This window comes from Carassius carassius, chromosome 30, assembly GCF_963082965.1.
Source record: "Carassius carassius chromosome 30, fCarCar2.1, whole genome shotgun sequence".
NCBI classification, from domain to species: domain Eukaryota; kingdom Metazoa; phylum Chordata; class Actinopteri; order Cypriniformes; family Cyprinidae; genus Carassius; species Carassius carassius.
This window is the reverse complement of record NC_081784.1, coordinates 125,001-182,500: the sequence shown is the minus strand read 5'-3', so window position 1 is coordinate 182,500 and position 57,500 is coordinate 125,001. Positions and strand designations below refer to the sequence as shown.

The following is a 57,500-nucleotide window of genomic DNA, read 5'->3' as shown; positions in this document are numbered from 1 at the left end:
TGAGACACTGATGAAGAAACACTCATCCTAATCTCAGATGATCTGAGAGTGAGGATGTTTTCAGAAAATGGATATTGTTGGGTGAACTATTCCTTTAAAGTCAAGCTTTATGTAATACAGATCATTTTTGGCTTGCTTATATGGGGACACTTAATATTTGGCAAAATGATTGACTTTCCTCCAGAGCTGCAGGTGAATTGAACTCGATCCATAATTGCTAAACTTCACACCGTTATTAAATTAAACTAAATCATCAATGAACTTTAACTGAAATATTGACTGTTTACTTTTTTATTTTGCTTGCATTACAGAAACATTATTTCCCTGTTTGACAGTAGAAAGCGCTGTAGACTTGACCGATTGTTTCAAAGCAGCTTCACATTCATAAAGAGGAGAATAACAGTGTTAATGCAGCAAAGTTACAGAAGATGTTGATGTTTGAGACTGAACTGATGTTTGTAATGGCTCTGGCTGTTTCACACTCAATCTCACATCAGTGTTTACTAACAGATAACCAGCGGAGACGCTTTAATGGGTCCAGACGCGGCTGAAACAATGTGAGATAAGACTCTATTAATAGAGCCACTGGTCAGCGTGTGACTGACCGAGCTGGACTAGAGACTAACCAACCAACACCTTTAACCATCATACTGTACGATACATAATACAGAGTATAATGAGCTCTCGGATTGGTTTGTGCGCAGAACACATTATAGAGAACTCCTGAACCAGAGGAGATTCACACTAACATCCGTACTTGAGCAGTTAACTCTGTTCTGAAGACTGTGAGAGTAAAACAAGAGGAACTCTGATAAAACAGCAGAGCTTAATCTTCAGCTGCTGCGACAGTCCATCTGTTCTGAAGAACAAAGCAACATGTGCACAGATCTAGACTAGAACCTGAACACCTTCAGTCATCACCAGTGCCTTCGTTAGATCAGTGCAAACACACATTATTTCTCAAAGTGAGACTTCGGATTCATTAGTCGCTTACATTAAATAACTGAGACTTATGTGGTAAACGATCAAATAAATTCCCATAACAACAAACACCAGTTTACTACATCAAGCAGTTTAACATAACATAACATAACCATAACATAACAATATAACTGGATGCGAATGAAACTGAATGAGCCTCAAACATTCAAGATTTTTTTTTTTTTTATATTTATACAATTATTTCATTGAAATTAATTTTTAGGGGATTTTATGTTACTAAATTATATTTATGCAATAATTATAATCCATTTATTAGCTGTAAGCCACTTTTTGAGCAAAGTCTTTTGAAAGAAGACACTTCAAGGTTATTGCTGAAGTGAAAAGTCAAAAGAAAGAAAGAAAGAAATTGTTATAGAGGTTTACGTTTAGTATTATGAAAAATGCACAAAAACAGTTGTGTTCCAAATTTGAGGTTGATCTCTCAAAATAATAATATTAATAATAATACACATATATATACACAATACTTTGTTTGGGCGCAGTACCAAACGTTTCCACTAAATGTAATTCACTTTCCATTCATTTAAGATATAAAGTCTTGTTTTATGATCACATTTGAACATTAATTGAGTTTACATTTAAAACTTGCATTAATTGATTAATTCCTTGTCAGCAGCGAGGCTATCTTCATGGCAAAAGAGCAAATAAACCAAAGTCATATAAAAGACATTTAAGCTTAATACTAGACAAAACATCTCAAATGGATTCTGGTGATAGGATACTATTGTTAAATACATCAGTCAAACACATCTCTGAATAAAGTCATTCTCTATTCATGTTAAAAATAGTGCAGTCCAATCAAAACATATTGTAGTTTTTTTGTGCTTAAAACCGAGAAAACAAGATGATTTTTCTGAACCCACCATTGTTTTAAGTATAAACTTTTTTCACAAAAAAACAAGACTCTGGAGACTTTAGTTTGGCATCTGTCTGAGGAGCAGCTGGACGCACGCGTGAAGAGCAGCAGATGAGTCTCTTCATCAGCTCTGCGTTTGCTCAGCTGTCGAGGACGGCAGGTGAAGAGCTCCAGCTAACAGCATCCAGCATGTGTGGTGTGAAAGCTCATTTGTCTGAGGTTTACGACCCGTGGGGACGCCTGCTGCACTCACTAGCTGAACCTAACCACGGGAAATGAGATGCACACAAACTCTCTGGAAGGAACTTTTGGTCTAAAACTTCTGTGAGTGACATGAGGAGGAGCTCTTCTGTTAAACGCTTCTAGATTTAGCAGGCGGATGTGCGCTACAGATAACGGCTGGCGTCAGGTTCATACCTCCACTTTCTCAAAGCATAATGAATGGAAGAATTCCCTTTCCACTGGAAGACTATCAGCTCTCTCCTTCCAATCCATCATGAAGATCAGGAGGAGGACCCGAGAGAGACACCCGCCACACTTTGATTCAGATGAACCATGAGCTGATGAAAGATCCTCAGGCCTGCTGAACTACAGCCAGTGATGAAGACTGTTACTTGATCTTAAAGAAATAGTTCAGCCAACAGTGAAGATGTGCAGTGAATGGGTGCCGTCAGAATGAGAGTCTGATAAAAACATCACAATAATCCACAGCACTCCAGTCCATCAGTGAACATCTGGAGAAGACAGTTCAGAGCTGTGTAAACGCTGCTTGATCTGTGCAGATTTCTCTCCTGATTCAGACCAGAACACTTTTTCACTGGAGGAAGTGTTATTATGGATTATAGACTCTATGTGTTTGAGTTAAAAACATCTTAATGCTGGATGTGTTTCATCTTTTGTCTTCTCCAGATGTTCACTGATGGACTGGAGTGCTGTGGATTATTGTGATGTTTTTATCAGCTGTTTCGTTCACTCAGAGATGAACATCTTATCATTTACTCACCCTCATGTTTTGGAACACAAAAAAGGAGATGCTGCGTGTAATGTTCATGCTGCTCTTTTACACACAACCATCAAACACTATTTAAGTACAATATAAGCATTTCTTATGATGTGAACCGATATTCACTGAAACATGAAATTAAATACAATGCATGAGTAATACAGAGTTATGGTAATAATGGAATTTAAGGGTCATGGTCCCTATGAATAAAAAACGGCTATACATTTTTCTTTTTAAATGGTTGTTGCAAGTATGCAACACATGCAAGTATGAACTCACATGAAGGTGAGCAAACAATATGAGGATTTGTATGAAACTAAAACTTTCTAAGCATCTGAATGCCTCTTCCAAACAACACTTAGTTCGGGCGGCCTGAGATTATGTGGGTCATGATGGTTCGAGGTTTGTAATAGAGAATGTCAGTTGCTCGTTCTATTTAAAGCTCACAGCCGTCATGTCTGTTGTGAGTGACTTCAGATCACCGAAGGACGGGACATGAGACACCACAGAGAGACTTCAGGAGCCCAGACCCACAGCTCCAGACACTCCTGGAGACCTGACGCCTTATTTATCCACCAGGAGTAAAAACATACAGCAAGAGTTCAGAGCTGGAGAACCAGCGTGGAGCAGATCAGAAGAACGCGAAACATCTGCATATCGAGAACTTCTGAAGTGCCCAAATCCAGAGTGAGCCAAAGAGCCCAAGTGAGCCCATGGTGACTTTTGATTTGGCCCACCATCCCATAAAAATCAATAACAAAATATTAATTTATAATAAAATAGATTTTTTTTAATATTTCATAATGAATAATATATTATTTTTTCATTTTTAAAAATGTTAGAAACTGTATCAATTTTAATATAACATAATTGGATTTAATGCAACATTTAATTGCAACATTCAAAAGTCTTTGCTTTAGGAGAAACAAGTGATGTTACTTTTATGATTTTCTTTCCTGTCGCGTTTACACTCGCTCAAATGTATTTTCATTTCATTATCCTACTCAGTTATGCAGTTCTCTAGCAGGACTCGAACCTACAAACTTTCAGTTACCGGTCAACTGAAATGATCTTTAACACCAGACTGCATCAGAATGACAGAAACACGTTTGATTGATGTTCAGTTTCTCACCTTCTTCATGATGCCGGTCTTCCTCTTGCTGAAGGTCGTGTACCTTCGCAGTTTGTTGTCTATAAACTCCATCTTTATCTTCACTCTGCCACGGGTCTTCTTGCCCGGTTTCGCTCCGGCCACTCCACCCGCGAGCGCCGCGGAGGGCAAGCCGACCTTCGGTCCAACCATCGCCGCCTCCATCTCCGCTCTCTCCCGCTTGACGCCGCCTGCCCTCCGGCCGTCCCCGACTGACCCCATGAGCTCGTCCTCATCACCCGAGTCAGAGTCCGCGTCAGAGCCGCTGCACACGTGCGGGGGTCCCTCTTTAACTGGTTCAAATCTCCCGGGCATCCCGAGCCCCATCGCTCCCGCCTGCAGCGGCCCCAGACCCCGCGCGAACCCCGTGCGGACCCCGGCGCCCATCAGCACCGCACCGTGGCCTGCGCTCTTCCCCGCCGCTGATCCGGCTCCACTCAGAGCCGCTCCGGTCTGGCTGGATAACATCCTAGAAACCGGAGAGAACGATCCGTGTGACGGCAGCGGAGCGCTGGGGCGACAGAGTGTGAGAGAGCGAGCTCCGAAGCGGCTCTCATACACAAACAGAGTCTGCGTGAAACTTTGAGAAGTGATGCTGAACCTGAGCGCCTTCTGCCGGTTTCACTCCACTTTCTCTCCCGCTTCACCTCCTCCTGCCTGGAGCTCCGCGAGCGACGCGCTTTCTATAAAAGGAAAACCGCGCGAGCGATTCCGCGATCACTCCGCCGCGTCATCTAGTGCGCCGCGAACACATGATATCAGCGATCTTCTCCTTTCGCGCGCAGCTGCAGCTTCAACTCCGCGTCTCGCCGTTGACAGCTGTCAATCACCGCAGCTGATGAGACGCTTCGCAACACTCTGCGCCAGCGCGGAGTGATCGATACACGCCCGATTTACTTTGCTCCATATAAAGAGATATGCGGTTTCCTTTTTTGGAGTTCTCGCTCCTTATATGGCGAGTCACATTCGAGTGTAGCGATTGGCTCGAGGGGGGACGGCCTGCAGAGTGATTGGCAAAAGCGACAGCTTATTTGCATAAATACCAAAACGGTTGCGCTCACTTCATACGTCACACTAGGGGGAGGAGCTTCGCGTCCGTCCGCTATTAATAGATGTGGGCTATTAATAAGAACAATAGTAAAGTTATTAAAGTGATATTTAAAAAATAGGCTACATGATTAAAACGGCATTATTAAACATTCAAAATACTATTAGTTAGTTAGTATTAATACAAATATTAGTCCATTTCTAAGTAGGCCTAATCTCACTGATAAAACTACATACTCAAAGAAACACACATAAACAATCAATCCATTCCTCTGCAACAAGCATTTCTGTCATCTCATGGCACTACAGCACAAGTGTGGTTACCATAGAAACGGTTATACAAGCATCAGACTCAGATGTGTGAGAGGGAATAAAAATACTAGTTGTCCAGCAGTCAAATTTTCTCAGCCTAGAAAAATCACCAGCTCAGTCATAGACGATTTTTTTTGTAACTTAATTCAAAAAAGCTAACTTTCTTATATTCTAGATTGATTGCACACAAACTGAAATATTTCAATAGTTTTAATTCTGATGGCTACGATTTACAGCTTAAGAAAATAAAAAACTTAGTATCTCAAAAATTTGAATATTCTATTTTGAGCTTGATTAGTTGGATTAATTTTGAGTATGGTTGTACAGTTGAGTATAGTTGTATAGAGTATAGTTGTCTGGAAGGAAAAGGTGTGGTAGGAAAAGGTGCACAAACAACAGGGATGACCACAGCCTTGGGAAGATTATCTAGAAAAGCCGATTCAAGAACTTGGGAGAGCTTCACAAGGAGTGGACTGAAGCTGGAGTCAGTGCATCAAGAGTCTCCACACTCAGACGTCTTCAGGAAAAGAGCTACAGCTGTCACAGTCCTGGAACCAAGCCACTCCTGAACTAGAGAATAACGTCTGAAGCATTTCACCTGGGGTGAGGAGTAAAAGTAAAAAATAAAAAAAAAAGTCCGAAATGATTTGGGTGCTGTGACGTCTGCTGGTGTTGCTCCATTGTGTTTTATCAAGTCCAGAGTCAATGCAGCCATATAGCGGGAGATTTTGGGAGCACTTCAATCTTCCATCCGCTGACAAGCTTTATGGAGATGCTGATTTCCTCTTCCAGCAGGACGTTAGCACCATCCCACAGTGACACAACCACTTCCAAGTGGTTTGCTGACCATGATATTACTGTGCTTGATTGGCCAGCCAGCTCACCTGACCTGAACCTCACAGAGGATCTATGGGGTATTGTGAAGAGGAAGATAAGTAACATCTGACAAACAATACAGAGGAGCTGAAGGCCACTATCAAATCAACCTGGGCTTCAATAACACCTCAGCAGTGCCACAGACTGATCGCCTTCATGCCACGCCACACTGAAGCCCAGGTTGTATTTGAGTATTGAGTGCATAATTAAACCTACTTTGGATTTAAATTTTTCTTTTTCTTTCAAAGTTTGGTTACCGCTACAGGCACAATTGAGGCAGTTACCAGCTCCTCGTAGGACCCAGGTCAGGAGTCATAGCACACACACACACACACACACACACAGAGAGAGAGAACATAAACGTCAGTGGCAGCACCATCGTCGTGTGTTTGACAACAGAAGAGCGTGTAGTGAGTAGGTGGGTACAGCGTAATGGTTAGATTATTATTGTGCTTCAGCCTGCATCTGCCCTGACCCGACTCTTTAGCACCAACATACCCCAACAGGACCTGCTCCGGTGGCCGAGAGAGATAAACATGCTGCAAATGATAAAAATACCTGCAAATTAAGAATACATCTTCATCAGTTTGACAACACGTGCTGCAAATACTCACAACACAAACAAATAAAGACATTTAATATTTAAGGGAACCGTAAAGTGACAAACATGGCTGGGACATTATTTATCAGTGTTTGCTCTGAAAAGATCTTTAAAGACAAATTAACCATGGATTTACTACTCTAACCATAGTTTAACCATGGTATTTGTACAACTATGGTTATACAAATGGTAATCAATACTCAAAAATTGTTTGTGTTGCGAGTATTTGCAGCATGTGTGCTGTCAAACTGATGATGTTTTCTTAATTTGCTGGTGCTTTTTCTATTTGAACGCATTTTGTGAAGTTGCAGTGCGTTGAGCTCTCTGAATTAAAATAAGAGGCAAACAAGAAAAATCAGAGATGGAGGTCATAATCTGCATGAAGAGCATCACGAGTGAAAGATGCACCTGAGCTCTTCTCTGATGACAGACATCATTTGCATGGCAAAAGAAGCTCCTGTCACACTCATCACACACACACACACACACACACACACACGTCACAGGCACGTCAGCAGGGGAAAGTGTCCAGCAGATGGAGGCCATTTATGGTGCATCTGATGGGCAGCAGAGCCAGTATGAAGCTCTAGGAGTCTAAATTGTGGAGAACTGAGAATGGAAATGCATTCACACACATCAGTTAAACTACATCAAAACATCTCTTATCAAAAGTTATTATAAACGGCTGTGAGATCTGTCAAATAATCTAACCTCTGTCCTCTACTGGAAAAATCTTTGTTGGATTGGTTGGGTGCCATCTGCTGGCCTTTACATGCAGAGATCTGAAACTTAAAGGAATAGTTCAGCCAAAACTGATATTGTGCTCATCCGAGATCAGGATGAGTTTGTTTCTTCATCAGGTTTGTAGAAATGTAGCACTGCATCAGTGTGTCATCAATGGATGCTCTGCAGTGAATGGGTGCCGTCAGAATGAGAGTCTGATAAAAACATCACAATAATCCACAGCACTCCAGTCCACCAGTGAACATCTGGAGAAGACAAAAGATGAAACCCATCCAGCATTAAGATGATTTTAACTCAAACACATAGAGTCTATAATCCATAATAACACTTCCTCCAGTGAAAAAGTGTTCTGGTATGAATCAGGAGAGAAATCTGCACAGATCAAACAGCGTTTACACAGCTCTAAACTGTCTTCTTCAGATGTTCACTGATGGACTGGAGTGCTGTGGATTATTGTGATGTTTTTATCAGACTCTCATTCTGACGGCACCCATTCACTGCAGAGCATCCATTGATGAGACATGAGGATGAGCACATTTTCAGTTTTGGGTGAACTATTTTTTCAAAGTTACATTGAATGCATGCGTCCTTTGATCAAACAGAGAGATTAACCATATTCTATGATTTTCATTGGATTAACATGGAAATCCCATCATCTGACTAATTACTCATGGAGAAACAGATTGGGTTCTTGAAACAGGTGATTTAATGCACTACAGACACAGCAAGGCTGTTAAAAACGTGACTGTTTAATAAAAGAGCAGCATTACATCTGGATTACTGTGACCTTTATAAAGCAAAATATAAAAGCATCATGGTGTGAGTGTCTGCCTTAAAAATTAACATGAACAGACGATGAACACAGACATTAAAAACAAATATCAACAACAACGATAGAAAAACACATGAAACTAATATATAAAAGCAGTTCTTAAAAACAACACGCATTAACTGCATTACAAAAGATACTGTAAAAAAAACCCAGCAAATAAGTCCTTCATGTTTTAGGCACTTTTAGTTGCAAAAAACAAAGTTGACCTGTTATTTTTATCTGTTCATCTGATGAAAACCACTGAGAGCAAACCGTCCAAGATGTGTTTGTGCTGCAGGAGTCTGAATGAAACCAACACTGGCCTCATTAAAATCAAAGAGACACAAAACCTTCATCATAAACTCAAACGACATCATGCATCACAATAACATCAGCTGAAAGGAATTGTATTATTTGATCTATGGATACTGGTTTCTGTGCATTCAGTTTCAGGTTTCCAGAAGTTATAGGAGCTGAATGTTCTTCAGGGTTCCTCCTGTTTTAAACCAATTAATTTACAGGACTTTTCCACTCATTTGTGATTAACTGGATCAGGATTAGGCTTTTTTATTATTATTGTTGTTTTACTCATAAATGTCGACCCGATAAAATATTTCTAGCCTATTAAAACTAGTAAAATGCACATTCATTATATAAAAATGTTTTAACATTCGATACATTTTCATGACTCTCTCAGGTCTAGAAATCACCATTTTTAAATCAGTATTCCTCATATAACAATGTTTTCCTTTCTGGTTCTTAATAGACAAAAATAATAGTTGTTTAAGTGGTGAATTAAAATAAGAAATAGCTTGATTTTATGCTGTTTTAATGCTTATTTTTGTCTTTTTTAAATAAAGTTTTTGAGAACCCCTACTGGACCTTGTTGAGAACCGCTGATTTACATCACATCAGCATGACACCTTAAGTTTTACGTGTGATTAGTGTATCATCTCTGTTTTTTGGTTGCGTGTAATGAGAAAAACAATCCAGAAGGACCATGTGGAAATTAACTGGGAATTACAATAAAATGTGATTAATCATGGCTTAGAAATGTTTGCAATCTGAGGCATTGCATATTTATTTATTACAATAACAGTCACCTGTGAGCACCTCAGAAAAACAAAGATCTTATTATCATTAAGAACAATCTCTCTTTCATCACACACACATGTTAATTAGTGAATATTTGTTTATCGTATTAGCTTTGTATGTCAGTCTCTAACTTCAACATTAATCTCTCAGTTTCCCACTTCTGAAGTGACTGAATTCCACTAATGATGTGTTTCGTGACACGACATCATCCTGTGAAGACACACACACACACACACGCTCTGTACACACCGCTGATTCCATTACGTGACATGAACCGCATGACGTGATTCTAGCATCATGTGTGTGCAGCACCTCCTTCTGTGTCTGTAACCTGATGGATCTGTGATTGTCCTGCGCTGCAGAGGTCAAAGGTCATCCTCGGGGTCCCTGAGGCTCCAGCAAGAGGAAGGAGCTTCTTCATTAGTGTAAACAGATCATTAATGGGACAGAAGCGTGTTTGATCTTAAGCGAGTTTCGAAGCAGACTCTAACGTCTGAAATGTGTGTGGTTGAGTCTCTGATTGCAGTTGTGATCCTCTAGACTTTGGTGTCTGTGGAGGCATCAGTCAGAGTCTGTAGGATCTCGGTGAATGTGGGCCGTTCTTTAGGGCTGGACGCCCAGCAGCGGCTCATCAGACTGCAGACGTAAGCAGGACAGTTCACTGGAGGAGACAAACGCAGAGTACCTGCCTGGAGACCTGAGAAACACGAGACACAGATAGACACTCATGAGACAGACATAGACACACGAGACAGAAATAAACACACGAGAGACACTCATGAGACATACATGAGACATACATGAGACAGACACACATAAGTCACAAATAGACACACATGAGACACGTATGAAACAGAGACACACACAAGACATATAGACACAAGAGGCACAGAGACACGCATGAAACAGAGACACACAAGACAAGTAGAGACACATGAGACAGAGATATGCACAATACAGACAGACATGAGACACACAAGACAGATTGACACACGAGACACACAAGGCACAGAGAGATACGCATGAGACACAAAGACACAGAAACGCATGAGACACAGATAGACATGAGACACACACAAGACAGAGATAGACACATGAGACACAGACACACATGAGACAGACACATGAGACAGAGACAGACATATGAGACACAGAGAGACACACACGGGACAGACACAAGAGACCGAGATAGACACGAGACACAGAGAGACACACACATGAGACAGACACACGAGACAGACACAAGACAGAGATAGACACAGAGAGACACACATGAGACAGACACATGAGACAGAGATAGACACACACGAGACAGAGACACACACGAGACAGACACATGAGACAGAGATAGACACGAGACACAGAGAGACACACACGAGACAGACACATGAGACAGAGATAGACACATGAGACACAGACACACATGAGACAGACACATGAGACAGAGACAGACACATGAGACACAGAGAGACACACAAGAGACAGAGATAGACACGAGACACAGAGAGACAGAGAGGCACACACATGAGACAGACATAGACACGAGACACAGAGAGACACACATGAGACAGACACATGAGACCGAGATAGACACATGAGACACAGAGAGACACACATGAGACAGACACATGAGACACAGAGAGACACACAAGAGACAGAGATAGACACGAGACACAGAGAGACACACACATGAGACAGACATAGACATGAGACACAGAGAGACACATATGAGACAGACACATGAGACAGAGATAGACACATATGAGACAGACACATGAGACAGAGATAGACACATGAGACACAGACACACATGAGACACAGACACATGAGACAGAGATAGACACGAGACACAGAGAGACACACATGAGACAGACACATGAGACAGAGATAGACACATGAGACACAGAGAGACACACGAGACACAGACACACGAGACAGACACATGAGACAGAGATAGACACATGAGACACAGAGAGACACACATGAGACAGACACATGAGACACAGAGAGACACACAAGAGACAGAGATAGACACGAGACACAGAGAGACTCACACATGAGACAGACATAGACATGAGACACAGAGAGACACACATGAGACAGACACATGAGACAGAGATAGACACATGAGACACAGAGAGACACACATGAGACAGACACATGAGACAGAGATAGACACATGAGACACAGAGAGACACACATGAGACAGACACATGAGACAGAGATAGACACATGAGACACAGAGAGACACACATGAGACAGACACATGAGACAGAGATAGACACATGAGACACAGACACACATGAGACACAGACACATGAGACAGAGATAGACACATGAGACACAGAGAGACACACATGAGACAGACACATGAGACAGAGATAGACACATGAGACACAGACACACATGAGACACAGACACATGAGACAGAGATAGACACATGAGACACAGAGAGACACACATGAGACAGACACATGAGACAGAGATAGACACATGAGACACAGAGAGACACAGATAGACACACGAGACACAGACACACATGAGACAGACACATGAGACAGAGATAGACACATGAGACACAGAGAGACACACATGAGACAGACACAAGACAGAGATAGACACATGAGACACAGATAGACACATGAGACACAGACACACATGAGACAGACACAAGAGACAGAGATAGACACGTGACACAGAGAGACACACATGAGACAGACACATGAGACAGAGATAGACACATGAGACACAGAGAGACACACATGAGACAGACACATGAGACAGAGATAGACACATGAGACACAGAGAGACACATGAGACAGACACATGAGACAGAGATAGACACATGAGACACAGAGAGACACATGAGACACAGAGAGACACATGAGACACAGAGAGACACACACGAGACAGACACATGAGACAGAGATAGACACATAAGACACAGAGAGACACAAATGAGACAGACACGAGACAGAGATAGACACATGAGACAGAGAGAGACACACGAGACACAGAGAGACACACATGAGACAGACACGAGACAGAGATAGACACATGAGACACAGAGAGACACACATGAGACAGACACATGAGACACAGAGAGACACACATGAGACGGAGAGAGACACACGAGACGGACACACAAAAGACACTTTATCAACAGACATTTGGTCAAGAGATTCTAAGACATTAAAAGGTCAACAACTGACACTAACATCATGAACATCTATCTATTAAATTAATTTAAATTCAAAATTGCTTTTTTGGCATGACTGTAAATGATACAATACTGCCAAAGCTTAGTAAACATGTACAAAAAGATATAAAAACAATAATATAATAACAATAATAATAATTAAATAAACATCATAGTAATAGAATCGAATATTATAACATTTTAGAACATATCTATCTCTCTATCTACCCATAAACCCTTCAAATGAGATCCGAAGATCAGAGATTGATGATCCAACAATGATTATCTGCTAAACTCAAGGTTTCTGCAGGTTCCTGCAGATTTAAGAAATCAAATTTAAGAAATTTTTAATACCTGAACTAATAAATATCAGGTCAAGTAAATCCAAATCAATGAGGTATCTTAAATTCTTTAACTTCATTAAACAGGATGAAGCAAGTTCAACTGCAAAACGGTGCAATACTCAAGACGTGTTTAATTCAATATTTACACGTGTACTGAAAATATTGATGTACTAATACATTAATACATATTTTGCAGATATGATAATAATGTGTTTCAAGGAAGGCATAGACTGATAAATAAACAGATTAATAAAGATTAATTAAGATTATTATTCAATAATGTAACCCTAACCCTAACCAGACACAGACTCTCTCAATCACACAGTTAAGATCATGTGACGTCACACGTCTGCTCACCTTCCAGCACCTGCTGGTCACTGAGTGTGGGGTACGGCAGCTCGCCCAGACTGAACACCTCCCACATCAGCACCCCGAACGCCCAGATGTCTGACTTACTGCAGAACTCTCCCTCAAACACACTCTCAGACGACAGCCAGCGCAGCGGGATCCACACCTGCCTGTGCTGATAGTACTCACTGAACACAGACAGAGAGAGAGAGAGAGAGAGAGACACCCACACACACAGAGAGAGAGAGAGAGAGAGACACACACACACACACACACACACACACACACACACACACACACGTCAGCACATGTGACTGAGCTTCATCAACACTAGATGGCGCTCTGCACACAGGTGAGCACTGACAGTGGATCTCACAGCACTGTAATGATCTCTCGTGGACTGAAGGAGCAGGTACCTGTTATAGACGTCTCTACTCAGACTGAGCGCAGACACCTTCACCTGTCTCTGTCCGCTGATCAGACAGTTCCTGGCCGCCAGGTCTCTGTGCACAAAACCTCTGTTTGATAAATGCTGCATCCCATGAGCCACCTGAGCACAAATGGAGACCTGCAGAGTCACAGCAGTCATTAAACACACACAAACCACCTCAGGGACAGAGCCACAGGTCAGATAATAATCAACCGTTGTCAAAGGAACAACTTACTTTAGTTCTAGTGCTGATGGGATGCGGCTTGAGTTTCTCATCGCTGCTCTTTGATATTCTGAGGAACTGTTTGAGATCTCCCTGAAAAACCAGAGAGAAGCACTCACATCAGCACCACTTCACTATTAAGACACTTTACTACATCATAAACACATATGCACATGCATTCAAACAGAAATCATCATATGTAGCTGATAAAAGTCTAATACAGACATGAAAAACTGGATAAATCCTGAGGAAGGTCGATTGACCGCTTATGAAGACAATAAACTTAAATGTTGTGATGATGCAAGTTAATCTTGATCTTCTGCTCATTGTGAACCAAAGAGGATTTTATTTTTCCTGAAAATGTTAGTTATTGTTAAAGCACCAGACTAAAACTTATTGACTTTGAATTTTTGTACTTTTGGGGGATTTTTTTCCCCACTACAAAAACGGAGTATAAATGTGAGACAGGTTATTCTATAATTTCACAAAATGTTGGATTCAAGCTTTTTATCAACTTATTTTCTGTAAAATGAGATTTTTCACAGGCCTCATTAATCCGAGCTCAGTTTTAGAGTGAAAAAAATATGATTTGTTCATAGTTTTTGGCAATTATTCATTCAAAAACTGAGGTGCATGAACCCAGGTCAGTGAGGCCTGCGATCAATCAGATCCAAAAAGAATCACAAACCCTGTACTATATGAAAGAATACAATTAGACAAACAGATTGAATCCCAGCTCAAGGGTTAAGAAGTTATACATTCAAACAGAAATGCTGTGTATGCTGATTTATATTATTCTAACTGCTAATTAAGTGAAAGAGAATTAGCACACACAAATGTGTGTTCTGTGAGTACATGAGCCAAACTAATATAAGAGTGCATGCTGCATATATATTAATGAAGGAGTTTGGATGTGTTTAGTACCAGATCCACGTATTCCAGGATCATGTAATGAGGATGTGTCTCTCTGCAGACTCCCAGCAGTCGCACGACGTGAGCGTGATTGAGTCTGCTGAACATCTCCAGCTCTCGTCTGAACTCGGCTCGGTGTGTTTCCTCTTGACTCTCTAAACTCTTGACCAGCACCAGCGTCTCCGGCTCGGCCTCCTCGATCGCCCTCGCTTTAGCCAGAAACACCTCGCCGAACACACCACGCCCTGCACACACACACACACACACAAGCACACGCACATATGAGTTTGTTTCTTCATCAGGTTTGTAGAAATGTAACATTGCATCAGTGTCTCATCAATGGATGCTCTGCAGTGAATGGGTGCCGTCAGAATGAGAGTCTGATAAAAACATCACAATAATCCACAGCACTCCAGTCCATCAGTGAACATCTGGAGAAGACAGTTTAGAGCTGTGTAAACGCTGCTTGATCTGTGCAGATTTCTCTCCTGATTCAGACCAGAACACTTTTTCACTGGAGGAAGTGTTATTATGGATTATAGACTCTATGTGTTTGAGTTAAAATCATCTTAATGCTGGATGTGTTTCATCTTTTGTCTTCTCCAGATGTTCACTGATGGACTGGAGTGCTGTGGATTATTGTGATGTTTTTATCTGACTCTCATTCTGACGGCACCCATTCACTGCAGAGCATCCATTGATGAGACACTGATGCAATGCTACATTTGTACAAACCTGATCATGGATGAGAAACTTTTCAGCAAGTTCTTCTTTTCATTAGTAAATGAATATGATTTAATTTCTTTAAATCTAGAAGCCCATATCACTATGATGTACAATCTTTTCAGCGATTATTATTGTAAAGTGTTCTGATGGTTCACACCCAGTGTGGTGATGGTCTGCAGGTGCGCTCTGGGAAAGCTCTGCTGTTTCTCTGAGTTTGCTGAAGGTCTCACGCTGGTTAAAGCCACTTCCTCCTGGATCTCAGACATCCTGTGTCCGTTCAGCTGAACACCTACAGGAAACACAAACATCATTAGAAATGACCAGGTTGAACAGCCACTATATATAAGAGAGCTCTATCTCCAAACAGCAGGGTTATTAGTGTAGATGATCTCTGTCAGACACACGCACCGTTCAGACACTCCACCTCAGGCTCTTCTCCGGCACAGTTCTTCTGCAGCCGTTTGTTCTTGCGTCTCTGTTTGCAGTAGAACATCAGTCCCAGCACAGCGATGATGTACGCCACGGCCACGGCCACAGACAGAGCGATGGTCTGGAACATCTTAAACTGACTCTTATCCTCGTCTCCACCGCGGGGATGCACAGGCTTCTCTGAGAACAGAGACACATCACAACACTACAGTAAACCATCTGATTAACTCTTACATTTATTATTATTGATCAGAATAAATATTTACTCCTACAAGTTGATCAGTGTAATTGTAGCTTTTTACAGTTGCCAGGTAACAATGTAACACTGATAATGACTGTGAGTCACTGTAATCTGAGTTTCTAAGCACTTTGAAGCCGTTTGATCCGATCCAGAAATCCCTCCTACCTCTAAAATACTGATCTAAATACCTTTAATAAATGTCTGAATAAGAAATCAAATCTGTTCCTCACCCACGACGTAGAGCTGCGCCGCCGTGTCTCTGATGCTGCAGGTGTTTCCTGCGATGCAGGTGTACACACCCGTGTCCTCAGTGCTCACATCACTAATGACCAGAGAGCCGTTCGGCATCTTCTGAAACCTGAAGAAACACAATCCACACACGTCATCATCTGCTGCACGTCTGGGAGAGACAGACTCAGAGAGAGACAGACCTGCTGGAGCTGCTGCTGAGGAGCAGTGTGTCTCTGAGCATCCACTGGACGTACGGCTGCGGGTCACCGGACGCCTGACAGTGGAGCACGGCTGTGTGACCCTGATAGACCGTAGTCTGCTCCGGCTGCAGCTTAAACTCCACCTCAACTGATAAAAGATGGATGTGAGTGTGTCAGTGTGTGTGTGGAACTCACATGACCTCATGATCAACCCCAGCGTTCAACTCTAACACACACCTGCTACAGTGAGATGGACGTGAGCTCGTATCTCTCCCTGCGAGCTGCTGGACGCCACACACGTGTAGTTTCCTCCGTCTGCGCGGGTCACTGTACTGAAGCGCAGAACCCCGTTCATCTGACTCACGTGAGACGGGAGATCAGCTCCGTCTGTGGAGAGACACGCGTGAGAAACCTGCTCAAACACACCACACATCACTGAGGTATGTTTAAGTGTTTAAATGTTTCTTCTTGGTTATGTGTTCGTTAAGGTGACATTCCATCCGATCGTTTTGCAAACATGATGTGAACGTTCGTTTTAAATGCAGGTGTGTCTGACCTGCTCTGCTCCAGTGTATGATGGGCGTCTCTCGTGCTGTAGCCACACAGCTCACACTGCTCTCTCGCTCCAGCTGCAGACACTGAGACGACTGCGGGACGGGAGTGAACTTCAGCTTCTCTGAGACACACACACACACACACACACACCAGTAAATCTACATGAGCGGCAGGTCGACAGGACGATGATGAAACTGCACATAAACCACAATGAAATGTGATATCTGCTCAACAAACACACTCTTACACACACTTTTTCAGATATTTACACACACATTTGTAATATAACTATGATAACCCTGCTCTCACACAAACCTGTGTGCACTTTCATTGAAACATTATTAATTGCTTTATTTAGATAGCTGTCAGCCTTCAGTGCTGCTGCTCATCATGAGGACGTGTGTCTCAGACACTCTCTCACACACACACACACACACACTCTCACCCAGTATGTGAATCCGTGCGTGTGCTCTGAGCGATCCGGCCTCCGTCTCACACACACAGCTGTACGTCTGATTGTCCTTCACCTCAGCGCTGGTGATCCTCAGCGTGCCGTTAGAGAAGAGCTTGTAACGAGAGCCCTGCAGACAGAGAGAGTGTGTGTGTGTTAAACGTGACACGGTGTGATCTGAAGAGACTGTGGTCACTCCATCATTCACCTCCTCAGTGATCGGGACGCTCTTGCGGTACCATGTGACCCGTGGCTCAGGCGTGCTCCGTGCGTGACAGTGCAGGAATCCCGGCTGACCCTCCTCCACGTGTGTGTCCTGCGGCTGAACGATCCACTCTGGAGAGGCTGTGACACACACACACACACACACACACATTAGTGAGGTTCTCTCATAAAATCCCAAGTAAGGTCAGAATAATATCTCCAGATGAACTCTTTCTGGACTGAAGCAGCTCAGCTTTACTTGATTCTCCATCAATCATGTTCTAGAGTCTCAAATCTGATCCTCAGGATCTTTTGAGGAGCGTTTGTTTCCAGAAGCTTTACTTTCACTGTTCCTCAGCGGAGGAATGATCTTCACAAGCCTCCAGAACATCTCACATCTTCTGAGGAGCATTTATTTCTTCAGCTCTCAATCACTGTGTTATATATGCGGATCATTTACATCTCATCTCTTCACTGGAGATATAGAGTGATATCTACATCAGTTTATATCAGTATCTATTCTACTGTTAGAAAGATCTCACTGATTTACAGCACAAGCAGCAGAATTTCATCATAGAAATATCAGCATCTGCAGCAAATTACATTTTTTGAATAAAACTGAGCTGTTTTTTTGTCCATATTCTCACTGTTTCACACTATATGAACCATAAAAGCCTGACTGATCAGATATGATACTCAACAAAATTTTGGGAGATTTTGTCTAAAGGTTTAAAAAATTGTTCCATTAAAAAAAAAAAAAAAGGATTTTACTAACTATAATTTCAAGTTAGTCTGTATAGGTTTAATATTTGTGAACCTACTAAAAATCCCAGATCTTATGAAAGACCACCCTCTGTTTTATTAGTCATTCCAGAAAACGAAGGGTTAAAGACTGCGGTCTCACTGGGTCATCTGTGATCAGTGTGGAGGTTAATTATTCATTTAGTTTGGTTTGGTGTTTCACTCACTGGCTACAGTGACCACGAGCTCCTGATGCTTCTGTCCGGCCGTGTTGCGAGCGACACACGTGTAGACGCCCGAGTCTGATCCGTCCGTGGGGCTGAAGATCAGATCTCCATCACGCTGATGGACTCGTCCCTCAAACGCCACTCGAGCTCCCGCACGCTCCCACCACACGTCCGGCTCCGGCTGACCCCTCGGTGGATCACAGCGCACACGCGCACTGCGGCCCGCAGAGAAAACCTGGGACATGCGCTCGCCCATGTCTGCGATCTCTAGAGACATAAACAACATCGCATCTGAGAACAGATATTATCTGTTTTTACATTTTTTTCTTTTTGTTAAACATTCCGTTTTGTTTGTTTTGTGTGTGTGATATGGTGTTTGTGAGACATGCGGAAAACACATAATTTATCCCAGCAGTACCAAACATAACGAGAATAATAATGGTGCTAAAACCGATCCCTGGGGTACACCACAAGTAAGTTGAGCCACTAAGGATGATTGGACACCATAACTGCAAAAAAACCTCTATTTGACAGAAAAGATTGGAAGCATTTCAAAACTGTACAGAGGTAAAAACTTGTAGTGATTTTGTCAGAAAAGAAGTTAAGAAAATTTTCACACTCAAAAGTGGAGATAAAGTCTTAATAGTAGGGTTTCGGACAGAATTAATAGTCGAGAAGAGAGTTCAAGTACAATTTGAGTTTTTCCACAATGATATCAGATTAAAATTTATGCCCTAACAGCCTTTTGGAAATTATGTAGGGAAACACTCAGCATTTCAAATGATACTTGGAGCCTATCTTTTTCCATTTATGTTAAAGCCGTCGGCATTAATGCCGTAATGATCAGATATCGTTGTTGATCCAAGCCTGAGACTTGTGTCAGGGATAGACAAGCTTAAGAGGTGCAAAAAAAGTCCAAAATGTCAGAGCATTTGCTAATAAAAGATTGTTTCTGCTCATCAACATCAAGATGTGATGTAACAGAATCCGAATGCATAAGGTTTTAGGTGGAGCTGGAAGCAGTGCAAGGCAGAGCCTGAGAGTCTGTGATCAGAAAGTGGAACATCACAGATGTCAATGTCACTTAAAGACAGCCCATATGTCAATATAAATCAAGCATCTGGCCATGAGAGTGTGTAGGACCATTCACCCACCCCAGAGTGGAGTGTTGAACGGGAAGTATTAAAAAATTAATACTCAGGGGAACCAGTTCAGAATGAGGACTTGGATCACCTGATTTTATCCAGGTCACGAAGAAAATATCTAGATTATTTGAAGAGATGAAATTATATATATGTGGCAACCCACTAGTGAGATGTTAGCTAAATAGCTAAAAAGGCTAATAAATCAGTCATAAGATGGGGCTAGAAAATACAGTTTGTACAGCATAAAAACCATTATGCCTATGATATTATGCTCCCCATAATGATAGGAATACCAGTGTGTGAGAGAGTGTGTGTGTGTGTGTGTGTGTGTGTGTGTCTTCTCTCACCTGCAATCCTGAGAGCTGCCTCCACATGTACTTGTTTGTTTTCTCCATACTGAGCCACACATTTATACACACCTGTGCTGCGCTGCTTCACCTGAGTGATGTGCAGTGTGCCGTTAGCGTACACCACGACCCTGACACACACACACACACACACACACACACACACACGGTTAGTTACAGCAATAAACCAGTGCAAGATCACCATAAAATTTAATTAAAATGGTAAAATCACAATGTACAGAATTCAACAAAAACACAATACATTGTTAATTTTATTAATAACCAGAATACAGACATTTTTGCCACAAATTAGTTGATTAGTGTTGATTAGAGCTGTGTTTACTGTTGCTAAGCGAAGTATGTGGGTCACGGGTGTGTGTTTAAGGTTTCAGACGCAGATCATCAGACACAATCTGTCTGATCAGACACAATCTAACACTCAGATTCACAGTCTGAATAAAGGCAAACGCCTGCAATCCCAGAATCCCCTGTGTGTTACTGCTGAAGACGTGTTTGAACACTTTTCAAGCTGACGAACAAATGAAAGCATGAGTCAGATGAGAGCAGAATCAAACATATTTACAGTACCAGACAGATTACACTGCAGATATCCAACATCATATCTTATTGATGTCAAACACAACCGATAAAGTCTCCCTGAATTACATGATGAGCAGCCTGTGAACAATCCTGAATAATACTAACATTTTTAATTACATTTAATTTTTATATTTTCTGACTTCACTTTGAATTTAAAGTTTTTGTTGTTTTTGTCATTTTTATTATTTTTTAATGTCTATATATTAACATTTTGTAATCTTTTGTCTACACTTCAATTTTAGTTAATGTTTTAGACATTTTCTTGTTTTTGTCTTTTTTTTTTTTTACATTTCTACATATTTGTTATTAAATTTTATTAGTTTATTTAGTTAAAGGTTTTTTAGTACCGTATTTTTCGGACTATAAGTCGCACCTGAGTATAAGTCGCATCAGTCCAAAAATACGTCATGATGAGGAAAAAAACATATAAGTCGCACTGGACTATAAGTCGCATTTATTTAGAACCAAGAACCAAGAGAAAACATTACCGTCTACAGCCACGAGAGGGCGCTCTATGTTGCTCAGTGTAGGCTACAGGAGCAATGAGCAGCATAGAGCGCCCTCTAGTGGCTGTAGACGGTAATGTTTTCTCTTGATTCATTTCTCTTAATTAATTTCTGTTGGTTCATGTCAAAATTAATTTAGATAAATAAGTCGCACCTGACTATAAGTCGCAGGACCAGCCAAACTATGAAAAAAAGTGCGACTTATAGTCCGGAAAATACGGTACTTTAAATTACACTAATAGTCTTGGCAACTACCTGAAATAGAAACAAAACAAAAAACAAAACTAGAGGTATTTCATATTGCATGAAGGGAAAGAACTTTTACTTATAGAAAAGCTCTAAAAACTGCTAGATCTGCTTAATTTGTGTCTCTTTTGCAAGGAGTCAAACACAACCCCAGATATTTATTCAATACAATGGTTAAATTAACAAAAAATAAAGCATCAATAGACACAGACCTTTCCCAACAGCACAACAATAATGACATTATGAACTTCTTTACTTCCAAGATCGATATTATTAGAGATAAAATTATAACCATGCAACCACAGTATCGCATGAGATAGCATGCTATAGATCCCCTGAGGAACAGAACTCATTCTCTACTATAAGAGAGGAAGAATTGTATAAACTTGTCAAATCATCTAACCCAGGGGTCACCAATCTCAGTCCTGGAGGGCCGCTGTCCTTCAGAGTTTAGCTCCAACACCAATTAAACACACCTGAACCAGATAATCAAGATCTCACTAGGCATACTGACTTTCAAACAGGTGTGTTGGAGCTGGTTGGAGCTAAACTCTGCAGGACAGCGGCCCTCCAGGACCGAGATTGGTGATCTCTGATCTAAACCAACAACATGTATGTTAGACCCTATTCCATCTAAGCTCCTAAAAGAGGTGCTTCCAGAAGTGATAGATACTCTTCTGACTATTATTATTTCCTCATTGTCATTAGGACATGTCCCCAAAACCTTCAAACTGGCTGTTATTAAGCCTCTCATCAAAAAGACACAACTTGATCCTAGAGAATTAGTTAATTACAGAACGATCTCAAAACTCCTTTTCTTTCAAAAATACATGAAAAGGCAGTATCTTTTCAGCTATTTTACTTCTTAGAGAAAAATGGTATCTGTGAGGATTTCCAGTCAGGATTTAGACCGTATCATAGTACTGAGACTGCTCTTCTTAGAGTTACAAATGATCTGCTCTTATCATCTGATCGTGGGTGTATCTCTCTATTAGTTCTATTAGTATTGGATCTTAGTGCTGCGTTTGACACAATTGACCACAATATTTTTTTGAGTAGACTACAAATTATTTTGGCATTATTGGAATTGCATTGTCATGGTTAAAATTGTACTTATCAGACCATCATCAATTTGTAGAAGTAAATGACAAGATATCATATCATTCACAAGTGCAGTATGGAGTACCTCAAGGCTCAGTACTAGGGCCGCTACTCTTCACGCTTTATATGTTACCCTTGGGAGATATCATCAGGAAACATGGTGTTAGCTTTCACTGTTATGCTGATGATACTCAGCTCTATATTTCTTCGCGGCCCGGTGAAACACACCAATTTGATAAACTAATGTAATGAATAGTCAATATAAAAAAACTGGATGACGAGTAATTTCTTACTGCTAAATTCTGAAAAAACAGAGGTGTTAATTATAGGACCTAAAAACTCTGCTTGTAATAACCTAGAACACTGTCTAAGACTTGATGGTTGCTCTGTCAATTCTTCGTCATCAGTTAGGAACCTAGGTGTGCTATTTGATCGCAATCTTTCCTTAGAAAGCCACGTTTCTAGCATTTGTAAAACTGCATTTTTCTATCTCAAAAATATATCTAAATTACGGCCTATGCTCTCAATGTCAAATGCAGAAATGTTAATCCACGCATTTATGACCTCAAGGTTAGATTATTGTAATGCTTTATTGGGTGGTTGTTCTGCACGCTTAGTAAACAAACTACAGCTAGTCCAAAATGCAGCAGCAAGAGTTCTTACTAGAACCAGGAAGTATGACCATATTAGCCCGGTCCTGTCAACACTGCACTGGCTCCCTATTGAACATGAAAACATTTTTAAATCTTTTTAAATTAAATCAATCATTAATAAAGCCCTTAATGGTTTAGCTCCTCTGTACTTGAGCGAGCTCATATCACATTATAGTCCTTCATGTCCACAGCATTCTCAAAACTCAGGCAATTTGATAATACCTAGAATATCAAAATCAAAATTTGGCGCCTAAACTCTGGAATAACCTACCTAACATTGTTCGGGAGGCAGACACACTCTTGCAGTTTAAATCTAGATTAAAGACCGATCTCTTTAACCTGGCTTACACATAACGGACTATCACATTTCTTTAATTCTAATCCGTTAAAGGATTTTTAGGCTCTTTTAGGCTCTTAACACTTCCCATAACACCCAATGTACTTGCTACATCATTAGAAGAATGGCATCTGAATGACCTGAACTGGATGATGACATCACTGAAACGTCAATGAATTGACTTAAACTGAAAAATGACTCTGTTATTGTCTTCTTGCTTTAATGACAGATATTATCTATTTTGCTGTTTAACGCTTTAAAGCTGTTTGACACAACCAGTATTGTATAAATCACTTAGGGCTGGGCGATAATTCAATAATGATAATTACTGTGATATAGTTAGATAAATATTCAATATAATGTTTATTGTGCCAAAAGCGAAACTAAACAGCGCGACTCATTTGAGTCGCACCACATGGACCGTTTATCTGCTCGGATCAAAGTGCAAATAAATAAATTAAAACTTGATCAGAATAAATATAACGATATAAAACTGAGGTTGCTACAATTTTTATTTTTACTGATTTTGATAATGAACAAAAATGTACCTCTGCATCCTAACTCAAGTTGCCAGCGAATATGCATTTCTAAGAGACAAAAAATGATATTATTATTATTATTATCAGGCAACCCAAACCTGTTTCATGATTTGAAACAATATCACTCATTAGAACATGCAGAAACTAAGTAATACATTTTTATATTTAGATATTTATTTTCTTAAGGAAAAGTAATGGTCTGGTTTCTACAACTTTCAATCTGGAGCAAAAGTCTGGCTTTAAACTTGAAAGAAATAAAGATCTGACATTTAGTGTGATAATTATCGATATCAACTGAAATGAAAAAAAAAATACTGTGATAATTTTTTTGGCTATATCGCCCAGCCCTAAAAGTGCTATATAAATAAAGGTGACTTGACTTGATTTGACATGAAGCTTGAAATGAAAACGGGCTGTAATGTTTCGGGAGACGTCATGAGCATGAATCTAGAGAGAGATCACGTGGAGTCAGAGTTCTGCAGTACGCCACAGTTTTAAAGTGTTGAGATTAGTGCAGGATGTTATTAACGCATCAAAGCAGAGCATCACTGCTGAACATGCCAGAACATTCACTGGACTTCCCATGATGCACCAGTGATGGATCATTTATCTGTGGGTGGTCAGACCTTTTGAACAGCTTTATGTATAGACTCACACAGTCTATATAGTTTCTAATCATTTTTATTTTTAGTTCAGATTAATAAATTTTCAGATTATATATTTATATATATATATATATATATATATATATATATATATATGAATGAAAGTTTAGATTTGTAAACTTTTTCGTTTTTACTTAAAGTTTTGGTCATTTTGTTGTTTTTGTCATTTTTATGTCCTCACACTGTCAATTCCCACTCACTCTTATCCTCTCAACACTTAAAGAATGTAAAAACTGACCAGTAAAGAGCTGGAGCCTGTCTGAGTGTCTGCAAGTGATGTATGCATTAGGAAACATTCAGGATATGAAGCATCTCACCGTGATTTGTTGATGACGGGTTCTGCATCATGGAACCACTCGATCAGCGGCGGTGGCTTGGCTCTGAACTGACAGTGAAACACGGCCTCCTCATTACGCAGAACCACCTGATCCACCGGAGCCACCAGCAAACGGGGAACAGACTTATCTGAACACACAGAAGAGTCACCCATGATCTTATTAATATACAGTATGACACACACACACACACACTCACTCACTCATCTACTCGTCCCCTTTCATTATTGCCACTTGCTAACAGCACTGACAGCACCTGTCAGGTGCCATGTGACCTTTGATCTTTAGCACACCTAGATCAGACCACATTCCACAGACAGAAACTCATCCGACCGTCCCTCCATTTAATCCTTGTGCTCCTGCAGGATGTGATTCTACAAATCATCCTTCACTGATTTACAGTCACATTTATAAACATCATCACATTTAATAAACATATTCATATAGTTACTAATGAAACAACTCACACAGTCATTTTAACTTGAATGAATATTTGAGTCAAATACTGATCTGTTCAGTATTTAATGATAATTTCATCAAGTTAATTTTTTGTTTGCATGTTCATTTTAAGTAAAAAAAATTATGAATCAACTTCAAACTTCTGAATCAATTATTCATGATCCAACATTTCATGAATGTTATAATTTTATCAAGTGTTGTCAATCACAGTGGATTTATCTTTTGTCTGTAATCATGTCACACTGTAGATCAGACAGACACGTCTATATCAGACAGATATGTTCTAGGATCAGAAAGACACGCTCTAGATCACAAACACGCTCTAGATCAGAGACACGCTCTAGATCACAGACAAGCTCTAGATCAGGCAGACATGCTCTAGATCAGACAGACACGCTCTAGATCACAGACAAGCTCTAGATCAGACAGACACGTCTATATCAGACAGATATGTTCTAGGATCAAACAGACACGCTCTAGATCAGACAGACACGCTCTAGATCAGACAGACACGTCTATATCAGACAGATATGTTCTAGGATCAGACAGACATGCTCTAGATCACAAACACGCTCTAGATCAGACAGACACGCTCTAGATCACAGACAAGCTCTAGATCAGACAGACACGCTCTAGATCAGACAGACATGCTCTAGATCAGACAGACACGCTCTAGATCACAGACAAGCTCTTGATCAGACAGACATGCTCTAGATCAGACAGACACGCTCTAGATCACAGACACGTCTATATCAGACAGATATGTTCTAGGATCAGACAGACATGCTCTAGATCACAAACACGCTCTAGATCAGACAGATACGCTCTAGATCACAGACAAGCTCTAGATCAGACAGACAGGCTCTAGATCAGACAGACACGCTCTAGATCAGACACGCTCTAGGTCAGACAGACATGCTCTAGATCACAAACACGCTCTAGATCAGACAGACATGCTCTAGGATCACAGACACGCTCTAAATCAGACAGACATGCTCTAGATCACAAACACGCTCTAGATCAGACAGACATGCTCTAGATCACACACTCGCTCTAGATCAGACAGACACGCTCTAGATCAGACAGACATGCTCTAGATCAGATAGACATGCTCTAGATCAGACAGACAAGCTCTAGATCAGACAGACACGCTCTAGATCAGACAGACACGCTCTAGATCAGACAGACAAGCTCTAGATCAGACAGACAAGCTCTAGATCAGACAGACAAGCTCTAGATCAGACAGACACGCTCTAGATCAGACAGACAAGCTCTAGATCAGACAGACAAGCTCTAGATCATACAGACAAGCTCTAGATCAGAGACACGCTCTAGATCACAGACAAGCTCTAGATCAGACAGACACGCTCTAGATCAGAGACACGCTCTAGATCAGACAGACAAGCTCTAGATCAGACAGACACGCTCTAGATCAGACAGACAAGCTCTAGATCATACAGACACGCTCTAGATCAGAGACACGCTCTAGATCAGAGACACGCTCTAGATCAGACAGACACGCTCTAGATCAGACAGACACCCTCTAGATCAGACAGACACCCTCTAGATCAGACAGACACCCTCTAGATCAGACAGACAAGCTCTAGATCAGAGACACGCTCTAGATCAGACAGACAAGCTCTAGATCATACAGACACGCTCTAGATCAGAGACACGCTCTAGATCAGAGACACGCTCTAGATCAGACAGACACGCTCTAGATCAGACAGACACCCTCTAGATCAGACAGACACCCTCTAGATCAGACAGACACCCTCTAGATCAGACAGACAAGCTCTAGATCAGACAGACAAGCTCTAGATCAGAGACACGGTCTAGATCAGACAGACAAGCTCTAGATCAGACAGACACGCTCTAGATCAGACAGACATGCTCTAGGATCAGTATGGTATACGATGTGTATGGTAGCGATTAAAATAGAGTAAATATCCTTTTGAAAGTAATTTGACACTTCAAATGAAGATTTATTGATTACATTGTTATGCCAGTAGGTGACGAAAATGGGCTGTTAAAATGTATTTGTCATTGAATCATACAAGAGATTTGTTCAAAAATGCTGATTCATCCAGTAATTAAACAATCCTGAGTGAGTCATTCAATCATTTATTCATAAATTGCATCTGATTTTGTTTAGTTGACTTAAGAATCATGAGAGAACCACAACTTTCATTGGGGAAAAAAAAAGAAGGAAACTAAGGAAACTAGAAAACTAAATTTATCCATAATCATCCAGTTCTATTCTGCACACAATCAGGTCTTAAAGAGTCCAGTTTTATGTAGCCTGTTGATTTTTGTTCATGGTATTCAGCTCCAATAAAAGGTCTGCTAAAAACTGACACTGCTAAATTTTTGATATCATTTTCTATATTCAATCACATTGGAATCGAAAAGAAACAGAATCGATAAGCAGAATTGGAATCAGAATAGGAATTGCTCAAATTCAATGATACCCAGCCCTATACGTGAGCAGCGCAGGTGTGTGTGTGGGCAGACCGGCCGAGGTGTTGGGTTACGCTTCAGACATTTCTGTTTAGCTGCGCATGAGGTGACAAACATTACAGAACACACACAATAAAAGCTGAGACTGCATGCCTGGACATCAATGACAAGCTAAAGCAGTCAATGTCTTCTCACACATCTAAAAACTTCAACTAAACATGCTCTCTCTGATACTCTAATATGATCTACAGAACGAATCTAATCTAGAAGAACCTGAGCTTGTGTCTGTTTACCTCTAATAATCTTACCGATGATATTGAGGGTGATGTTGTGGTTACTGCACACTTTTCCTGCAGCATTTTGAGCACAGCAGGAGTACATCCCAGAATCCCCTGTGCTGATGTTGGTCAGTGTCAGGATCCGGTCCTTTCTGTCCAGTTGAACTCCATCTTTGAACCATTTACTGCTCGGCCTGCACAGGTCAGAAACATCTTGTCAGTAGAGTATGATTAGAAACACATCTGTAATCTATGGAAGATAATTTCTGCCATGGAATAAAAAAATACTTTTTAGCTCACAATTCTGAGTTTGCAAGATATAAATTCAGAAGGCTGGGCTCACCGTGGATGTCCATCAATGTGACACTGCAGTACGATTCGCTCAGCCTCCTCTAGCTCCGCCTCTGAGGCGGGTTCATTCATGGTGACCGGCCCCCTCTCCAGCCCTGAGGACACACCACAACACCCACAACCATGACTAAAGTAAAAGACTAAAAGACTAAAGTAAAAGACAAGTCTCTCCCGATTCCAAGTTCCAAGTAGTTGTGATTATAATTTTGAGCAAAGGAAATTTGTGCATTAATTGTTAACCATTATGCAGCATGACTAAATTTGACTTTAAAAACTTCTCATTAACTAAAACATTTAGTCAACTAAGTTGATTTAACAAAAAAAAAAAATTGTAAAAAAAATGCTAAAACCTAAAAAGGGTATTTGACTAAAGGACTAAGACTAAATTAAAAAAAAAAAAACAAAAAGAAAAAACAATTTGGTCTGTGTTCATTTGAGATCCGTGTAGATGTTTTCTGAAAGCTGTTAGGGTTAAATGCAGCCAACAACATGTTTTCTTGGCCTCTCTGTTCATGTGTTTAATTATTTTACCCTGTAAATGCTCATAAATATGGTGGATGAGAGTAAAAGTAATGTGACTGAAACATATGTAATCAAGCTGAACGTGCTTAAAAATCCACAAAAGATTCAGGCAGAAAAGGTGTGAAACCAAACATAACAGCAGGAATAATTACACAGCTGAGGGCGAGACGCCCATCACTGCAACATGACACGCGAGAGAGAGAGAGACACTGGATGAACTGAGAGAGAGAGAGAGAATGACAGAGATATGACTGGAATCGTGACGTCTGGTCTCCAGAGACACACACACTCGCAGCTGAAGCTCTGCTCACACTTGATGTTGAAGGAGGCGCTGGCGGAGGTCAGGGTCTCTTGGGTGGAGCTGCTGGATGCTACACACTGGAAGCTGCCCGTGTCTGCATGACGGTCCACTGCGGTGAACTTCAGGTTACTGCCCTCCTGGAAGCGGCGGTCTGAGTCGTCCACACGCCGGCCGTCCTGTGTCCACCAGAAGAGCATGTCCTCTGGGCCACTGAGCTCACAGCGCAGGATAGCACTGCGGCCGTGTAAGGCATCCTGAGACTGGGGCTCCTCGGAGAACCGAAGTGAAGACGCCTGGATGATGAAGACTGAGAGACACACAGAGAACCAGTCAAACTACTGAACAAAACACTGAGACACTCACAACAGATGGATGAATGAAGACAAATCAAACAGTGTAGAACCGAACAGCATGTTTGCATTCATTAATGATACAGTGAGACACTTGAGCTTCAGCACTGACAACACAAACACAACCTTCAACATCATCATCAGAAGCTCTGAGCTCATCTACAGAGTACAGACCTCATCACATCACATCAATCCCATCAGCAGTCATCACATCACACGAGTTTGACTGTGTGCTCAGTCTTACATCTACTTGTATTTATTCAGCACTTTAATCCAAGCAACGTATCACACAAATATCAATATTTACAAAAATCACAAGCAATTTGTCAGAAAATCACAGCATTCATAAAACACAATGACAGGATTAGTCAAAACTAGATTAGTAAACAAGCTAGAGCAGAAGACAAATGCATTATCAGGAGTTAATACTGCAGAACGTGATGTTCTTCCTCAGTATCTAAACATTCTATTTACTGGAGATGCAAAATCATTTAAGATAAGAAGATAAGAAAGTCAAGTGAGTTTATGATTAATAGCAGGACAAATGTCTGCCAGTGGCCTCAGAAAATGAATGTGCTTTCTCTTTCAATTAATTAATTCTTGCTTCAGTTTCTCAGAAAACAAGACATCTTTATGGCGTTATAAGTATCTTGAATTAAGAATCCTTAGATATTTGCTGAAAAAAATATTGAGAATGTTTTTTTAGTCAACTAAAATGCAACATTTTCATTTTCATTTCGTTAAGTTCTTGTTCCTGGGCTAGTTAAGTTCTTGTTTCCAGGTTGGTTAAGTGCTTGTTCCTGGGTTAGTTAAGCTCTTGTTCCTGGGTTGGTTAAGCTCTTGTTCCTGGGTTAGTTAAGTTCTAGTTCCTGGGTTGGTTAAGCTCTTGTTCCTGGGTTAGTTAAGTGCTTGTTTTCAGGTTGGTTAAGCTTGTGTTTCTGGGTTGGTTAAGCTCTTGTTCCTGGGTTAGTTAAACACTTGTTCCTTGGTTAGTTAAGTTATAGTTCCTGGGTTGGTTAAGCTCTTGTTCCTGGGTTAGTTAAGTGCTTGTTCCTGGGTTAGTTAAGTGCTTGTTTCCAGGTTGGTTAAGCTTGTGTTTCTGGGTTGGTTAAGCACTTGTTCCTGGGTTAGTTAAACACTTGTTCCTGGGTTAGTTAAGCGCTTGTTCCTGGGTTAGTTAAGCGCTTGTTCCGTTAAACGCTTGTTTCCAGGTTTGTTAAGATCGTGTTTCTGGGTTGGTTAAGTTCTTGTTTCTGGGTTGGTCAAGCTTGTGTTTCTGGATTGGTTAAGCTCTTGTTCCTGGGTTAGTTAAGTTCTTGTTCCTGGGTTAGTTAAGTGCTTGTTTCCTGGGTTAGTTAAACGCTTGTTCCTGGGTTAGTTAAGTGCTTGTTCCTGGGTTAATTAAACGCTTGTTTGCAGGTTGGTTAAGCTCATGTTTCTGGGTTTGTTAAGCACTTGTTCCTGGGTTAGTTAAACACTTGTTCCTGGGTTAGTTAAGTTCTTGTTTCTGGGTTGGTTTAGCTTGTGTTTCTTGATTGGTTAAGCTCTTGTTCCAGGGTTAGTTAAACGCTTGTTCCTGGGTTAGTTAAGCTCTTGTTTCTGGGTTGGTCAAGCTTGTGTTTCTGGGTTGGTTAAGTTCTTGTTCCTGGGTTTGTTAAGCTCTTGTTTCTGGGTTGGTCAAGCTTGTGTTTCTGGGTTGGTTAAGTTCTTGTTCCTGGGTTTGTTAAGCTCTTGTTCCTGGGTTAGTTAAGTTCTTGTTCCTGGGTTAGTTAAGTGCTTGTTCCTGGGTTAGTTAAACGCTTGTTCCTGGGTTAGTTAAGTGCTTGTTCCTGGGTTAGTTAAACGCTTGTTTGCAGGTTGGTTAATCTCATGTTTCTGGGTTTGTTAAGCACTTGTTCCTGGGTTAGTTAAACACTTGTTCCTGGGTTAGTTAAGTTCTTGTTTCTGGGTTGGTTTAGCTTGTGTTTCTTGATTGGTTAAGCTCTTGTTCCAGGGTTAGTTAAACGCTTGTTCCTGGGTTAGTTAAAAGCTTGTTTATGGGTTGGTTTAGCTTGTGTTTCTTGATTGGTTAAGCTCTTGTTCCTGGGTTAGTTAAAATCTTGTTTCCAGGTTTGTTAAGCTCATGTTTCTGGGTTGGTTAAGTGCTTGTTTCTGGGTTAGTTAAATGCTTGTTTCCTGGGTTAGTTGAGCTTCTGGGTTGGTTAAGCTTGTGTTTCTGGATTGGTTAAGCTCTTGTTCCTGGGTTAGTTAAGTACTTGTTTCCAGGTTGGTTAAGCTCATGTTTCTGGGTTGGTTAAGCGCTTGCTCCTGGGTTAGTTAACCTCTTGTTTCTGGGTTGGTTAAGCTTGTGTTTCTGGATTGGTTAAGCTCTTGTTCATGGGGTTAGTTAAGTACTTGTTTTCAGGTTGGTTAGGCTTGTGTTTGTGGGTTGGTTAAGTGCTTTTTCCTGGGTTAGTTAAGTTCTTGTTCCTGGGTTAGTTAAACGCTTGTTTCCAGGTTGGTTAAGCTCTAGTTCCTGGGTTAGTTAAGCTCTTGTTTCCGGTTTGGTTAAGCGCCTGTTTCCAGGTTATGTAAGCACTGAGGTCTTCAGCTGCATGAACTGACAAGCGCATCACATCACGTGTAAAACGGAGCGTCTTACATGTCAACACACATCAAGTGTCTGTATCAAATGTCAAAAGACGTTTTATTTTTTGTAACATTTCCTATAATACCATGATGCTCTTAAAGTGGGCCACTAAAAGCTTCCATACATTATTCAGGCATGTGGAAGAAAAGCTTCAGGCAGTATCAGAGCAGACAAATCACCCGTCCATGTCTTAAGATCAGCACAGTCACAGAGAAGCTCATCTCACACATCTATGCTTGCTTTTTAAATCATACTTTTATGGAACATCTGTGTGTTTTGAAACTTTAAAGCATTTCATCTGGACAACCTGTAAAATACTATGAAATGACATCAGAAATGATCAGGACAGCCGACAAAGCTTCACTGGAAGCACTGGAGGAAACGCAGCTGCTTTATTGAACACATGAGAAGACAGCAGGTTCCTGAGAAACAAATCACACCAGAATGTTGACTTCACAGGAACATCCAGAACCCAGGGCACTGATGGTGGAGCAGTGAGGATTTTCCTTGAATCAGTATTTATTCATCTGAACCTGGGTCGAACATCAGCTCCAGTCCTGTGACTGTGATCATTCAGCAGCTCTCAAACAATGAGATGAGGATCAGTCTGCTGAAGCTTCACACTGTACATTACATTACAGTACAGTACAGTGACGTTGACATGGCAACCAGCATGCCGTCTGCTTCCTCTCTTTGTGGGCCTTCTGCTGCTATGAAAGACAAACTCAAGGACTGATCAGCACTCTAGGATTCATCACTGACCATCATTGGAAATACATCAGGAATTATTAATTAATTTCTGGATTAACAGTACACTATATTGTACCTAAAATAACACCTTTACATTTATCAAAAAAAATTGACAGTAATATTTTTAATGTTTCTTAAAGATTTCTCTTCTGCTCAACAAGCTTGCGTTTATTTGATCAGAAATACAGCAAAAGCAGTAGTATTGTGAAATATTTTTACTATTTAAAGCAGCTGTGTTCTGTGTGAATCTGTGTTAAAGTGTAATGTATTTCTGTGATGCTCCGCTGTATTTTCAGCATCATTCCTCCAGTCTTCAGTGTCACATGATCTTCAGAAATCATGATAATATGATGATTTACTGCTCAAGAAACATTTCTGATTATTATTATTAACAATAATAATAATAATAATAATAATAATAATATTTAAACAGTTAAGTAAAGTTTTTTTCAGGATTCTTTGATGAATAGAAAGATTAATCTATCATATAAAGCTTTTGTAACATTATGCACTATACCATTCAAAAGCTTGGAGTCAGTATTATTATTATTTTATTTATTGTGGGGGGGCTAATTAGAGAAATTAATACTTTTATTTAGCCAGGGTGCTTTAAATTGATTTGAATTTTAAATTTGAGGCATTTGTAATGTTAAATAAATCCTTTTAACATAAAAACAATCAAACTGAAACACACACATACACAAAATTAAATATTTTATCTTAAAATATTTTTACTTGCATGTCACATTAATTATTATAATTAACTAAAACTAAAAACCATTTTTTACTTAATAAATGTACAAAATAAATGTTAACTGAAAAAAAAAAAAAAACTTATTTTAGCCAGTTTCCAAGGCAAGTTTTCTCATTTTTATTTCATTTAAATTGTATTTACTTCTCAGAAGTGAACAGTAAGGAGAGTAGGGGATGAAAGTCAGGTTGAAACAAGCTCGCCCTCATTAAACTCCTAAACGAGTGTTGCGTTCTGTCATGAGGGACGTGTTTCCATCACTTCACCCGTTCACATACATCCGTCCGGCTCCACAAATTAAGCTTCTATTGTCACCGTGACCAGCCGTTATCACAACAACGCAGTAAAAATTTCTAAAACCATTAGAGCATTACAGTAAATGTGTGGCCACCCAGAATCTTCCGTTACCGCCTCATTACCCATGACACATCTGGGGCCCGGGGCCCTTCAGAGACGAGGCATAAAGACGCTATTGTTCACTCTGTGTACTGTCATCATTCATGTGTTTATGATGATCTCCCAGCTCCTGTTTATAATCTCCTCCGGACCACAAGCGTAAGATACCTGGATGAAGACGGAACATGGCGACGGATGGGAACCGAACAAAACCTCCTCTCTTTAACATCTCAATAACTAACTCGGAGTCTCTTTACAGCTCAAGCCTTGTGAATGTGTATAAAGTCATTTTGTGGTGCAGTATGAACCATAAACGTCTGAACAAGTGTCATCTGCATTATTTCATTAAAAAAAGGCAGAACACATTGGTGAAACTAATCTAATTGCAATTTTTACAATTATTATCATTAATATTTGTTATTAATATTATTACTTTTTTTTAATGAAATTATAAAAATAAACAATTCAATAAAGAAATGTCACTATAATACTACGGAAAGGTAAAGTATTTCATAATAATAATACTAAAACAATAAATATTATTATTATTTAATTATATGATTATTATTACTTTAATTATTTAATTCATAATATATTATACAATCATTTATAAGTTTAAAATAATAATAAAATGATGATAATTATTATTTTTTAAAAACTACAGTAAAATTACAAAGGTACTATTTATGGGCTTTTTTTGTTAAGTTTTTTTGGGCATTGCTAGAATTAAATGTTAAAATAACAAAGAAATACTAAAAAGGCTTTTTATACGTCTATCAAATCTCCCAGTTAACAGTTTCCTGCAGTTCTCTAACGATAATGGCTTTCAAACGGCAAACACGATCATCATCATCATTCATCACAAGCCTGTAGAAACAAAAACAATCCGCAGCAGATTACAGAGAGAAGCTGGCGATCAAACACGAGCGCAGCAGATAAGAGCCTGATGATCTTCGCTTCCAATCTGATCTATTAACCATGAAAGGAAAAGCACTTTGAATGTAGACGATCCAAGAAAAACATGGAAACTCCAGATGAATATGGAAAAGAGATTAAATGAAAGAGAACTGAGACGGTCTGCTGGAACAGCCTAGACACTGAAGCCTGACTGACTCTCATCCTCCTGCAGGCCAAACTCGCTTCCATCTTCACTCCAGTCATTATCCAGCTCAGCACAGTCTAATAATGTCTGTGTGCTCGTCTGATTCCACTGAGGCCTCAGTTCCTGGAAACACCGGCTGAAGAGCTTTGAGATCGCCCACAGAATGAAGCACTAAAGAGCGTTATCAGTGAACACTGACTGTAAATGATGAAGAGCTAGTGAGAATGATGAAGCACAGCGATTAATAGCAGTACATCTGCATAAAGATGGTACCTAGCATTGGTAATATTATTGCAAATGTAAGAAAATGAAATGGGTCCCAGAACAGACCCCTGAGGGACACCTTTAAAAACTCACAAAACAGATGAAGTTCAATCTTTTAAAAGCACACACTGTGTTCTACCTGAAAGACTGGCCTACAATTGTTCAAATGCAGTGAGTCTCCTTTTTGAAAAGAGGAGGAACAAAAGCAGACTTCCAGATATTTGGGACTGCACATGGGGAAATAGAAAGATTAAATTAATAAGTCAACAGCTGCTAGCTTTAGATAAAATGGTTCCAACTTATCCGGCACTGCAGACTTATTTGGGTCCAAAAAACTCAAAGCTTTATGGACCTCAGAAACAAAGAATTGGGCCAAATAAAATTTTTGCTAATCAATTTATATGGAACTTGAGTTAAAGGTATGGTAAGAAAATGAGTCACTCACACACACACACACACACACACACACACACAGACTAAAACACTCACAGACACATACACATACACACACTCACACTAACAGTGAGAGCAGCTCCTAATGACAGAAGAAGCTGTCTCTCATTCAGAAAAGAGAGACAGAGAGAGAGAGAGAGAGGCTGTTATTGATGACAGCTAATTATTCACCTGCACTGACTCTGTACTTCCTGTGACTCTTCTCCAAAACACACGTCTCTAGAGTCTGAACACACACACGGTTCATCTGTCTGTCAGTTCATCTCCAGATGCTGCACATCCACCTTCCCATCAGCAGCCTCCACACACTCGCTTTATATTCAGCTGCTGACACATGACTTCATGAGACGGGAGCAGGGCATTATGGGAACACCATCAGTAACACAATGAGAGAGTTGATGATGATGGAGTCAGCACAATATCTATCTATATGTATATACACACAGTGTGTAAGTGCATAAGGCAGTGAACACATGCTCACATTATACTGTGTCTGCACTGAATCATGTGACTAAAATCATGAATAAATGCAGGAAAGAGAAACAGGACAGACAGGAGGCTGATGGGTAAGATATGAATTGTTTGTGAACGGTGGCCAGGGGACATGACCTCTGTCAGGGCGATATCCCATAAGCCCCTGACGGCACCCTTTACGGTCTATAAAACAGACACAGGCAGAATCTGCCGTCCATCCGGTGACAGCCACTATATTTATTTCCAACTACTTCTGAAAGACGTTATTATTCTGAAATATTGTTGATTTAGCGAGTGAAGGTGGTCCAACACATTTCAACAGACAATGATGTGAAATAGAGCCGATCTGTTCATGAACAAGTGTGTTTCAGACCTGACGCTCAAAATCTGTCACCACACACACACACACACACACACATCACTGTGTTGCAGTGTTAATGTCTAAAGATTCATAAATCAAGACACATTTGATGCAAAATGACAGATGAGAGGTCAAATAAGACATTTTATAAGGCCTTAGTCTGTGAAAGGGAGAATTAACCTTTCTAAAACCCAAAGAAAGAACACACACACACACACACACACACTCACGCACTGAAGGTTCATCTGATATGAGCGACTGAAGCCCCTTCCCCCTCACCAGCAATTTCTCTTCCATTTCACTTGAAACATTTGTCAGGTCTAAAACAGCCTGTGTCTCTCACACACACACACACGCACGCACACACACGGACAGATAGACATTTACATTACATTTATTAATTTATCATTTATTCATCATAGAGCGAGCTATCACTCAAAAAATGAAATGTTGGGTTTAATTAAAAATATTATGTTAACAGGTTCCTTGCAATTTGTTTAAGTAATCTAAACAAACAATAATTTAGTTCATTTTACAAAAGAAGTTTAAGTAAACTTAACAAACCTTAGTAGAGTCAACAAACAACAGAGTTAATTGTACATGAAAATTGTAATTAATAATGACAAGAAAATTAATTAATGCCACTTCAGAAACACCACCCCCTTTAATTAGGATTTAATAAGTCCATAACACTGAATCAATCAATCAGAGTGCAGCTGCTCAATACGACTGAACATATAGATCTTCTCTTAATTATGGTTTATCAAACACATCACAAACATGTTTGAAACGCAATGCTGCATTTTCAACCATTTGTTTATTTGTTTTGTTCTAAAATATAACAGAACAAGTTCATTGATTTAACCTTGATCATTTATTACTCGCATATCCATCTAATGGTGCTACACTTCTGCAAGAGGGTGACAGAACAATAATTACCAATAATACACTGCAAAATCCTCAGCCAATGAGATTCAAGTCTGTATTGGTTTTATTAATCTGTTACTTTTTTTTTTTTTTTTTCAGCCGATTCCTGAAGATGTGTGAAGCTGTTCAGATTGAGTTAGGCAGGTCATTCCACCCAGGAGGGAACATTTAACAAATTTGTTTTGGGTTTTTTTTCCACTTTTTTTATTTTAAAGTCTGCAAAAGTGACTTTGTGCTTCTTTATGAAACGATGGGTTTGCTGGAATCACAAGCAGTTCGGTCTTGGCAAGGTTGAGTTAAAGGTGATGGTCCATCATCCAGGAAGAAATGTCTGTTAGACAAGCTGAGATGCGAATAGCTACCGTCGGATCATCAGGATGGAATGAGAGGTAGAGTTGAGTGTCATCAGCATAGCAGTGGTATGAAAAGCCATGTTTCTGAATGACAGAACCTAATGATGCCATGTAGACAGAGAAGAGAAGTGGTCCAAGAACTGAGCCCTGAGGCACCCCAGTAGTTAGATGTTGAGACTTGGACACCTCACCTCTCCAAGATACTTTGAAGGACCTATCTGATAGGTAAGACTCAAACCATTGATGCGTGGTTCCTGAGATGCCTTTTGCCAGTAGGGTTGATAGGAGGATCTGGTGGTTAACCGTGTCAAAAGCAGCGGACAGATCAAGCAGGATAAGTACTGAAGATTTGGATCCCGCTCTTGCCAGTCTTAGAGCTTCAACAACTGAGAGCAAGGCCGTCTCAGTTGAATGTCCACTTCTGAAGCGTCAAGAAGGTTGTTGTGTGTGAGAAAGGAAGAGACTTGTTAAAACAGACAGACACACACACACACACACGCACACACACACAGACACACGCACCCCCACTTCAGGTAGCATATTGACGTATTGATTTTCACTTCTGTGTTCTGTCCATACAGGCAAGACAATAGCTCTGGTTTGGTAAATGTACCCATATCCTGGGGAGAAACGAGGGGCTGTTCGGCTCCGTTCTGCCTCACAGACATTCCCAAGCGCTCCGTGTTTCCCATCCGGCGCTTAAAGTGCATCAAGTTCAAATGCAGAACCCAGACCGGCCAACAATCCATACGGGACGATCCCTGAGCCAGGAGCCCATCTGAGCCTAATGCTCTCGCTAATGAACAGAGGAAGTACAACCTGCTGATGATACCATAATGCACCTCAACACAGCCAAGAGAGCAAACGCTGACAAACAGCCAGAAGATAAAGCCTATGCCAGTTGAGTGTGGTGATGTTGGCATGTTACCATGGTAACCAAAGAGGAAGGTCAAAGGTCAATTACACAGGATCTTATTTCTGTCATTGAGAATAATGAACCCCTCAGTCCAGATCAGTCCAGCACAGGTCTCTGAGACGGCACAGTTTAATGCCACTAGAAATAAATCTGGCTATTACGGTTTATATAAATTGCTAAAACACATTTCTTGAAACCGTAACACACTTCCTCAAAACCTTAAACACAAATCCAAACCTTCAAGCTAAATTCACAGAACCCCTGACTCTTCTGACAAAAACAAACAAATTGCTTCAAAACCATTTCACCTGTGCACAAAATCAAACAAAGCTTTCAAATCACACATTAGTCAATATCATACACACTACAGATCCTTTATTAGACACTACAGCAAAACATGGAGAACAGTGTCCAGTGCATGGAGGTACAAATAAATGATAAGAAATAGTAAATATTATGCAATATTATAACAAAAACACACACACACACAAAATAAATCACACCTAAGTTTGGTTAATATATACAGTACATACAAACACACACACGCACTGCATAGTCTTAAATTGTTTTTATTTACAGCGTCACTGTAAAAAAAAAAAAAAAAAACGTTACTTGGCTTTTTTTAGCACTAGCACTAACTGCATGAATGTAGTTGCTACACCAAATTTTCTTTCGGTGTAGTTCTAATTACTATATAACCTAACCCAACCCTCTACGGACACCTCGGCAAGTGAATCGCCATTGGCTAGTTTTCTCACCGGACTATATAAAGCTAAAATAAATGTTTGTAAAATGCCACAGTTTTTAAATATCTGAAAGTACACTATTAACATCAGTCACTCAAACTTTAGCAATTAGAAATAAACTTGATAACCATGTTTCAATCCATATTAGTCATTTTAACTAAACATTTTAACTGAACTTGTGGTGGTGCTTTTTTGGTCATTCAGTGTTTCTGTAAAAAAAATAAAAAAATGATACGAAATCTACTAATAGTAACTATAAGACACACTAAGGATTAACGAGCTGCTGGATTCATGATTAATAATCAGGTTGTGTGCGTTCGCTCGAACTGATTTGCTAAAATCAAAATAGGGACGATAACAGGTGAGTGCCAGCCAATGAGGCTGCCGTTTGTGCTTTAGCTCCGCCCACTACCTGTGAACCCTTGACTCGAGCGAACACTTTTTGCCAAACACAACACACAATTCTCTATAACACACACACACACACACACACATACGCGTTAGAGGAAGTATCTTGATCTCTTTTCAAACTCAGTCAATCAAAAAGCCTCACTAACTCCTCACTGAACACACATCTACACAACTACACACGGCTGATGTGTTTCTCTTCTTCTGTGTGATACTGTCTTCACAGCACAGATACTTACAGTAAAAATAAATTGAGTTTCAATCATGTTATTGTAATATTTTTAACACAGTGCTTTATTTTTTGCAAGAGATGTGCAAGAGAGGCGAGGTATTTGGCATTTTGTGTGTGCAGTTCTTGGATTTGTGTTTTATGGTGTCTGTGATGAGTTTTATAAAAATAAAGTTTTGAAAATGTAAGCGGTCGAACTTTGAAAGAAGCTGTGTCGTATGAAGCGCTGTAGATGACACTTTTATTGGTTTACAGCCTTTCAAACTGTAAAGTGACAGATGAGCCTGGAGCAGCGATGCATCTTCTGCCCATCAAGCGCTCAGAAACGCTCTCACACACACGGCTCGGTGTCTTCAGAGGAGGGAAGTCGATACACGCACAGGAAGGCCGAGAGATGCTCTCTAGAAAGCCACTGAACCAAATATTCCAGCTGAGTGGCTCAAGAGCTGCGGGCGATCAAACAAAGCTCCGCATCTACTCATGCTTTATTAACCAGCGCTGAAAACACGGCACGCAACGATCAAAACACGCCAGCGCACAGATTCACACGCTTCACTCATGCAAACGTCTGCAGTGTTTGAGATGGGAGACGCCGGGCCCCTGGTGTCAGTTATCAGGCCCCTGCTGCGCTCCAGTAATCCGCTCGTCTGAGAGCCTCGGGTCAGCGCGGAGGAACAACGACGACAAACACGTGTTTGACGAGGACCACGCTCTCAAACAGCTCTGAAGCCAGTGCAGTGTTTGTGAAGTCAGTCATCACTCGTGCTAGTGCTCCTAGAGCTTTAAATGATTTAAAAATCACACAAAACAGGCATTACAATCAGCTCAAACAATCAAGAGGTTTTTTATTTTAATTCATCACTTCAACAACCAGATTCAAGAACTAATCAAGTTGCATGTGCTTTAGTATATCGACCGCCTGCATACAACAAGGATTCGTTTTGTGGGTTTATTGATTTTTTAAGTGATTTTTCAATCTTATACAGCACGTGCATAAACCCACTCATGTTCAAGGTCATATTTTAGACCTAGTTTTGACTTATGGTTTATCTATTGCTGATGTTGAAATATCAGATGAAGCTTTCTCTGAGAGCTCAAAGCCAACTGCGACGGGCTTTAAATGCTGGGGCAATAGAGCAATTTAAAGATAATTTTTTTGAAATGATAGTTTTTCTCTTAATGTGGACTCCTCGCTTGAGGTGCTATATTCTGTGTGTTTATCCCTCTTGGTCTTGGACTCAAAAGCCCCACTTCATGTCAAAGAGAGCAAATTTCGATCCGAGCCCTGGTTGAATGATGTGACTCGTGCATTGAGGATAACATGAAGAAAATTTGAACGAAAAAGGAAAAAAAGAGTTACGGGAGTCTCAAGATAAGTATCAGAATACCGTACAGATGGCTAAGAGGAATTACTTTGCCAAAGGTTATCAAACTGAGGGGTTTATTTCATTCTTATTTATATGTGGTGTTAATGATGTATGTTTGTACAGCATTTTGTTCAATGACAAGTTGTGTAAAAGTGCTTAATAAATAAATAGAAAACTGAGCCTGATGAAGCGCTCTGATGGAGAGTGCAGTCTTCTGCTGTTCAGCTCCATTAGCGTCTGAAGTGCTGTGGTTTCCCAGCGGGAGAAGCACAACCAGGTCAGGACGAGGCTGAAAGCAGTGTCATATTAACACCGCTCAATCTCCCCAGTAACTACTTCACCAGAGAGTGTGCTTCTTTCATCAGCCTCTCTCTCTGTGTCTCACACACACACACAGCTCCAGCAGCAGATGCTTGAAGGGACAGAAACACAGGACTCTTCTTCTGCATCTCATTCACTGAGCAGATACTCACATCAAGCTCACAGACTCATGAACACTGTACAGACTGAGTTCAGATCTCTTCAGGATAAATGATCAAACGCACATGAGACTGTGGGGCAGGGTTATGATGTTAAATGCTAAATTAATACTCATACAGATATTCTATCCATAGGAAATTTAATGGAAAAAAAAAATTTAAAAAAAAAAAAAAAAATGTTTCTTAAGAACAACATGCACTGATAAATCAAACACTACGTTCAGGACTGTGTACTACTAAACTAAATAATTATGGAGTTCACGTTGACTTGAATTAGAACTAGTGTTTATGACAACGAGATAAAAATAATACATAAATATAAACTTTTAGGTCAATTGTATGTTTTTTTAAGAGTCTAACGCTCTGCTAATAAATATAAACTCTGCAGCATCTTCAGACACTGATGAAAACACACAGCGTTGTATTCAGAGCAGCTATATTTAGATAATTAGACTGGCGGCCCATGGCGGTGTTATAAAGCCCACAGGAAACGCTTCATGAAGCTGAAGATGCTGTAAACGAAGGAGGATTTCATTCATCTCGCACCTGCTGCAGAATTGATGGAGGACTGGTGGAGCCTGACTAACGAGGTCTGACGGAGGAACACACATCATCATCCAGGAGGAGGCTCGTTAGTGATGGGGTCACGCTCGTTACACCAGTAATCACACACCACACGTGTTTAACAGAGGCTCATGGGAACTCGGTGAGGAAAGGGTTAATCCGGCCGGAGAAAGACATTCATTCACAGGATTGAGTCACACTGGACGCTTGACGAATCGTCCTCTAAACGCTTCATTAGTATGACCATCACAGCCTCAGCGTCAGAAACAGAACTTCCTGTGCTTTAGAAGACAAGTGAGAACATCTCCGAAGCTGCACTATATTTAACATTTCTAAACAAACCACTCTCAGGAGCTTGTGAATATGGCTGACCCAAATACATAAAACATACCATCATACAGACAGCTACGAAGGCTTGCTGGAGCAGAAGTGATGTGTACTCACATCAGCTCAAACATCTCACAACTCTAATCTGATTCTATCTGACTAACACTGGCAGCACTTCAGTATGAGCGGAGCGCTTGTGTTTCCGGCTCGAGTGTTCGTCATTCTTCAGTGTCTCGTTACACACATAATCAGATAATACTCCTGTAAAGTGGATTAGTAGTGTTCTGATGGCCAGAGGTCAGTGTGTGACATCATATAACACACTCAGCCGGTCAGGAATCATCTCACACCCAACACAAAGCAGGTTTAGTCTAAAGAAAGGAAGGTTTCACACAGCAGCAGAAGCACTTGAGCTCGTGTATTCCTGAACAGAGCTGAAGAACAGTGCTGTAATACTGTGAAATACTACAGCAGATTCAGCACAATTAAGTCTCGTGTCTGATTCATACAGGATCTTGTTCTGGTCAAGAACTGCCTCGAATGCTGCACTTGTGAAGCTCACAGATATACAGGTGCTGGTCATATAATTAGAATATCATCAAAAAGTTGATTTATTTCACTAATTCCATTCAAAATGTAAACTTCTATATTATATTCATTCATTACACACAGACTGATATATTTCAAATGTTTATTTCGTTTAATTTTGATGATTATAACTGACAACTAAGGAAAATCCCAAATTCAGTATCTCAGAAAATTAGAATATTGTGAAAAGGTTCAATATCGAAGACACCTGGTGCCACACTCTAATCAGCTAATTAACTCAAAACCTTTAAAATGGCCTTTAAATGGTCTCTCAGTCTAGTTCTGTAGGCTACACAATCATGGGGAAGACTGCTGACTTGACAGGTGTCCAAAAGACGACCATTGACACCTTGCACAAGGAGGGCAAGACACAAAAGGTCATTGCAAAAGAGGCTGGCTGTTCACAGAGCTCTGTGTCCAAGCACATTAATAGAGAGGCGAAGGGAAGGAAAAGATGTGGTAGAAAAAAAGTGTACAAGCAATAGATATAACCGCACCCTGGAGAGGATTGTGAAACAAAACCCATTCAAAGATGTGGGGGAGATTCACAAAGAGTGGACTGCAGCTGGAGCCAGTGCTTCAAGAACCACTACACACAGACGTATGCAAGACATGGGTTTCAGCTGTCGCACTCCTGGTGTCAAGACACTCTTGAACAACAGACAGCGTCAGAAGCATCTCGCTTCAAACAGGACTGGACTGCTGCTGAGTGGACCACAGTTATGTTCTCCGATGAAAGTAAATTTAGCATTTCCTTTGGAGATCAGGGTCCCAGAGTTTCACTTTTTGAATGGAATTAGTGAAATAAATCAACTTTTTGATGATATTCTAAATATATGACCAGCACCTGTATGTTAAACAACTCATTATCCATATCTAGAGATCTGTTGATATCCACTGGTTTTCATTAATGCACAGTAACGAGTAAAGCTGGTGATTATCCTTCACCTCTGATCTGTCACAGAGACTCAAGAGCGAGAGCTAAAGATCTGCTGGATGACAGCGGCGTGTGGTCAGGTCTGTGAGCGCAGACGCTGATGAACACTCATCTGCGCAGCAGGAGCGAGAACAAGCCACGCTCCATGAGGAACCGATCTGTTCTTTGTGACACGGTCTATTCAAGCCCTTCTGACCACACAGACATCCACAGCATGAGCTCTTCTGTGTCTGCGTTCTGCTGCTCGCTCTCACACATCCCATGATGCCTTTGTGCACGTCAACTCAGTCACTTCATTCAACACAGGTTATTTCACAGCAGCTTTACAGGAAATAAACAGGAAAATTCAACAATTATGAAACAAATTCAATTTTAGCTGCTCTAGAGAAGACAATCGAGGCATCATTCAGATCTGATAGAATGAAAAACAGAAATCAGACGACAGAGTTTGACACATAACACACGCTGAAGCGCTTCATGTTTCTGTGCTGCAACATTCAGGAAATCACCAGAGACTCGCTGACGATCATCTGCAGCTTCTTCTAGAATACCTCTCACTAGTTCATGTTTAACTTCTCAAATGAAGCGTGTTACTTCTTGCTATTGAACAGCGTTACTTTAATTAAAAAGTTAGATTTTAACAAATGAAGCAAGCGAAGCATGAGGTATTTTATCCCAGACTGAGCTTCGTTTCATTGCTATAAGAGACGACATCACTGAACTCTCCGTCAAACACACAGCAGCGAGCTGACAGCAAACACTCTCCCATCCGCACAGAAACAACACGAGACGAGCGAGAATAAAGACGTGAATTACTGAGCATCTCCAGACTGACAGGAGAGAGCACTGGACACCTGAAGAAGACAGACACCAGTCCAGCGGAGCGTTTCATCATCTATCCTCTGAAGAACACATTAGAACATTTGTCCAGAATGAGCTGTAATAAAAATCTCAAAGCAGCACAAAACCATCATCTGAACATCAATCATGGAGCACTTTTTCAGAAACATTTTAGAAATGCACCATTTTCTTTAACCTTAGCCCTCACAAAACACTTTCTGCATTTTTAAACTTTGTTTACTTTATATTTATACCAGTTTTACAAATGTTTAACTTTAGGGGAAGTCGTGGCCTAATGGTTAGAGAGTTGGACTCCCAATCGAAAGGTTGTGAGTTCGAGTCCCGGGCCGGCAGGAATTGTGGGTGGGGGGAGTGCATGTACAGTTCTCTCTCCACCTTCAATACCACGACTTAGGTGCCCTTGAGCAAGGCATCGAACCCCCAACTGCTCCCCGGGCGCCGCAGCATAAATGATGAACACTGCTCCGGGTGTGTGTTCACAGTGTGTGTGTGTGTTCACTGCTCTGTGTGTGTGTGTGTGTGTTCACTGCTCTGTGTGTGTGCTCACAGTGTGTGTGTGTGTGTTCACTGCTCTGTGTGTGTGCATTTCGGATGGGTTAAATGCAGAGCACAAATTCTGAGTATGGGTCACCATACTTGGCTGAATGTCACTTCACTCACTCACAAATGAGAAGGGCCCCAAAAGGAAGGTTTTTGGAGTACTTTTGGGTACAAACTTGTCCCCAAAATATGGTTAAGTAGGTACACACACACACACACACACACACACATACACACACCATAACAGAAGCAATGAGCAGTGATGCAGTACATGAAATCATTTTATCCAGATCTTTCTCCAGTTATATTGATTAGGACCCATGAAGATGTTTTTACAGGTGTATAATTAAAGGAATATGTTTAATACATGAGGTGTGTACAGTAGCAAGTGTGTTCATGATGCTGATCGATCAGTCTGATGTGTGTGTGTGTGTGTGTGTGTGTGTGCTCTTCTGCTCCAGTCATCACAAACACGATCACTGAGGCACATTTGATGATGAACACTGATATCTGATCGGTATGAATCTGATTTCTGGAGATATGAAGCGCATTTACACAAGCTCTCTCTGATTAGATGCTGGAAATAAAACATGAAAGCATCGACTGGAGCCTGACATAACTTCAGCTGAACTCCAGATCTCTCTCTCTCTCTCCACGCCACGGACGCGTTACCGTCACCGACTCGTTACAGCTCGACCTGAAGCTCTTACCTTCGAGACACACGAGGAGGAGGATGGCCAGCGGAGCGTCGGATCTTCGTCTTCCGGTGCGGAGCGCGGAACTCCTGTCGGTGTCGGTCCCCGGTGATCCGTGCATGTCTTCCGGGGACGCGCAGGTGCGCCACGGGTCGAACGCGTTCACAGAGTGCGATTATTCTCCTTCACGACACGCAAACACCGGACTGAGCTGACGCGGCGCGGAGTGAGTTCTGAGTCGCCGGTAATGAGCGGTGATCGCCGTGTTCCGGTCAGACTGTCGGCGCACAGCGGATCGTCGGAAACAGCTCACTTTACTCGGTCCCGGGTTGGTTTTCTCTCCCTCTCTCTCTCTCTCTCTCTCTCTCTCTCTCCGGAGCTTCCGGTTTCCGCGCTCCTCTCTCTCCGGGAAAACGCGTCCAATGCTGCATCCCGCTGGCAGAACCGGGAAACACCGAGAGCCGCTTCACCTGAGCACGGATCTCTCCGGATCTCTTTTTTTCGAAGGGTTTTATGGCTGCACATGATGTGATGACTCTGAGCAGCACAGTAAAAGGCATTTTAATAATTAAATCAGCATAAGTTTAAACAGTTTGAATGTAAAATAACAACACACCTGAACCAGTGATGTACCGCTGCTTGGAGATTTATGACTCAATTATTTTATTGTAAGCTTATTTTTTATTTTTTTTTTAAAACCAAGCAAATGATGAATGCACTGTAATAAACAGTGACGTGTGAAACTAGTCTTTCTTATTTACTTCACCCCAAAATAGGTCAGTAATATTAGTCCTGCCACATAACTTCTGCTGCTTGACTTCACTGAGAAAGGATCATTATTAATATTAAGCACAGAAGAAGTGCAGGTTTCGCAATAAATACATACAAAAATGGTAACACCTTACATTAAGGTTCCATTAGTTATTGTGTTAACTAAGACGAGCAAATAATGAACAATCCTGTAACGTTTGTGAGCATGAACGGAGTTTAGGCTCCAAGTGAAGGCTTTATTCCGAGAGAGGTCAAAACAGAAAGGGTCAAACAACAGCAAACAGGGATAATCCAGAGCGGACAAAAGAGGAATGTAGAAACAGACTACACAATACTGAACAACGAGAGTGTGTGTGTGTGTAGAACCAGGCTTTGAATAATGTGAGACTGATGAGCAAACTAATGATGTGTCGTTCTTGAACGATTCGTTCATTTTGAACGAATCTTTAATGTGACTCGGGAAGAACGAGTCGTCTCGGGGAGTGATTCGTTCAGTCGCGCATGCGCATTATTCTATAGGTTCTGTTCTAGTAGTAGTGATTCACCTGTCAGTCAATGCAGTCTTGAGCCGGAGAGAGAATTGATTAGTTCATCTTTCGGTTCTTCGGGTTGTTCGTTCTTTTGTCCCGTGATGTGACAACATTGGCTAGAGTAATTATTAAATCAGATTGTCTGTATAAACCATACTTTTGTAACATATGACACTTTATAAACATTAAAAAACACTGTGTACATACTTTTGAATTGTTGTTTATTGTTTATTTGTGTGCCAGAAAAGCTTTGTAACAAAGAGGACAACTATTCCAAAATAAATCAAAATAATAAAAAAGTATAATAAAGATAAAACTAAAAGATAATAAAGCCACAGGGTCTAATAACCTAAACAAATGAACTTTAAAAGTACAATATAAAAAAAGAAAAACTAAATATTGCACAACAAGCTTTGCTTTTTTTTATATAATAATTTAAAATGAATACATTTTAAAATAAATAACACTTTTGTGCCAAAATAAAAACTTTATATCAAAGAGTATAACTATTCCCCAAATAATTTTAAACCATTTAAATAAAAATAAATGAAAATGAAGAGATACTAAAGCTACGGAGCCTTATAACAATAACAAATTACCTTTAAAATCACAACAACAACAAAAATATTGCACAACAAGCTAGTCTTTTTCTAAATAAATAAAAATAAATCAGCTTTAAAATAAATAACACACTGTGGCTATATTTTTAGGACTTGCTTTAAGGCATGTTTGCATTAAAAAAAACAAGCTCCCTGACCTTGGATGGGCTGAGTCTGTTTCTTCTATCTGAGATAATCTGCCCAGTTTTAGAAAAAACTCTTTCAGATGGCACAGATGTGGCCACAATGCAAAGTCTTGTCTTTGTGACTTCAGAAAGGCTTTTGTATACTGGTGAACATCTCCTCCACCAGGCCAGAGGGTCTGATGTGCGGGGTAAGAGTGGCTCTGCAAGGTAGGCCTGCACCTTTATAGCATCTGAGGTCTTAGAAGAGGGAGCAGAAGGCCTCAAGCTTGCTACCCTCTCGTCAAAGTCTTCCCAAAACATGGCCCCTGCACTGGATCTGAAGTATCCTCCTCACTCTGAGCTGGGTTAAAACTGTTAAAGCTGAAGTTATCATAACCTTAATGTTTTAAACTAACATTAATAATTCAAATTCAAAATGTTATTTGCTTTTAATGTATATGTCATTATGTCCTTTTTTGAGCAATCTTCTTATACATATATTACACCAATATGTCAAGTCTGCCTAGGAAAAGCAATTATTATACTAGCAAACTCAAAATTGGAGTAAAAATGAACAAACTAGTCTATAAACACTTTTTATTGTAAGCTTGAATTATTATATTATTATATAGCCTAGTGTTTATTTACTGATAGACAGTCAAAAAGACAAATTAATCAATATTTTATTTATAACAGGGTTTTATTTATTTATAAAATAATAACAAACCACAGATCCTCAACAAACAGTAACAAAAACACAGTGACAGAAATGTCTGAAATAGCGTATGGGTCTGTCACGTGATTAAGGAACGAGTCAAACTCGACCCGAGACCCGAAAGACTCATGAGATGAACTAATCAATTCTCTTTCCGGCTCAAGACTGCGTTAGTTTTGCGTATGTGGCTGTCACGTGATTAAGGAATGACTTAAACCCGAGGACTCTTGTCAGATAAGAGGTGAAGTGAGCTAATCACAGACTGAAGACCCAGGTAAAGAAGGAATTTTTTTTTCTGTATCTTATAGCATTTTAGTTTTGTATTGTTTTTAGTGGGATCAACGTTTGCGTAAGTACTAGATGTGTTGGGGAAGTAACACATAACATTTCCATTACATTTTGCTAAAATGAACGAAATGAACGAAATGACTCGAAAAAAGATTTGTTCATTTTGCTGAACGAGACTCAAAAGTCCGAGTCGGTAAAATGATCCGAACTTCCCATCACTAGAGCAAACAAGACACAGGTGAATGCAATTAGAGATGTTGAGTCAGTCCGGCAAAGGATTATGGGTAATGTAGTCTGGGATAGTGTGGCAAGGCACTCCAGCAGGAGATCATGACACTTACAATATTTTATTAATCTTTGTTAATGTTAGCTCATTCAGTAAAACAGTTGTTCATTGTTGGTTCGAGTTAATTCACAGTACATTAACTAATGTTAACACACACAACTTATGATCATATAATGCAGAAGTAAATGTAATGTAAATGTAAATGTTGAGATTATTTAACAATAATATTAAACTGTGGACATTTTTTAATGTTAGCAGGTCAAAACAGACTGCTGAAATAATGAATATGATAAATCAAGGGCCGTGAGCATGCCATGAACACTGCATGTAAATCACAGTTCAAACTAAGATGCTACATCACATGAACATTAAAACAGTCTGAGCAATATCTCTCTGTGTACACAACAAGTGAATGAATCTTCCTCAGAAGAGTCAGAAACAGCAGCTCACATCAGAGTCTGACTGATGAAGCTGTCTGTGAAATACGGAGGAACTCATTAATCTGCTGCTTGACCTCTTCATGTTTAAGAAGAGAACTATCTTTTCTGAAGTCAGATGTTATGATTTTCAAGCTGTGTAGAGTTTAGTAGAGACTCTGTGACATATTCCTAACTATATCAGAGACTACTAAATTATCTCTAGCATAGTTTTGATCAAACAATTAAACGTCTGTTGTCTGCCGTTATATCTCCAACAACACCAGAATCAAACCTATGCTCTTCTGTAGAGTTTCTTTTCCCATCGTAACAGATTTTGGGGGGGGGGGGGGGGGGGGTAATAATTTCTTATTTCTTACAGACACGCATCTTTTGTCTTCTCCAGGTGTTCACTGATGGACTGGAGTGCTGTGGATTATTGTGATGTTTTTATCAGACTCTCATTCTGACGGCACCCATTCACTGCAGAGCACCCATTGATGAGACACTGATGCAGTGCTGATGCAATTTTACAATGACAAATCTTTAAATAAAGAAGCGATCTTGGAGAAGAGTGTAAAAATGTTCACAATTTATTAACATTAATTTATTATTATCAACACATTTGGGCAGAAATAAATGGCATTGATGGTAACAAGTAAATGGCATGAATGGTAACAGTTTATTGCAGGTTGAATCCACACTGAAGAGCTCCTGGAGGACCAGAGTGAACCTCAGATCAGACACAAACATCAGAAACAGCATTTCATGACCTCTCAGCCCAATGCATGAAGGACAGCTGTGGGCTACATCTTTAACAACAACAAACGGTTTGATGGCAAATAGCAATGAGTTCAATAATCAATATGCATTGATCTGCATCACTAATATCATCATCTCAAACGAACAGAAGCATTTTCTCCCAGATCCAGGTCTGAGAGCCTCACGTTCCTCTCCTGAGAGCCACTTGGATCCAGTGTAAAACCACCAAGATCCTTTCTACAATACATTTACAACCTGAGAGGATCACCCATAATACATCTACACCACCCCAAAATCCATAATCCATAAACCTGAATGATCTGATATTCTGATAATATTCATGCAATAATATTAATAAAAAAGGAAAACCCCGATACCATGACAATATTAAGACTTGCATGCAGTGAAATCAGGGACTCCTCAAATGAAGCGAGTCCCTGTTGTAAAGAAACAGGAAAATAACAGAAATCAGTAGTTTTATACGTAATCTTGCAGCATTTACAGATTATGACCCAGTTATGTCATTTCTGTAGATATAGTCTGACATCTTTATACAGTGAGCTGAATATTCATGATATAGTGACCTTTAAGAGACGCAGCATCAGCCTGAGCATTAAAAGAGAAATGGCACAGTGTGTGTGTGTGTGTGTGTGTTGATCATTGTGATCTTCATAATTTCAGCACAGCAAGTTCTCTTCAATTCTGTTTTTTCTTAATGAGTTTCTAAATCCAGTATGAACCCAAACCCAGATGAAAAGAAAGAACTCCTTTCCTCAGAGAGATATAGACATTCGCTCACATCAGCTAAACCCATAAACCCTCATGTATAGTGTGAGCACAGTAAAGCAGCAGCAGAAGCTCCCCTTCACCCAGAAGACACGTCTCCTAATCACTAATGTGCTCCCTGACCAGTGTCCAGGGGATATTTATGTCTTCTTCAGGTAACAGCAGCCGCTCGGGTCTGGTTTAAGTGCTGCTGTACAGATCCACATTACTGGAGCTCAAACCCCGACTGTCTCTCAGCCGCCGGCCGCACAGACTCTGAACACCAGAACAGAACGGAACAGATCAGGATGTGAGGAAGCCATGGACTCCACACTGAATCAGCATCCGCTCGCTAAACTCATGTTCCTGCTGTTACTGTCAATGATTCACTAAATAAAGCTGATCTGAGCACTTCACATCATCTGCGTCTGGATAAACTCTCTTATTGGATTTCCTCTTAATATGGAAGCTTGTTTACATTACAGAATTAAATATGTAAACATAACTGCAACTTTATATCTCAGTTTTACATTTTTCCTCTCAATTTTGAGTTTATATCTTGCAAAAAATCGGACTTTTTGTATAATTGCTAGAAGACTGTTTCAGTGATATCGGTTACCTGGAAGGACTCGTCTCCCGTCTTGTTCAGGACGTTTAGTGAAGCAGTGCGTTTCATTCTACAGAGATAAACACACACGAGCAGAAGACACTGAACATCTTCAAACACTAAACTCATCTACAGCAGAAAAACATTTGAAGTTTTTGAAGATTTTCTTTCAGAGTCTGTGTTCATCTGTCGACAACAGAACTCATCTAAACTCAACTTACTTGATCAAGTTAAAGACTAAAACAAAATAAAACTATTATATTAACTAAAGTAACATGAGAAGCAAATGACAACAAAACGAAATTAATATAAACTACCACAACAATTATGAAGAATACTAAAAATGCTAAATAGTATTCAATATAAAGTGTGTTCTCATACTTGCTGTAGTGTGTGTCTGGAGGTGTGTGTAACTGGAGTTTCTTCACCAGCATCTCACTGCTCCTGCGCAGAGCATCTCTGAGACGACCGATAGAACCACTGCGCTGCAGAACACCAGTGCCATCCTGCACACACACACACACACACACAATATACTGAACACACACATACACACACACACACACACACACACACACACACACACACACACTCAATATACTGAACACACACACACTCAATATACTGAACACACACACACACACACACACTCAATATACTGAACACACACACACACACACACTCAATATACTGAACACACACACAAACACACACACACTCAATATACTGAACACACACACACACACACACACACTCAATATACTGAACACACACACACACACTCAATATACTGAACACACACACACTCAATATACTGAACACACACACACACACACACACACACACACACACTCAATATACTGAACACACACACACACACACTCAATATACTGAACACACACACACACACACACACACTCAATATACTGAACACACACACACACACACACACACACACACACTCAATATACTGAACACACACACACACACACACACACACACTCAATATACTGAACACACACATACACACACACAATATACTGACAACACACACACTCAATATACTGAACACACACACACACACACACACACTCAATATACTGAACACACACTCAATATACTGAACACACACACACACACACACACACACTCAATATACTGAACACACACACACACACACACACACACACACACACTCAATATACTGAACACACACACACACACACACACACACACACACACTCAATATACTGAACACACACATACACACACACACACACACAATATACTGACAACACACACACTCAATATACTGAACACACACACACACACACACTCAATATACTGAACACACACTCAATATACTGAACACACACACACACACACACACACACACTCAATATACTGAACACACACACACACACACACACACACTCAATATACTGAACACACACACACACACACACTCAATATACTGAACACACACACACACACACACACTCAATATACTGAACACACACACACACACACACACTCAATATACTGAACACACACACACACACACACTCAATATACTGAACACACACACACACACACACACACACTCAATATACTGAACACACACACACACACACACTCAATATACTGAACACACACATACACACACACACACACACACTCAATATACTGAACACACACACACACACACACACACACACACACACTCAATATACTGAACACACACACACACACACACACACACACACACTCAATATACTGAACACACACACACACACAAACACTCAATATACTGAACACACACACACACACACACACACTCAATATACTGAACACACACACACACACACACTCAATATACTGAACACACACACACACACACACTCAATATACTGAACACACACACACACAAACCTCAATATACTGAACACACACACACAAACACACTCAATATACTGAACACACACACACTCAATATACTGAACACACACACACACACACACACACTCAATATACTGAACACACACACACAAACACACACTCAATATACTGAACACACACACACACACACACACTCAATATACTGAACACACACACACAAACACACACTCAATATACTGAACACACACACACTCAATATACTGAACACACACACTCAATATACTGAACACACACACACACACACACACACACACACTCAATATACTGAACACACACACACACACACACACTCAATATACTGAACACACACACACAAACACACTCAATATACTGAACACACACACACACACACACACACTCAATATACTGAACACACACACACAAACACACTCAATATACTGAACACACACACACTCAATATACTGAACACACACACACACTCAATATACTGAACACACACACACAAACACACACTCAATATACTGAACACACACACACTCAATATACTGAACACACACACACACTCAATATACTGAACACACACACACTCAATATACTGAACACACACACACACACACACACACACTCAATATACTGAACACACACACACACACACACTCAATATACTGAACACACACACACACACACACACACACTCAATATACTGAACACACACACACACACACACACACACACTCAATATACTGAACACACACACACACACACACACTCAATATACTGAACACACACATACACACACACACACACACAATATACTGACAACACACACACTCAATATACTGAACACACACACACACACACACACACTCAATATACTGAACACACACTCAATATACTGAACACACACACACACACTCAATATACTGAACACACACACACACACACTCAATATACTGAACACACACACACACACACACTCAATATACTGAACACACACACACACACACACACACACTCAATATACTGAACACACACACACACACACACACACACACACACACTCAATATACTGAACACACACACACACACACACACACTCAATATACTGAACACACACACACACACACACTCAATATACTGAACACACACATACACACACACACACACACACACTCAATATACTGAACACACACACACTCAATATACTGAACACACACACACACACACACACACACACACACACACACTCAATATACTGAACACACACACACACACACACACACACACACACACTCAATATACTGAACACACGCACACACACACACACACACACTCAATATACTGAACACACACACACACACACACTCAATATACTGAACACACACACACACACACACACACTCAATATACTGAACACACACACACACACACAAACCTCAATATACTGAACACACACACAAACACACTCAATATACTGAACACACACACACTCAATATACTGAACACACACACACACACAAACACACACTCAATATACTGAACACACACACACACTCAATATACTGAACACACACACACAAACACACACTCAATATACTGAACACACACACACTCAATATACTGAACACACACACACACACTCAATATACTGAACACACACACACACACACACACACACACTCAATATACTGAACACACACACACACACACACTCAATATACTGAACACACACACACAAACACACTCAATATACTGAACACACACACACACACACACTCAATATACTGAACACACACACACACACACACTCAATATACTGAACACACACACACAAACACACTCAATATACTGAACACACACACACTCAATATACTGAACACACACACACACACACACTCAATATACTGAACACACACACACAAACACACACTCAATATACTGAACACACACACACTCAATATACTGAACACACACACACACTCAATATACTGAACACACACACACACACACACACACTCAATATACTGAACACACACACACACACACACACACACACACTCAATATACTGAACACACACACACAAACACACTCAATATACTGAACACACACACACACACACACTCAATATACTGAACACACACACACACACACACACACACACACACACTCAATATACTGAACACACACACACACACAATATACTGAAAACACACACACACACACACACACACACACAATATACTGAACACACACTCAATATACTGAACACACACACACACACACACACACACTCAATATGCTGAACACACACACACACACTCAATATACTGAACACACACACACACACACACACACTCAATATACTGAACACACACACACACACACACTCAATATACTGAACACACACACACACACACACACTCAATATACGGAACACACACACAC

The 57,500-nt window shown here is 40.4% G+C and overlaps 3 protein-coding genes across 7 annotated transcripts in view; all 3 read right to left on the bottom strand.

The window, feature by feature from the left end:
- The window catches only part of LOC132110363 (serum response factor-like), a 26,493-nt gene extending 21,836 nt beyond the window's left edge, over positions 1-4,657 (bottom strand). For both annotated transcript variants that reach the window (XM_059516910.1, XM_059516911.1), the window contains exon 1: positions 3,994-4,657. In XM_059516910.1, coding sequence (XP_059372893.1) covers positions 3,994-4,479 — 486 coding nt within the window. In that variant the 5' untranslated portion in view covers positions 4,480-4,657. The remainder of the gene's footprint in view (positions 1-3,993) is intronic.
- Positions 4,658-8,322: 3,665 nt separating this feature from the next.
- Positions 8,323-47,823, bottom strand: LOC132110362 (inactive tyrosine-protein kinase 7-like). 2 transcript variants are annotated; one of them, XM_059516908.1, is made up of 21 exons: positions 47,286-47,823; positions 29,814-30,110; positions 28,973-29,075; positions 28,660-28,823; positions 25,415-25,562; positions 20,451-20,581; positions 18,959-19,225; positions 17,995-18,131; positions 17,781-17,916; positions 17,337-17,456; positions 17,018-17,167; positions 16,781-16,928; positions 16,580-16,707; positions 16,088-16,288; positions 15,837-15,968; positions 14,966-15,198; positions 14,054-14,134; positions 13,805-13,956; positions 13,398-13,576; positions 9,767-10,194; positions 8,323-9,734 (listed from the first exon to the last, which is right to left on the bottom strand). In XM_059516908.1, the coding sequence occupies exons 1-20, from the start codon at positions 47,389-47,391 to the stop codon at positions 10,034-10,036; spliced, it is 3,174 nt and encodes a 1,057-aa protein (XP_059372891.1). In that variant the 5' UTR covers positions 47,392-47,823; the 3' UTR covers positions 8,323-9,734; positions 9,767-10,033. The 2 variants fall into 2 exon arrangements, with proteins under 2 accessions (XP_059372891.1, XP_059372890.1); XM_059516907.1 differs by having other exon boundaries at positions 8,323-9,736; positions 9,773-10,194.
- A 4,815-nt stretch (positions 47,824-52,638) lies between these two features.
- Positions 52,639-57,500, bottom strand: part of LOC132110361 (kinesin light chain 1-like) — a 26,127-nt gene continuing 21,265 nt past the window's right edge. For all 3 annotated transcript variants that reach the window (XM_059516896.1, XM_059516898.1, XM_059516897.1), the window contains exons 14-16: positions 53,516-53,640; positions 53,147-53,204; positions 52,639-52,803 (exon numbers count right to left, since the gene is read on the bottom strand). In XM_059516896.1, coding sequence (XP_059372879.1) covers positions 52,729-52,803; positions 53,147-53,204; positions 53,516-53,640 — 258 coding nt within the window. In that variant the 3' untranslated portion in view covers positions 52,639-52,728. The remainder of the gene's footprint in view (positions 52,804-53,146; positions 53,205-53,515; positions 53,641-57,500) is intronic.

Coding starts and splice junctions, on each gene's coding strand:
- LOC132110362 (XM_059516908.1), bottom strand. CDS start 47,391: ATGCACGGATCACCGGGGACCGACACCGACAGGAGTTCCGCGCTCCGC. Junction 28,824..28,972: donor CACATTGATGGACATCCACG/GTGAGCCCAGCC, acceptor TGACCTGTGCAG/GCCGAGCAGTAAATGGTTCA. Junction 14,135..14,965: donor TCCTGGAATACGTGGATCTG/GTACTAAACACA, acceptor CTGGTTTTTCAG/GGAGATCTCAAACAGTTCCT.